The sequence below is a fragment of the Cantharellus anzutake genome, assembly GCF_015039405.1.
Source record: "Cantharellus anzutake strain C23 chromosome Unknown EI90scaffold_72, whole genome shotgun sequence".
NCBI lineage: Eukaryota > Fungi > Basidiomycota > Agaricomycetes > Cantharellales > Hydnaceae > Cantharellus > Cantharellus anzutake.
Genome location: NW_024067022.1, coordinates 288,041 through 344,500, shown reverse-complemented (window position 1 = coordinate 344,500; position 56,460 = coordinate 288,041). Strand labels below are relative to the sequence as shown.

Here is a 56,460-nt window from a genome sequence, read left to right as displayed (position 1 = left end):
CCCACCTCATTTGAACAGCTTAAAGGCCACACTGGGATCCATGGAAATGAGGAAGTGGACAACCTCACCGCAATAGGGGCACAATTAGCCCCAGAACACCTCCCACCTGTAGAACCTCCCCCCCCCCTCCCACATACCAAGCAGAGCCCACCTACATGCCCTAAACCAATCCACAGCAACCAGACTAATCTGCAGATCCAGATTAGCCAAAATACCTGATCAAAGAACAACAACAGCCAATAACATCACCAGAATCCAATCAACTCTGGCAAGCCTAAGTAATGACCCCCCCACACAAGACACAATATGGGAAACTATCGCAAGGAAACCTCACCTGAGATCCAGAACTTCCTCTGGAAGCTGACCCACAGCTGTCTCAAAATCAGTGAATACTGGAAGAAAATCCCAGGCTTTGAACACCAGGGAGAGTGTGACCAATGCCAACAAACAGAATTGATGGCTCACATCTTATTTGAGTGCCCCCTCAACCACAGAGAATGGGCATGGGCTACAGCCAAGGCAATGTGCAACTGAAGAAAAATCACATGGCCCCCAGCCTTAGACACCTCACACATGATGGCTGCCCTGATAACTAAAATAAAGAACACTAACAGTAACCTGAGAAAGGGCAAAACAAGACTGTATTGCATTGTAATGCTGGAATGCATGTGGCAAATCTGGAAGGCCAGATGCTGGAGAGTCATCAACCCTGACCACCCACAAACCACACTAACTGAAATAAAAAACGCCCTCTGTGCCGGCCTCAATGATAAACTCCAACAAGACATTGCCCTAACAAACCGGAAAAAGTATGGCTGAAAGGCCCTGCCAGCCAAACTAGTCCTGCATACCTGGAGCAGAAACCTTCATGAGGAAGGGAGACTGCTGGATAACTGGCTGAATAGCACTTGGGTTTTAGTGGGTATACTGGACCCTCCGTGACCGAGTCCAGGAGCCCCACACAGCACCAAACTTGCCAGTGCATAATGCATTTCCCTGTGGTGGTGTGAGGTCTCAGGGGGTCACTCAGCACACCAGACTGTAAGTGATACAATGGTGTGTATAATTATGGTGTTAAGCAGTAACCGGAAGTTGCCGCTTAGCCATGTGACTCTATGTACACCGTTGTTACATCAGACTCGGGGTTTGAGGCTATTGCCCTGACATTCTCCCCCTTTGCATTGCATGTGCAATGCATACATGGTTTTAGGAAGAAGAAAGAAAAAAAAGATGAATTCAAGGTGAAAAATATTTTTTAAAGAAAGTTTGTTATTGCCACTTTAAAGTGGGTGATGTGTACATTTAGGAAGAGGATGGGAAATAAGGAGGAAGAAGAAAAGAAAAAAAATGAAGGGGTGTGGGGCTGTTACTCTAAAGTAAATGGCAATACATGGATATTGTGGGAAAGGGAGGAAAATAGAAGAAGGGAGTTTTGAAAATAGATTTTGACCCAAAGATTATATATCTTTGGTATTCCTCCTCACTTGTGCTGTGAGGAGTCATGTGTAAATGGTGTTTACACACGAGCGGTGGTGGATGTGGGTTAGATGGAGTAGAAGTTTCCACAATTGTTACTTGCAGTACCTCGCATACAGTATTGTGTGTGGGGCCTTGAGTTGGGGGAAGGTGTTTTCATGGGCACCTCAATAGCATGTTACCATGTCACTTTCCCTTTCTTCGAGGGTAGAGTTATTTCCCTGGAGGAGGGTTTTCCTCTGGGTTGTTCATCTGGACATCCAATTGCTGTGTCAGATGTGATGATGTAGCCTGGGCTATGGTGTCGAGCTGTGGACTCAATGAGGTGGGCGCTTCCTGGGTGGGATCAGGTTGTTGTGTTCCCATGCCACTTGGCTCAGGTGTAGAGTATGGTAAGTTTACCGTTCTTCCCATGGGGAAGGATGGTCACTGGCTCATCTGTCCAGTGTGGAGACTTGTGTCTCTCTCCCAGTGTTTGGAAGCTTTCGCTTCCTTCCCCACAGCTTTTGTGGTGCATTCCTCAGGAGTCCTGAGTGGTTTGAACTGGGACTTTACATAGGCAGCTTTGCCTAGACTTTCCCAGGAGATGTTTCCCCTGTTCTCTGGGGAGTTGTAATCCTCTGTGAGTTTTGTGATACTCAGGAGTTCCAAGAAATATTTCTCAGTTTCCTTTGCTTTTTCACGAAGGACTTTGTGTACCTTGCCGCTTTTAAAGGCGGCTTCAGCCTGTTTGTACCATTAGGGGGCCTCATGGTTGATTAAAGTGGAGCTAAACTGGGTTCTGAAGTGGTTCAAAATTGACCTAAATTCCACCTCAAGTGGGGCCTCAGTTTAGAGCGAGTTTAGGTCGAGTTTAGGTCACTTCAAGGGCGCTCACAGTTGGGGCGGTTCTAAAGTGCATCCAAAGTAGCTCGGGCCTGGATCTCATAAGTCCATTCCATTCTGTGTTGTGCCATCACTATACATCTGAATGCCATCTACTTCCGACTGCCAGCTCCCCATACACGCAGTGTGCTCTGTTGGAGGAACAACCTCAGAGCATATTTACCTGTATTTACGTTGAACACGTTACATAGAATCAATTGCCATCCCGACTGAGTCAAGCCTTTGAACTGGTTCTTTTGATGAAGACTTGGGCAAACGGGAGCATGAAGTCGGGCCAGAGCACAATGTTGTTTATATAGGTGCAATGTACAATCCATTGGGCTAATGACAACAAAGGAAACAGTGAACGTGAAACTAGTGCCTCTGACACTTTGGCTGAAGCTGCCCCTCCCCCTTCATCCTTGTGTTGCATCTGCCAAGACAACATGCAGCCCTCCAGCATACTCTGTGAATACATGCACGTCACCATCAACAATGCCAGTGTCTAAAATTAAGGATTCACTCTTGAGTTCTAGTTCAGACACTGATGACAACAGTGACAATAATATCCATGTTGAGCAGCAGCATGGTGAAGGGAACAGACAGGTGACTTAGGTAGCAAACTGTACAGTTAGTGTTAATGCAGACTTACTCAGTTTTAAAGCCGAGTTTAGATGGGTGACTTTAGGCAAATTGGGGCTCCTGAGCCCCAAGTTGGGAAGGACCTAAAGTGGTGACTTTAGATCTAATTTTGACACACTTTTGTCACTTTAGGTTCACTTGAGAAATCTCACTTGAGATCCAGTTTAGGCAAATTTATTCAACTGTGAGCCCCCCTATTGTATGAATGTGTCATATCCCAGATCTTCTGCCTCCCTCTGCCCTAGTCCTAGACGACTCTTATAACCTCCACCAGCCATCCCAATCTCTCTCTGCTGCCTCTGGTCGATGCCAACAATCCTAGGACTACCTCCTCCTTCAACTCTCTTCCACCCTTCCATCCCATCTATGTCTGCTGTAGGAGAAATAACAGTCACCCTATGAAAACTCATCATGGAAATATGCCAGATAAATCACAAAAACCCCCATATGACAAGTAGAAATGAGAAAATAGAAGAACCTGAATTTTACGAATTTTTACGAACTTTTACGACTACATACGATAAATTGGAAGAAATAAAATTAATAAAAATACTTCAAGCTTAGCATCAACAAGACGGAATGCTCGGGGAAATCTATAGCGAATATTGAACAAGGAACTAGGTCAATTGAGCAATATTTGACTATAAAATCAACCAGAGAACCTCCATGGAAACTACTTTCCCATGCCCACACACATAGCTGAGGTTGGAAGTACCACAGAACAAGGATTCCATAGGAACCAATGCAAAATTCAAAGTTGTGTTTATAATAGGAAATGTAGATGTCTCCCAAATAGACTCAATGAAAGTAATTTTAGGGAAAACTACCCATAGATGACGGAGAAATGACCGAAATTCGAGGGAAATGAGGACAACGTTCAAAAGGAAAGCGCAAAGAACAAGGAGTAACGACCGAGACAAGTTTGATAGCCCATTAGAAAGAAAGGGATCTATTCTTAATCCACGCAAATTTTCATAATAAAAGGTTCATGCATCAATGAGATATTCATTAATGGGATGAGCGACATTAAAGTCATGGCTCAGGGAAAAGTCGACGTTCACGCAAAATTCATATTTAAAACACATAACAAAATTTACATGGAAAATTGGATAAATTGGAAACTACCACTATGCAAAGTTTCAGCCCAAACGGTCCAGCCATTGTGAAGTTACACCAGCGACAGGAATAGAGAATTCCGCACTATGCTTCAAGACACATGAGGGTGGCGATGCAAAGGGAACCGGCTGTCGGAACCAAGATCCACACTTTGGCAGATCGCGAAGACCAATTTCTGTCCAAATAAGGAAGACCCCAGTCAAAACAAAGCACAGAAAGTACAAAAACACCTTAGATCATGAGAGAAAAATCTGAAATAAATCATGGAAGCCTGTATTGAGGATACAAACACCCATGCATACAATAAATTCCGAATAATTAAACAGAAACAGCACCCACATACAAACGAGTATGGGAACAACACACGTGATTACTGATTGTACATGCGAACTTTTGCTAACTCAACAAATACCGAGAGTTAGAGTACAACTTTAGTACTATTGGAAAGATCGGTTTAAATGAAAATTTATGATGCTAAGAACGTGAAAAATCATTCCTAAATGAGTGAGATATAAGGACATGAAGTTAGTATTTGCAGACGACCTATTATAACAACACACAATACATAAGAAGGACTAGGATGCAACAATACAAATGGGAACCAGGAGAAATGGACAAAAAACCACAAAAAACCACAAAACTACAACGGACCATGGTGGGAATTTTAGAGAACAATATACTAATAAGGCAGAGAGCTCTAACACATTTGTTTGATCAATTCTTAACTACTAGCAACTTTTTCTTTTGGTTCTACTCCTATACAACTCCTATGACTTCCACCAGCCCTCCCAATCTCTCTCAGCTACCTCCGGTCGATGCCGACATAACTGTTAGGCGAGATTGCATGAGATATTTACATAGTTAGAATGCAGGTATTATTCATTGCGCTATTATTGCTATCACATCACCCCTTACCCGCTATCGCCCATCCGTCTGCATCATCTATCCTCCTACCTGATGTCCTACTTCTATTGGTTACCATGTATTCCCAGTGTAGCCGCGCTCTCGTGAGTTAGTGGAACTCATGTATATAAGGCTCCTATGCCAGCTAGGCTAGCTCCCTAGCTTTGATATCGACTAGTGTCCCAGGGAGATCCTTACATGCAAACTGATGCGCGGACTCTGACAGACTACTTCCTCCTTGGACTCTCTCCTGCTCTGCCTCCCATCTATGTCTGCATCACCTCCAGACCTTCGCTACCAGACCTCCACTTCCTCGGACCCCTTGTTCAAAGGAGATGGACCTGCTCATTGTTGGTAAACCTCAACTTGCCTATATCATTTGATATTTTCTACAACCCTAATCTTCAGGACTGCAACTTCCGGGCTCCGGACCTTTCTGGACGTCTTTTTCTGTAGTCCCCTGCTTATTCTTAGACAGTTCCAGGCCTTGCCATTCAGTTGGCTTTTAAGACTCCCACTCCACAAACCTCAGACGTAATTCAGGCTTTTTGCCTATTCCTTATTTGTCCTGTGGATTCTTTTCTACTTCCCCTTGGTAACCTTTGTTTACCTTCGGATCCAAATTGTTCTGCTATATGTATGCACATACCCCTGCAGTAAAATAGTTCCCCCAGTTATAATATAAACAGTCTTCAGCCCTCGAATCCAAAAACCTCCTCCAGGACATCTATCGCATCCCACTCATCTGCTACTCTACCCTGAACCAAGAGCTGAGTACAGGCATGTCTAAAGGCGCCTTGGTATATAAAACCCAAACGAATCGCATGACAAACGATTGACCCTTGCTAACACCTCCATCATTAAGTAGTGAGGGGGGCCTCCGGCCTCTTCCTGCTGGCAGCCTCAGTTCCTCCATCGCCAGCTCCCCTGACAAAGTAGGGACAACAAGAACATAATGGGTGCAGCACTCCGTTCCGAGTCGCTGAAGCCAAGTCCCTTCAACACCCCATGACCCTCAGAGCTCTGCCCCACCTCCGGTCTGTCTCTGACCCACTTTCAGACAACCCGGAATACCAAGCTCCACCAGAAGGCGTTGCCTGGGCACTGATCGGTCCTATCCCCAGGGATGTGTTGGTGACACACAACCATCATCCTCCACTCCCTCCAGTCCCTCTGGATTACCTCCGCTCCTTCATTACTAACCTCAGAGCCTCCATATTCTGAAATCACCTCTGACTCCCTTGATGGTCACCACCCCCTCAATCCAATATGGATTCCTGAAGGCCTCCAGACAGCTCCAATGTCCACTAGCGCACTCCCACCTCCACTGGGCAATTCACTTGCTTGCCCTGCAAGCCTACCTTTGGGCCAATCCCTCCTTTCCATTTCTGGGTTATAGCCTGCCACTCTGCTAACCCCATAACCCAACTTGTCAGTAATATTCAGGCAGCTAACATTTAACTCCATTAGCTCCACTCCGCTTGGTCCTGCCATTCATGGGCCTGCCCTCTATGTAACTATATATCAGGGCACACCCACCCCACCCAGCTCCACCTGGCTCCACCCAGTTCCACTCCACCTGCTACCCCCTTCTCCCCCTTCCTATTTCCTCCTCCCTCTACTTCCCCCTCTTTCCATTCTCCCTCTGTATCATTCTTTATTCTTTCTATTTCTATTTACACAGACGACTTTCCTTTGATCGATGTACTATTGACCCGTCCACAATCCATGCACGACACACCCAGCCCCGGATGCTCCGGACGACCCCCAGGTGCACCCAGCACACATGCCTGCAGCAGATCTCTTTGGGATCCCCCAGGGATACCTGGATGGCTGGGGCTGTGCATGAGGACGACATGGCAACCCCCATGTGACCCAAGCGCCATGTAAATAAACATACCTGGGGTGGGAACCAGAGAAGCAGTCTTCTTCTCACCATTCCCACTTCAGGGACATCTGCCTGTGCTGGGCCCATTGCCACATGTGCCTGCTTCATACCCCACTGGGCCCTCAGCGCCAGGCAATATACCCAGACGCTCTCAACCCCAGACCGGTCCCTGACAGTAAATTAGGGCACAGACATGTAACTAGGCACAGCGCTCCTGGTCTAAGTTGCTGAGGCCAAAGCCCTCCACCACAGGGACTTCTCCTTTGTCCTGCATCTGGTCTCTGACAATACCTCAACTCTCACTCCTCTTTCTGGACCTCCTACCTCCGGACCTCCCCTACCATACCTCCACCTCATCAGCAAACCTGGATGTGGAGGCCTGAGAGCTCATAGAGCTCATAGAGCTCTCAGAGCTCTCAGAGCTTCAGTACTTTGAAATTGCAGGTCCCCTTCTCTGAGAGCTCTGAAAAGAGGCCAAAGCTCGAAAAGCTCTGAGGACTCACAGAGGTCTATTTGCCCACAGGGAACTATTACCTATATGAGCTCCCTGAGTTCATCTTGAATTTCAATATTTCTGTCATCTCAATTCTTCACCAGCAGAAATCATAGACAAACAAGATAACATGTATTATGAAATAGTATTTTTTATTTACATGTCATCAGTATCATATCGGACAGGACGAGAGGTTTGAAAGGTTTTATAAGCAGGGGCACTGGTGCAATAACCAATTTAGTGGCACACAGACATAAGAAAACATAACTTTCACTTGTAAATGTTGATATACTGCACATATGTTTTTCCACGATGCCTCAGCATTGTGTTGCTCATTAAGCCAATCAAAGTACTCATTCATGTGGGTGTCATAGACTTCATGGTAAATTGTCGCACTGAAATTGTGGTGCCCCCTGGCATGGAGATTGAGTATATGTTCAATCTGAATGTCATGTAGTAGTCTTCCAGTGATTAGTCATTGCCACTCACCACTGTTGCCACAAACCAAATCAGTTGAGGGAGTAACTGATTATGCTGGTCTTCAGTCAGCCCTTCCCATGATGATTCCCAATCAACATCCCTGTACAAGTGCCCTATCACAGCCTGGAAACATTGTGAAAGATATCGGCCACATCGTCCCTAACAACCGCTAAGCAAGAGCTCTCCATTCAAATCATGCAGCTTACACCGGGATCTTCCCATTCCTGGAAGTAGAAGTTGGTCACATCCAGGAGGCAGGTTGCAAGGTCCACATTGCCCTCACAAGGATCAGGGAGGAACCCATACTCTTTGTCAATGCACTTCCTGGCGAAACTCTTGATCATGTTACGAAAAGCAGATGGCTTGTCCTTGCCGATCTTGAAACTGTTAGTTATATAATGAAGTGCAACAAATTTGGCAACTTACTTGGAGAAGATGAGTCCCTTGTACAAGCTTATGGTCATTCCGAGGGAAATTGAACACCGCATGTCTAGCTGCAAGATTGAGGAGGCGATTCCTTTCTGTTTCGTTGAGGAACAGCCAGTTGGTTGCCAGTAAGAAACAGAAGTGATGCTTGATACAGGAAAGTATCGTGTCAAGGTCCATCTGCTGTGGGGCGGTAAGGTTCTTGTTGAGGGCAAGACTTGCAGACACTGAGGGTGGATCAGAAGTTGATGTTGATGTTGACATGCACTGTGAGGTGGAGACCAGCTGTCTGAATAGTCTGGCACTTGGGCGGAATTCATGTGATGAAATGTTCAAAGACTGCCGTGATGTTGAAGGTGTATGTGATCGGGCCATTGTTGGGACCCCAAAGGTGTGTGACTGGGTATGGCGACCATGACCACTCTGAAAATGTGGAAGTAAAAGAATAGGTTGGATAGACATTACACATTACCTTTGGTCCCTTCGTAACTCCAACAACAGGGGGCTGTTCCCTAATGGGATGTGTGTCAATTCGTGCCGCAACTGGGTTATCATTCTCATCATCGCTTACTCGCTATAGGTCAGTTTATCAGTGGATTGCAAAAGAAAATAGAGAAGGAGCTATTAGAACACATACCACTAGACCATGAGCAGATTTGCTGCGTCCAACAACGATGGATTTTTTCCTTGGGCGTCGCAGCAGTGGGTGTGGATCTATAGTGAAATCAGGGGACCATTTTGAGTTCTATCTATACACTCACCCTCATCTTCATCCTCAGGCCTATCCACACCTTCGTTGGCCTCGCTGCCATCACCATTTGTTTTGTCATGATTATCACCATCACCGTCCTCCTCCCCATCTTCATCTTCGCCATCACCACTGTACTCAATCTCGTCATTGGGCCCATCCTCATCTCCCTCCCTATCGGATATCTCTTCCCTGTCTAACGATGGAGCTCTAAACAGGGCCTTCTTCCTGATTGTTGTTCGTGTCTGGGGGGGCACTTGGCTGGGAACTCCTTTGTAGCGAGCTCCTGACCCACCCCTTTGCTGCACTTTCCCACTACGGAGCTGTGTGACCCCTTTCCGCTGTTGAGTTCTTGTCATTGGAGCCATGTGTGCAGATGAGAAAATGTGCTGCGGAAAAATTTTTTCGATGTCAATAATGCAACACAAGTCACTTAGCGCCACAAGTGGTTATCAAACAAAACATGCCCATGCCTTCATCTGAAATCTCGTTGGATTACTAAGCCATTCTACCTTCCTACTGCATTTTCATGCTCTGTGATGCTCCTCAAGAAATTCGCATGATCTCGGCCTTGATTCATGTCGATTTGGTCTTGGGCTGACTGCACGACCTTTTCCCTGAAGAACAGACAATGCTGACCCGGTTCTCTAGAGTCTGTAGGCACCACGGACATGTTTCCGCTGGTTATAGACATGTGGGGAAGCACTGTAAGCACCCGGGTGGCCATGGTACTGGTGAGTGCTTGCGTTGCACACTAACTCCTTGTTCAATTTACTCACCCTTGACTTTAAGGCGTGGTTGGGAGATTTGGCAAATGAAAAATCCCATTCCTCATTCCACAATCTTAGCACTATCCAGGTTAGTGGTGTGCACTCTTTCCACTTGAAGCGCAACCCATATTGGTCCCCAATTATCAATGTCGACAAGCTATGGTCTCTCGTCCCTGAAGAGGAGAAGGCAGGGCTCACCTCCGAAAGCGAGGTTGTACCTGTCATCGATATTCTCGCCCACAGGTGTGGTAAAGTCTTGGGTAAAAGATTGTGCATATATTTATCCATAGATGTATTGATATTCTTTACTCATGTCATCATTCTTCTAGTCTGCCAGTGATGCCGATAGGAGAAAGATAAGAAGGGCTGGTGGTGGTGTCAAGTTTAAAGCATAATCTCGGCATCGTCACTCTATTCCCTTTCTCATTTATTATCGCTTCATTGCCATTTACTCAACTGACATGCCATATCTAAATCATACCTGGATATGTCCCGAATCTCGCATCTTGATCTTGGTTCGGCGATGTGGACTCTCCCCAATACACCATCACAAGTCTGGGGAACACCACTTCACATAGGTACATTAGTCATAAAATCCTACACAAAATATCAAAATTCCAACACTACCCCTCAAGTCATGCATTCCGCGATTGGGCAAGTAGGAATGGGACAAAGTGAATGAGAAAGTGAGAACTAGGCACATAACCGGAGACGACGGTGAATGGGTAATGGATGTAAAAGGCGTTATTGTGATTTTCGGGCTTGGTGTCGAAGCGTGTTTCAGCCCTTTAAGTGCACAGGTTGCAATAGGAGTGTTGGAAATACGGCTTCAACTCGGGCTCACAGATCGGAATACAATCCGCAGCATGAAGTTTTATAGCCAGACATGAGGTGGATCGAGGGTTGCCAGTGAATGAACCTGGGCTTTTGCTTCATGATAAGGGGTTCTTCCAAAGGTGCATGCCTGTGCAAGGGCTTACTGCAAACAACATAAAATGCGTGCCACAGCGGGGCTTATCGCATACGATACAGTCCAAAAGTGCGTGCCACGGTGAAGCTTACAAACGATATGATCCAGAAAACACGTACCTTTTTGAGGGCTTATCGCAAACAGCATAAGGGGGTCATCATCAGGAAATGGAAGTGGGGATATGTGTGCATGTCCAATGTTAAATCTAAGTGGTCCTCCTGGCTCTTCCATGCAGCATATCCTAAACGAAAGGGAAGTAAGCAGTGGCCAAAGAGGCCTCGAATCCCCTCCTGAGCGCACCCTGTGCCTCAGAGGTGGTTGTGAAGATGCAAAATGAGAGCAAAATGAGAGTGTAAGAACAGATCGTGTGACCCACAACTGAATTCAGATATGCACCCAGTGGTTAATTGTTCTTTGATGTCTGATTTCATGACTATATAATCATGGGACAGCGCTTACCTCAACCGCACAACGATTCTGCCCGCTATCCCACTCATCCTGCTGCCCTCACCTCACTCATGCCAATCTCAAATGTCTTGAACAATTTCACTGTGGCACCATCGGCTTAATGCCGCTTCGCCTTGGTCTCGCCTGTCTCAGCCACATGGGCAATGTCTCCCATCCTCATCCCAGACCAGCAGCCTGCTTGGGTTCAGACCATAAGCTGAACATCCCGGCACAGATGCACGGAGCAGGACAGTCTCAGCTATAGTTCAGTCTCAAACCTAATGCGATAACAGGAACATCAGCATGCTTAAAAGGTTCTCTGACCTACACCTCCTGTTCCCCCTGCCATTGCCAGCTCATTCTTCCTCGGTGAGTAAGAAAACTTCAGCTCTGGGTCTGAAATCGCTGCCATCGCCTCTAACATGCTCCCTCGCTGATAGCTTTTTGATGCACCCACCACCTCGCTCTCCCCCTGCTACAATATGTGCTCAATGTATTTTTTATTTCTCCTTGATGGGTTGCATGTTGCGAGCTCAAATCAATTTATAGGTCGTCCCTTGGCCGTTTCCACTACACTTCACTGTCCATGATTAGATTTGGTGTTCCCTCACACAGTTAATAATAATTTGAGCAAAGAACTTAAGCGAGTGACATGAGTAATTGGTGGTTAAGCCATTAAGGCCGGGTTCATAACCTGTTGTTATGGCTGGCCCGATATGTGGATACTAGCGTTCGGCAGCTGTACTCGCGACATAGCGAGGGTCTGAGGGACTAAAGACAAGACTCAAGAAATACTTCAGATGCAAAGATAGTGGCCATTAGATTGACACTGGTCATTAGCTGTGAATACAGGATATTTGTACTATGACAACGCTATGCTAAGAATGGAGCATGCACGGACATGTGCGTTTTGTGGCTGTGTCCCTTGATCAATCAACTTGCAATCAACTTGATCGACACAATCTCCTTGACTGTGAGATGAGTACAAAGCGCTGTGGTTTCTGCCAAAGAGTAGTTTGTCTTGGAGGTGGTGGGATGATGAACCACATCCGGAAATCACCAGGCTGTCTTGCAAAGTTCCAAGAGCACACTGCTGTGGATGTGCAAGCAACTCCTGATAAAAGTGATGATCCATCAGCTTCTCAAGAGGAAGGGGATTCACTAATACAGGCTGGATCCTCCTCACCTATGGAAGTCGATCCAGAGCCCTCATTTGGTCTTCCTGCTACCAATCTAGCTCAGGCTGTGGATGACCCACCTCCAGACTCTGATGATGAATCAAATATGGAATCAGTCTCCTCAGACCTGCTTCCCGAGGATGAGGAAAGTGACAGGGAGGATGGCATTGGGTCTGAGGATCCTTTCACAGCCCCTTTGGGTGGGATTGATACAGAGGAAAGAGGCTTCAGTCATGAGTACTTTGAAGATTCAGGGACTCCATGCAATACTGAACCACTGAGGACAAAATGGGAAGAAAAATATGAAGCAGAAGGACCAAACCCCCATCTCCCATGGGCAAATCTCAGTGAATGGAGATTGGTTGAGTGGTTGGTGGATCAGCAGCTCTCACAGAGAGCCATTGATGATTTCATAAAAAATTGTTGGGTATGTGACTGAGTCCCTGTGCACCAATATTGTGGTGCTGATGTGCCCAATTCTGATTCAGACCCAAGAACACCCAAAACAACTGAGCTTTGGGTCTGCAAAGGAAATGTACAACAAATTTTCATCAATGGATGGGGCCCCAGCTTGGCATGCAAAGGAGGTCATCCTCTCTGATGCTCCCACTGAGCCCCAGATCCTCTTTTATCGGGATGTGCACAAGTGTTCTGATCACATACAAAATAATCCTAGCTTTTCAAATGCATGGGATTATGAGCCACAGCGCATCACATACTCTGACATGAACATCTGTGTCTTCCATGAACCTTGTACAGGGAAGTTATGGTGGAGGTATCAGGTGTGTGTTTAATTATTGGCACTTTGCATCAACTTATATTGGGGGTAGGAAGAATCCCCTGAAGGGACAATGATCCAGGGTGTCATTCTTGCAAGTGATGAGACTCACCTTACAAACTTCTCTGGATCAAAAGTTTTCCATGCTGTCTATATGACACTTGGAAATATCCATGGTGACATCCGACAGCAGCCTGATAGTGGTGCCTGGCTGCTTCTTGCAATCCTACCAACATCCTCCTTTATCCAGACTGTCCTCACATACACATCTCCTCAATCACATATCAAATTGACCAAGAATGAGGCAGCCACGCTTCCAGGGATTCTTAAGCACCGACTCTTCCATGCATGCATGAAAATAGTCATTGCCCCACTTCACCCCTCTCAGCATTCCCACCCAGTTCTAGGCCCTGACAGAAACATCCGTATGTGCAGGACCTGCCTCCTTGGCTATATTGCTGACATGAAGGAGCAATGTTTGATTGCCTGTGTTGCAACAAGGTCATGCCCTGTCTGCTGTGCACAACCACATGCTGATGGAACAACAATTCGAGGCCATTTGACTGCCAAAAAATGTACTGGAGCATCCACCTTACATGTTCTGAGTAAGGTTAGGGCAGAAAACCCAGATGCCCCAATTTGGAGGTTTCGGTCATTGGTGTATAAAGAAAAATGTGGAGTTTCTGGTTATGTGGAACACCCATTTTGGGAGGATCTGGATGTAGGACCATCTCAGTTCCTGCATCAAGACCTCCTACATGGTGCACACAAATTCTTCTGGGATCATCCATGCAAATGGATCGCAAGGCTGATAGGGGTTGAAACACTTGACAGGTGTATTTCTCTTCTCCCTAAAGAAGGCCGTTGCCAGTTCAAAAATGGCCTCTCAAAGTTAAAGCAAGCATCTGGGCAAGAGCACAGAGATGTTCAGAAATACATTGCACCAGCATTGGCTCAGGCACCAAATGTTTCACCTCCCTTTACTTCCCTCATCATTGCCCTCCTCCATATCATCTCAATCCTCCAGCTCCCCATGATTGATGATCACATCTTGCAAAAGCTTGATAAGCATCTGGAAGCAATGTATTCCAATGCTGATGAGCTTATCAACCTTGGCATCTGAACTAATCTTTGGATACCAAAACTCATGGCTCTTGCACACTTCCAACAGGACATCATTCTAGGTGGGGTTCCAAGCAATTGGAGCTCTGAGACACCTGAAACCCTCCATAAAGTGCTGCCCAAATCACTCTATGACCAAACAAACCAGCGAAACTTTCAACTCCAAATGATATCAATGTTGACCATTCGTGAGAAGGAACAGGTGAGACATCAGTATGTGAGGTGGCACTCATTAATTGCCCAGCCACTACCACATGATGATGCACCACAACTTTCTAGCATCAAGATTGCAGATAGGCCCCACCAGAGTAATATCTCTATTGAGGTCATTGCTGGTTGGAGGCCAGAACTATCAGACCTCCCATCAGCAATTTGCCGATATTATCATGAACGACAATCACAGCGCACAGCTCGACCTCGTTTTGTCTATACAACTGACTCAGAGTGGTTCCCACAACAATACAATGGTTTGGACCTTTGGTGGTCCTATCGGCTCACTGTCCCTGCTTTCAATCAGTTCTACAAGGCAGAAACAAGGGTTATCAAGTGCAGACCAACTGGTGATTATAGAAGTGGGGCATTTGATTCTGTCTTTGCCCTGGTCCATCCTCAGCGCAATGTAATTCATAGTAAGGGCTGATTGCAGATGCCCTAACCCACCCAACACTGACATCACTTTGTAATGGTAGAATATCGTCCAGCTCAGCTTCAACTCATCCTCCGAGCATCAAGTAAGACTGGTGCTAGGGAGGGAGCTGAGTGCAATGGAAACAATCTTTTTGCATATGTGCTGTGGTACACTGACATACCAATCAGGCTATCATCAGGAATGTTTGCTGTCAAAAAAGATCTTGATCATGACAATCAATGGAGAAGTGCCATAATTCCACTGAATTGTATCATGCTCCATTGTCCACTTCACCCATCAATAATTGGTGAGCCTGTCCTTGGTACAACAGCTGATGGTGCTTTGGCATCATCAACCCAATTCTATATCAACCCATTTTCAAGCTCCCAACTGTATCAGCGTTTGCATTTGTAGACCAATATAGTATAGGCTGAATGACAAGTCACATTATGGTGCCAAAATAACTCAGCTTATTCCATGGAGACCATCAATTAGTAAAAGAATCCAAGGCTAATGGCTGATGAGCTCATAGAGCTTTTTGAGTGATGATGAGAGCTCCTTTACATGCATGTCCAAAAATGTATATCCATATGATCTTTGCATTTCTGCATCCTTAGGAGAACAAAATCATATATATATTTAATTTTCTGATCTCTATGTATAGGGGGTGGACAGCAAAAAGACTCAATGTGCTCTCAGAGCTCTCAGAGCTCCGTAGCAAGTTTGCTGATGCAGTGGGCATGGGTGCACTAATTGGACAAGGTGAAAAGTGGCAGACTTGCTGCCCATCCACATTCATGTCCAAAAGGTTCACCAACACACAATGTAGGTACTTCACCTACGAGCTCAAGGCACTGGGCATCCTCAAGGCACTCATGAGATGGCAAGATGATCTCATGGGAGGCCATGAATTCACAGTAATCACAGACCACAAAGCTTTGGAATACTTCAAAGCGAAAAACCACAACTCAGGTAGACACCTGAGATGGCAAGCCTTCTTTGCAAGCTTGAATTGCAAAATAAAATACGTGGAAGGCCACAAGAACAAAGTGGCAGATGCACTTTCACAGTACTATGACTCATCAACTGATGAAGATCTGCATTTCGATGACTACGTTGTAGGCGGGATAATCGCCCACATGCAGAGCCGGCTCGGATATCCATTTACACCATTCAAAAATCATCTTCATTCGTTCCATAATTCGATACAAACTTGGTACCTAAAAATACTCCTAATTCCTACGAATCCGTCGATGTCAAGATCGTCCCAATCGGTGGAGATTTGGTGGAGTTAAGTGTTGCACGGTGCGGGTCACGGGATCTGGTCATGTGCAGGCGTGGGAAGTTCAATTTAGGCAAGTGGGAAGTCAGAAAAGCATGCTTCACACATTCCCAAGGCATCAAATAAATTGGGAAAAATGTTCTTTAGCCACGTAAAGGTTATTCCCAGCCACATTTCCAGTTTCAGGTACTAATTTTGTGAAATCATTGATAAATTCCTGATTTTCCTCATATTTTCACATTTTTACCATCATTTTGATATATTGGATGATATTCTTTTATTCTTTTGATGCCCTTTTCAAATATTTCGCTTACGATGGGGTCCAGGAGCCATATGGCGCCAATATTTCCCATCAATCATTTCTAAAAATGTTTATTCTTTATAATCCTGTACATACCGGGATTGAAAATTAAGTTCTCCCCTCCTCTAAATTTCTCTAAGGCGCTAGGACGCGTCAGAGTTAGTGTGAGTGTGTTAGAAGTTCCAACAGTAGGAGTAAGGGCAGTCGTCTAACCCACAAAGAGTGGGTAGTGGACACTGAGCCCGGACCTTGCAGAATTTCCGGAGAATTTCCCAGAGTTTTAGGATCGAGGCCAGTGGAGAAAAAGGGTTTTAGTGGAGAGTTTCCCCCACGAGCTTGGTTGGCGCTGAGAGCCGCTAGCTCTCTTGCAACGTGTTGGCAGATATCCATCTGGATAAAAATGCAGAAGATATTATCCCTGACAGAACAAGGAATACAAAGAACTGCTGCTAAGCAGTACTCTGAAGAGAAAAAGAGACTCGCAGCAATACATGTGAGAAACACCCTAGAGGAAGCTCTAGGGGGGAGCGATAACCTAGAGGAAACTCTAGGGGGGAGTGCCCAAAACCTGGAAGAAATCATAATTCCAGAAGAGAACCTTCAAAAACAATTCAAAGGAAAAGACCTCATTGAGGCAATAAAATCTGGATACTCGCAAAGCCAGATCCACCAGGAAATCCTAGAGAACCCAGGGAATTTCAAAAACTTCTCCATAAAAGATGGACTGATAACCCGACTTGGAGAAGGAGGAACGACCCAAATAGTAGTCCCAAAAGGAAACTACAAAAGGAAGTCCATTCGAGGAATAATATCCATGAAACACTTGGACACTTAGGATCCAAGAAAACAGTGGAAATCCTCCATCAGTACTTCTGGTGGAAGTCAATGAGGAAGGACACCCACAAGTTCTGCAGGTCTTGCGGAATTTGTCAAACAACAAAGAAAAGCACCAGGAGAAATCCCAGACTGCTTCACCCACTCCCAACCCTGGAAACACCATGGTTGTCAATAGCCATGGACTTCACAGGTCCATTCCCAACAAGCTTGGGATATGATTACCTCTGGGTAATCATCTGCAGGTTGACATCCAATGTCCACCTAATTCCAATAAAAACAACAATGAACACATTAGAACTAGCATTCATATTCCTTCACAAAGTTGTAAAACTTCATGGTCTACCACACTCGATCATATCAGATCGAGACTCAAAATTCATGTCAAAATTTTGGCACAAACTGCACCAAATACTCAGTGTGCAGTTGAAATTCACAACTGCATTCCACCTGCAAAGCGATGGCCAAGTGGAAAGAATGATACAAAAAGTAGTACAAATACTACATGCGATGGTCAGACCAGATCAACATGACTGGGCAGCGAAGCTGTCAATGGCAGAATTTGCAATCAATGCAAGCTCGAACACATCAACAGGATTTGCCCCATTCGAATTAATCTATGGCCATATGCCAAAGAGGTGCCTAACAGCACCACCCTCGGACTACCCAGGAGTAAATGACTTTGCCAAAAAGGCAAAGGAAAACCTCATGGTAGCACATGATGCAATAATACACAATCACACTGCTCAAACAATCCAGGTGAATAAGAAAAGACGCCTGGACCTGCCTTTGAGAAAAGGCAAGCTTGCATACTTATCCATGGATAAGCTGAACCTACCCAAAGGGAGGGCAGGTAAACTAAAGCCCTTATACATAGGGCCTTACGAAATTCTGGAAACATTTCCAGAGATGTCAAACTACGTCCTCAAGTTGCCACCACAACTTGAACAATGCAGAATCCACCCAAGATTCCACATATCCCAGCTTGTACCTCATGAGCCGAATGACCAAGAAATCTTCCCAAATAGGGAAGTAAACATATTCTACATTTCGGGGAAGGCCCTGATCATGAAGCAGTAGTTCATAAAATCTTAAACCATGCATGGGTTCACAATGAACTCTGGTTTAAGGTTAAATGGGAGCTAGGGGACACCACATGGGAACCCCTAGGAAATTGCAATGACCTCATCCACCTGGATGAGTACCTCACATTACAAAATGTGAGGGAACCAGAAAACCTCCCTATCAAAGAAGACAGGGAACTCTCGGCATCACTACACCCCCAAAAATGGAGGTGGAGGAAGTAAAACTGAGGGATGATTGCCCACAGCCAAGAGCATGGGAAAATTCTGGGCGAGCAACTCACCTGGACAGCCACACCATGTGCTAGAGATCACATGGGCCAGGTGAGTAACTCACCTAGACCACATGAACCACAGGCTCATGCACACACAACTGTGGCGAATCCCATGCATGCAAAAACTAAAACCCCTCCCACCACCATGAGAAACATAACGACAAAATGTCGTTCTCTGGGGGAGGTAACCCTCAGTTCAATCCCAAACAAGCCACCGGACATTGAGATACAACAACCCAGGGAGCAAGGCTCCCCGGAACAACAACAACACCAGGTGCAGATAAGCACCATGGATTACACGATGCATGTGGCACAAATGAGTGCCGCAAACCAACAACCATCCACATTGCCAACAGGCACTGCATACCCCCAGCCTCCTCAGAGGGGCTTCCAACCATACATGGTGCAAACTACACCAATGGCACAACAAGCACCATTCCAGGGGCAGCATTTGCTGCTGCAGCCCCAGGTATGCTCCCCAGGGAACTTCCCTGGCCAGATCAACCCCTGGATCTGCCAATTCAGCCCAGGTCCAACAACACCCCAGCCAAATGCAGGCTGGGAATCAGCTATCGCATCAGCAGTAGCTGCTCAGACAGGTCAGCTCCACAAGGAGCTGAAAGAGATGAAGTCCCTTGTAGGAGGGAGACAAGGGAGTGACAGCAGCTCCTTGTCCAGACCATCCAAACAGGCACAGTCTGATAACTCAAGGGCATTAGAAGATGCCTGCAACAATTGTGCCCATTGGAGGTGCGAATACAACAGAGCATGAAGAGATGCCAAGGGCACCTTCAACTCTCTGAAAGACACAGAGTGTCATATCCATACAATCCTGACCTCCGCTCCGGGCTCCCGGAACTCCGAACTCCGACTTCCAGAGTCCTACTTCCCTTCTGTCACCTCCTCCTTGCCGACTCCCAAGAGGTTATCCCACCTCCGGCTCGGACACCACCTTCGGTCCGACTCCGGAACATTCCGGGTCCGACCCCAACCTCGACACCTTCCAGACGAGTACGCAAAACCTATGCTCCCGACTCCGGACCTCCACTCCAGTATCCCGTTCATGTCTCGTCTCCGGAACCTCCAGTCTTAGCTCCGACCTCGGACTTTGACCCCACCTCTGCTTATACCCATTGTATTGGTTAGCTCATTCCATTTAATTATGTTTGCCAATATTCCGGAGTTTAACCTCCGAGTTCGGACTTTCCGGACTTACTCCGGACCTTGCAACTATTGCATTGTCCATTTCAATTCCGCTATTCTCCCTCATTCCTATTTGGGCTGCTGCTTCCTTTCTATTCAGTCAGCTAGCCATTCCCCACTCCCAACCTCCTTCCTTCCTCCTTGGGCCTTGGCCCTTCATTCCTCCTTTGGGAAACACCATTGAGTCAAACACTTGACCCTCGGTGTTGTTCCTCTTTCCATCTCCCTTTGTCTCCTTTCGTCCTACCCTTGTTCCTTTTGATTCCGGACCCCTCCTTATATACAATGTACCTAGTAACTTGTAACCTCAGTCCGAAATCGACTTGAATTCCCCCAAGAGACTTTCCCTCTGCTAGATCTGAAATTAGGGACCCCTAGGACAACCAGCAATGGCACAGTGCTCTGCCTGAGTCGCTGAGGCGAAGGTCCTTCCATGCTAAGTCTCCGATTCCATTCCAGAGTCGTCCGAATCCGCACCATTCTAACACAGAGAGAGAGGTCAATCTCCAAAAGAGGGAGATCGAATTACTAAAACACAAGCCCAGAGAGGCACGTGCACTGGCAGACCTTGCTGCCAAACCCATCATGACAGCGGCCTCCCAGGTCAGGGGGAGGGGATACAGTGCTGGGGCACTGACTATCCCGCCACCCCATGGGCAGGCAACCCTGTCTGGGTTGCATAAGGGCCCACCCTCAGAAGGGCAAACCCATGTCAAGGGGAAGAGGGAGAGTGGTAGGCAACTGATGGCAGACCCTAAAACGGGGACCACTGCCAGAGGCAGTGGGCTGCTGAGTACCCCAGCACCCTATGGGCAAGCTACCCTGCAGGGAAGTGTCCACATGTTATACCAGGCTACAATTGTTATGAGGGTTCCCCTCAAACTGGATGGCCGAGCTTGCAGCGCCTTCAGCGCTGCACTGCAAGCTTGGCCATCCAGTTTGGGAGGAACCCTCTAACAAACTGTACTGCAATTTCAAATATATGCCATCTTCATTTGTATGCAAAGTGTTTAGTTCAGGCAATGATCTATTTGTTGCAGTAAATAAACTCCATACCCAATCCAAGAATCTGAGCCATACCCACAGATTGAAATGTGCATTCAGTGTCAGGGATTGCTTGTCAGTCCAAGTCAAGTATCACCCAAAAACCTAGTCATAGACAAAGCTGAGGTTCCAACCCTCAGCAACACATAGGGCTATATACATGAGAGATATGAATCAATTGGAAGAAAAAGGATCAACAGAACTAAATGATGAGGTAGGCAACAAACAGGGAGATACTCAGATCAAGGGGTGGAGTCAGATCAGGGAAAGGGGTGAGAGAGTTATGGGCTGATGCAGCTACATGCAGTGATATATGTAGTCATATGCTATGTCCCTGACATTCAGATTGGCCCACAAAGATACTGTACTGGCACGATCAACAACCTGTCACATGTCATGTGAAGGTCTAGGATTGAATTGAAAATCAACAAAATTGAATTGATTTATGGCTCCAGTAACTCCTGGAGGCTGTGGGAAGAGGTTGTTGGTCATGCCAGTACAGTATGCCAATATGGGTCTGATCTGCTAGGAGCCCTAGATGTCAGGTAGAGGGAGGGTGCATGGACACTCCTCCACATGTATGTGGGTTAAAGTCTTGGCAGGTGACTGATAAAAATGGAAGCAGGATTGCATATATACATGCTACCCAGGGAAATCAATGTTATTAAGTTGCCATCATAGTGTTACATGCTACCCAGGGAAATCAATGTTATCAGAGACAGCTAGCCATGTGTTCTGCACTTGCTCCCTGTCCTTACTCCACATTGGTCACTGCAGGGGCTGTCCTGCTCTGCTCCATATGGCATTATTAAAGAGATACGTTCCCACCACACCACAGCCCCATACCCAACTTTCCAACCCCCTACCTGACCCAACCACCAACCCATGGGCAATTACTTTCCAGGGATGCATACACACACACACACACACACACACACAGCACACAGCACACACTACACTGCACTCACACACTGTGTTAGATACTGATCCGGGGTTGGGCACCGAAGGTCGCCGATGCGGACCACTAAGGGCCGCGATGGCCACGATGCCTCAGACAAGGCCCGAGGGTAGGGCATTTGGCCTCAGCAACTCTAAAGGGAGTGCTGTGCCCCCTAGTTGTCTCTTGGCCCTCATTTCGAACTTACTGGGGCTGCCTTGTTGGGGTCAGGGCTTGGGGTCGTGGTCAAGTCAATATTAGAGCTCAGGTACTATAATGTAGTATACAGGATATATATATGAAGGTGGAATGAATAGAAGCGGACCCGGGCCGAAGGCCGAAGGGTCCGGAAGCAAATAGGAACAAAGAGCGGGGTTGGCCGGACCGCGGCTGGCAATGACCGAGGGTCAAAACAAACAATAACAGATAAATAAACGAAGGGGTGTAGGGCCGCGATAGCGGCGATGGTATCATAGTGGAGTAGGCGATGTCGCAGAGTCACGCTAGTTCAGTACCAGAGGCGGACTCGGGGCAGGGAGGTCGGTGTGGCTGTGGGGGAGTCGGCCAAGTGTAGGGGAGCCTAGGGGCAAGTGGGGGAGTGAGCAGGGAGCCCTCAGGGAGGATAGGGCTGAGGTCAGGGCTCGTGCTCGTGCTTGCACAGCGGGAATAGGCTCGGGCGGCATCGGGATGGGCAGCTAATGGGCCGGAATGCATGGTCGTGACACACTGCACTCACACACCACACTCACACACCACACTCACACACCACACTCAGCACTCAGCACTCAACACTCACACTCACACCACACACCACACACCACACACCACACATCACACATCACACATCACACATCACACACCACACATCACACACCACACACCACACATCACACACCACACACCACACATCACACACCACACACCACACACACACACTGCACCCACACACCGGGTTGTGGTGTCAGATTTTAATCATGTCTAGGTTGTATGTGAAAACCTGGCACTTAAGTTACTCTGTGTTCTCCACATTGTTCTCCTGGTCTGTTTGTCACATTCTCCATTTCCTCACACTGCAATTGCTCCTTTTGTCAAGTGTCAGGGACGCGTCCGGGGTCGAGAGGGCCCGGGGGTAATGCCCGGCACTGAGGCCGTCGTGGGGTGTGGAGCGGGCGTGCATACTGGCGGGCCCGATCCGGGACAGTGGTCCCTGGCCACTCAGACTGAAGTGGAGAATGTGTTATTATTATTAAAGAGGAAAACTATACTACTTACCTGAAGTGGAGAATGTGAGAAGAAGGTTACTTCTTCGGTTCCCACTTCAGGTACATTTATGTACATGCGGCTTGAGTCACATGACAGGTGCCACGTCATCCTCGGAGGCAGCCGCAGGCATCCGGGTGTCCCCGTGGGGGATCCCGAGAGCGTCCGCTACATGCACGCATGCTGGGCACAGTGGGAAGCCGTCCGGGGTGTGTGGGCCGGACGGGTCAATAGTACATCGATACAAGGGAAGGTGGTCCGTGTAGATAGAAAGAAATAAACAGGAAGAAGAAGGTGAGAAGAATGAAATAAAGAAAGGGGAAAGAAAAGGGAAAAGAAGGGGGAGGAGGATAGACAGCGGGGAGCGGGTGTGGTGTGGCCGGGTGGGCCCAGGTGGGCCCGGGTCAGGCGGGTGTGCCCTGACATCAAGGGCCTGTGTTTTCTTGACAAAGTCACTGTTATGTCTCTAGTCATCTGCTAGACACTCTTTGGCTCCTTGAATCATCAAGTGCTCAAATTCTTGTGAGATCCCAGTCTCATGGGTTGTGCTTAGCTATAACTCAGTACTGTTACCATTCTGCAAGGAATGGTCCAACATCTCATTGCTCTGCCTTGTGAGTTTTCCAGTAATTCAATATTTATCATCTGACAGGAAGTTCATTGTAGGTACCAATGCGGAGCCACCAGAAGTGTGCGAGGGGGAGGAAGGTGGTTCATTGGATACTTAGATATGATAATTAGTTACATTTCCTAGTTAAAGAATTTACAATTTCTTCTTTCTGCAACGTGAATGTTTGATGCATAAACTGAGTGGGTGAGATCCAGTATAATATGTGCTCCAGAGCACTCCAGAGCACTTTGGGAGCAAACCAATGCTCGGGAGCACTCCAGAGGGGGGTACCTTTCTCCCGGGCTCTAATAGCTCTAATCGCTCAGGAGCACTCAAGAGCTGATAGGAGCGTCTGCCGGTTTTCGTGACGAAGTTCAAACATCATATCCTGGATATTTTCTAATTTTGAGCACTGGGGCTTTGCTCTCAAACTTGGTACGTTGTGTGACCCCCTGCACCACATGCACACATGAGCGCTGGGCCTGCAGTTTGCACTAGAGTCCCAGATCCTTTCTTTATCATGTGTACAAAGCGGAAGTATCCCACAACGCATAAGGCTCTAATGTGCCGCGAACCGTGCTTACTTTCAAAATGTTCGCAGCATTTGATCTTGCCCTCAATGCTTACCGTCATATATGTATAGCTTAGCAAATCAAAGAGTTCCGGTCCCGTAACCCCGCTCCGGAGAGGGCACTTGAGCGAGCGAAATCACACGTAGGGTAGGTGATGATCTGAAATTGCACGGTAACTTGTGCGGCTAAACTACAATTAAGGGAAGGAAACCGTCAATACGGCATTCTCTGGTGCTACTCATCCCCTCGAAGCGAGGTCGTTATGATACTAAATAAACGAAGCATTGCATTCAGCGTCAGCATTCACACGAGTGGAACAACGCAACCCCGCAACAAAAGGGGGGCACATACCTCAATAGTCAATCCTGTCGCCCAGGTAGAAGGATGATGTCCGATTTCCGGATCCAAATAAGCCCACCGTTCAGCCGGGATCTTGCCTTCTTCCCTGGAAATACCAGAATGCAACTTGTAAACGTTGACCTCTTCCGTCCACTGGGTATCGACGAGCACTCCTTTTGAATCCACTTCCTTGAAGGGTACCTGAGTCGTTTCAGCGGTGACGATATCGTCCACAGTGACAACGGGCTCTTTGAATCTGTTAGGTCATGAAAACAATGGATCAGCTTTGTTGGAAGGTATGGCTTGGATTCAGACCTTCTCAGTATTCCTCCCTTCCCTGGAGTCCTTTGTACGTTCCTGAGCTCGAAGACGGCTCTAAGCACCTCAGCAGTAACCCTTACAACAAACTTCTGGCCAAGGGTCTTAAACACACCATCGCCCTCGTAGATGACGTAGGAGGCCGGGTTGCGATGGGCATTGATTTGATGGGCATCGTCAAAGGCTTTAGGATCGACAGCCGCCTTGGTGAAATCAAAGTAGAATCTGTCGCCTTTCACACCGGGGACCATTGCCATCATGTGTGGGATATCGGTGGTTGCAACACGGTAGACACCTGGTGTAACAGGGTCGAAGCCTACATTCGGTTTCATTAGGTACGAGTTTAGAAGGAATATATCCGAAGAAAAACCTACGCAGTGCCTCTAGAACATACCCTTCAAGGGTACGCAATGACATCTCATCTCCACCTCTTGCCGCTACAGCAGCGATGTTACTGGCAACCCCTTCACCTCGGGACGTAGTAGTGCGTTCCGTAGCAGAAGGCTTCCATGCATTCACCTCCTGACGTTGAGGCAGGTAGAAGTTTATGACGTGAGTGAAGACTATCATGCAAGACAAACATCGGAACAAGTGATCAGCGAACACGCTCATAGGTAGATGAAAAGTCACTCAATTTGTCCTCCCCCTTACCTTGAGATAACTCAATGGCGCTCGAAATGACGGCAATAATGTCATTCGCAAGTTCTTCCGTTGGTGATCCAAGAGCGAGGAGTCGCTTGAGGATAGGGTTGGCGCTCTGGTTGCCTTCGCCAAAAACTATGCTCGCCAAGCCACCCAAAACTGAGGAAGACAGCTTAACAAAATGGGGTATCAGCATGACTGGACGACCGATTTGGGAAGGCGCGGAGACGTACACCACCCTTCGCCTCCGTCAGGCTAAGTTTCACAAATCGACGCAGGCGATCGACGTTCTCACGAGCTTCCCTTTGGTTAGGAATCTTCAAAGATGGTTCGGGTTCCAAGAAGATGTACCTAGGAAATGGCACAAATTCGTTATTTGGGGGAGGAAGGGCACGATAACAATGCACTGACGAATAGATTTCCTTCAACATCTGATATATTTGCTGTTCATAGTAAATCCCTCTCGTCTCTTGCGCTGTCTTGACGGGGAGTCCGGCCTTAATTCCGAGTCGTCCGTGTATCAGCGCACCAAAACAAAAAAAAATAAGGGCGAACGGTGGAAACGCACAACTTGAGCAGCCCAATGCACAGGGATAATCCTAAGCACTTCCTTCACAACATCCACGCTCTTCGGAGCCTTGGAATATACCGTATACGAATTTTCTTTGATCAACTGACGCGCCTTCTCGTAGAACCACTTTCCATTCTTCCCTAGTTCAGAAGCGGGAACGAAGTGATCTTGCACCAAAGCCGTAACGCGCGCATAGGCTGCGACATCGTCGATAACGGTAAGGAAGCTAGGAGCCAGACCTATGTCTCTCACGTTCTTCACGTACTGAGTCACAAGTCCCTGGATAACCATCGGCGGGCCCCCTAAAGCCGCCTCGACATGTATAGGGTCCACAACGACGCGAAGAATACCTTTCTTGATGGGCTTATCGAACGTAAATTCCTTCGCTTGTCCCAATTTGGCGAGAATGGTATCCATCGAAAACGGTTGTCCCTTGGGCGTGATGAGAGGGAAGTGAGTGTACACCGAAGTGGCATCGTAATGTTGAGGAAGACCACGGGCTAAAAGTCGACCAAGAACACCACCCCAAGCAGCATTGGTGATATTCCGATTAGCCTCGGCAAAACCCCACGTTGTCAAGTTGAAAGGTGTCAAATCAAACGTCAAATAACGATCACCACGAACCAAAGCGACAGCGTCCGCTAGGATCGCTCTGGAGACGGTGTCTGATATCCACAACGACGACGGCGAATGTTTTAGTAACGCAGGCCGTTTTGGGAGAAAGGGAAATATATCGCGCACATGAAGGACATAACCCCGAGCCATCCCTGATAGGCTTGACTTCCTCCGCTACAAGGCCAACATACAACTCCAAATTTTCCGTCGTCCTATAAAGTTTACGAGCAGCCTCGGCTACTTCCTTATCTGGATTCCAATCTTCGAACGTTGAATAGGCCTTCAGGCCTAAGAACCTTCGGAACTCGTTAAGGGAACAAGTTCCCCACGATCGAGCCTGTTGAATGCCCAGAATCTCGATGACTCGCAAGGCACCAGGCACGCCTCTAGCTCCGAATGCATGAGCAGGGACCGAGGTAGCGCTCAACAACGCATTCGCCAGCAAATCATCCTTGTACTTTTTCGTCTTCGGATCTCTTGGATTCCTATCGAAGGCCTTGGATCCTGGGAGCGAAAAACCTTTGAAAGACCACTGGTCGAGAAGGTAGTCCACAGGTTTGCTATCGTCGATGAGAGACTCGACTTGTCGGGGCGTAAGGTGATCGAAATCGGGTAATGGAGCAGGCTTGCCGTCCTTATCTCGTAGGCGGCTGTACGTAGCAGCCACGGCTTTCTTGCCAAGAACGTTCTCGAAATCCGCGGGAGTAATCTGAAAAAGAGAGAAAAAAAATTGAGGGAGTTGAAGCGAATGAGGGTGCGAGCCGAACAAACCTTGTCAAAGTCAACAGGCACACCAGGTTCCTTGGCGAACAAGTACTGGAACACTTGCTCTAAATTAATCAGTCTCATGAGTATCTCTCGAGTATTCTGAGACTCGAATCGAGAAAATAGAACCCACCATTATACTCCGCATCCTCGGCACTTAAACCAGGATGCCAACGATAAAGCGTATTAAATTCCACCGAACAAGAATTCCCTCGTCCTCTTTCCAGGAGTTGATGATCGCTCTCCCTCCTCTCACCGCTGATATTCAACGTCCAGCTGGATCCATCTCGTAGAGTGCCCAGAATAGCAGCGAGGTAATCTCCGAGGATGACAAACGCGAAAGTCGCAGAGTTGATGAGGCGTGCAGTATTGAAAATCTCATAGTCTTGTTTGACAAGCAATTCCTTGTCCAGGCTCTGGATATCCTGGGTCCACGTTCCACGCTCGTTGATACGAAGCAACATATCGGCAATATACTGCGGTATAATCAGAACGAAGATCAAACTCCGGCTGCTGAAGAGCACGTACGTTGTGGTTGCGGCTAAACATGATGATAAGCTGGAGCAAATGGAATGCGAGTGAGTCTCAACGCAGAGATCGAAATTGGCGCAAAAACACGAACCGCGTTCACAGCAGGAGGCAAGTTGATGAGGCGGAATTCAGCATAAACATCAGGAAGGATCCTTCCACGACCGTCTACGTAACGAATCTTATCCTGATGGGCCTGCGTGTTCCCATACAGAATGCCCAGGTCAACGTAAGACGACGTCTCGTTGATATTAAAATCCGTTCGACTCGTCCGGAATACGCTGTGAATGACAAACGTCTGAAAGAAGAGGCGCATGAGGAATAATTTTCCTTTTTGGAAACATTGCTTCGAAAGGGGGGGGGGAGGGAACGCACCGCAAAATTGAAAAATAGCCCACTATACCCAGCAGGATGTGCAGTAAACTTAGGATCCCTTTTGATAATTGCATCAAATACCAAACCAGGATCAGGTAACTCCGAGTCTGGTAACGGCCGCGAGCCAGTGCAACTCCTAGAATACGGCGAGAAGGCTTTACCCATATCTGGGTCGTAGGCACTATTACCTGACCCATCCGCAGAACGGAACTGATACTTTTGGCCCATGTTCGTGGCAGGTGGATGAGAAAGGTCATAGTAGAGAGTTCGAATGGCGAGATGTTCAACTGGCGCTGTGATTCGTGGTTCCGCGCGAGAGAGAAAAGAGAGAATGTATTCGAGCTAAGAAGGGGGACAAGTTTACTGCGAGAGTCTCGCAAAGCAGGGAGTTGAGACCCAGAAGGGACTATAGTACGTACCGCGAACTTGCGATCATCGAGCCCCTCAGTCGCAAATGGGGAACCTGCCTTGGCAACATCCAACACGGTTCCCTACGTGGACACAAAGCACATCAGTCAGTGTACGATCTCGGGAACGAAACTCCGGCGAATTGCGCAGAGAAACGTACGGCGATTTCTATAGGATCGCCTTCGATGGGTAGTCCTCGTTTGATCTGCGCACGAACAGCCTCAATACCGCTGGCTATGGTCGATGTAGGTTCGGCCTCGTTGAAGTCCTCCGTCGTCTTTGGCAAAGGACCCCAGGAACGATTGATAGCCTGGGCTGTAAGAGATGCATCTTCCAAAAGGTTGTCGACAGTCCTTAGGGCAGCATGGAAGGCCGTGGAGGGCTTGGGTTGTCCATGAGGCATTACTGGCACAGGAAGAATTGGCTTGTACGAGCTTGTGGGGGTGGGCTGTTATCCCCCCCTTTGGACAATCACTTATGCCCCAACTTATTACTTATGTATATTCATGGGCGCATAAAATTAATGTAACCAGGTAGGCGTTGCAATTTGTGGCACCCTGATCACAGCCACTTAATATCAATCATGTATATATTCGGCTTACGCGGAGTCGGAACACCGGTTTTCAAGTGCCCCGTTGGATTGATTACATACTGCTGCTTGACTCCAGTGCGGGGCTCGATTTCCAGTCTTACCATTGTTGTTAACACCATGCATTCCCATCGTTTGTGGCTTCAACTACCCTTGTGGCTTCGGCGAATCCGCCGGTCCCTAGCTGACTGGTGGGAATCTCCAATTCCCACCGTGTATATCCCACGCAACCAGGGATTCAAACATTTCTTCAGATGTCATCAACGGAAACTACCACCAGGGGCGCTAAACGACGGTGGATGTGATGATCGGCATGATCGCGGTGCAGTGCGCGCGGGTGCACAGCGTACTAGCGCCGGGCGCTGGTCGGTACCATGACTGGCTCTATTCGATGATGTAGTCCAGATCTTCCCCACTCTATCTCTTCATCATTGATGATGCTTCCTGTTTTTCGGCTACACATTACACTTATGACATCGAGATGACATAGAAAATGCGCGAAACGTGCATATTCTTAGGGCTTGGGGAATGCGTTGTCGTTTGAGCACTTGCACACCCTGACCCGTTGCAAGACATGTCAAGTAATGAGTGGGTGGTGCAGGAGAATGAATGAATCATCCAACCGAAAAAGTTGGCGAGATTACGGAGGATTTGAGTAAATTGCTGGGCGCTAGGACCCTAATTATCTGGATAGACTCCATCTAGGAACAATCGCAGTTCGTTCTCTGACGAGAAGTGTGGGGAATGAATGTCGCGTGCATGGAACGCAACCGATTTCCCTTTTCCAACAGTTGAATGTCCAAATTACTATATATATGGAAAACCATCCAAAAAGCAAATCGCTTTACGCACATCTGACGGGTGGTGTGACTATGGGAGTAAACCAAAGTGGTATGCCTACCCCAATGCCCCAACGCCCCAATGCCCCATGGTCTATCTAATGGAAAATGTTGTTATGAGGGGTGATACCCGAATTCCACCGGACAAAACGTTGTTGTTATTCCGGACTGTACGTATGGTAATGAAAGGATGCCAAAATGTTAAAGATCAATAATGAGCGAGATCATAGATGCCATATGATGTGGTGATAATGGCATGACATGGCAGCCGGCCAGGCGCTATTGCCATCTCCATCCAATATGGATCCAAATACTCGTCTCTGAGATCCTACCTTCTTTCACTGGGGAGGAGTCTGCGGATAAACCAGATTGCAGTTTAGAGATGATACCTCTATCCATGCGCGGGGTGTCGACAGGCGCATCATGCTCGTCCACTGTCTAGCTTGTAGGTAATGTAGGTAAGTTCGGCAGTGACGATATGAAGATACACCCCGAGAAGGTCAAAGTACCCGTTCTGCTGCCTGGTGGTGCCTTTGCAACTCAAGACAGCCCCCGAGGACTCCACCACGAACTTCTATCCAGGGGTCTTGGACACACCATGAGCACCATAAATTACGTAGGGCATGGGGTCGTGCGCAAGCGCATGCAGATTGACCTTGTCAGTACCTTCAAATGCCCAAGGCTCAATGTTTGTACGTCAAGTATCATCGATCAATTACCAGAATCACTTACGAAAACTCCATGTTGTGTTCAACTGCTTCAGCCAAGGTTGGATATTAAATTGCGCGAGAGAACCTCGGCTGGTCCCACTGTCCAACACCCCCGGGGCATGCATGGCCGGGCCCTGGCATGTCTGTTGTGGCCCAATGACACTGCTCTTAGCTATCAGCCCTACCATTTGCTCCATCTATGACTTCGTAATATTATATAGTATCCTCCAATGACCTAGACATCATGCACATCAAGACAATAGCCGCCACCTTAATCGTTGGCGTGTATATATATATGGATTGGACACTCACTTTGGTGTCCCCCTAAAATTTGTAGTATTCATGGCTGCTGAGGCAAGGAGACATCCCACACGCACGCGACGCGTGCGTGTTCTGTATGCACATAAGTCATTCAGTGAACCTCCGTGTGGTTTGGACAGTGGGATCCATTTGTGATCAAGGGTAGAAACAATTATAGAAGGGTGCGAAAAAGAAGTTCCCATGTATTAGAAGCCACCCCATGCAATGAGCGACAGACCTGCGACCGCTCGGTAAATATTACGCAGTCGTAGAGGCTGGAGTCCTGCCTAATCGCTCGGTAACTTCCAAGGCCAACATACTGACACCTACGAGATTGCATATCTGTCCCCAGCTCGCAGCAGTCTAATATGCAATCATCTTTCTTGATGGAAAGGTATATGGCGTGGCATCTTGGCTTATCGGAATGCTCGAGAGTGATAATGGGGGTGCACTTCCGGCTGAATATATCGTATTTGAAATCGGTACAAGGGACTGTCTTTCCGCTGGCCGAGCTGAATATTCGAAGCCTCTTTCGCGCGTCGTGCGCCTTGCTACGACCTGCTATCCCATAACGACTTTTTCCGCCGCCGCCGATATGACTTCCGCCGTTGAATATCTGGTGAATTCTGATGCATCGATTAATGACAAACTCGCTGCGTTACGACTCGACGAGATCGTGACAATGAATATTATTGGAACTACCACGTATGCTCGGACTCGTGGAAGTACGCCCGTTGTCTTGTGAACTGGGATGAACTCCTGACGATACGCCACCATGTCCTCTTAAGATAACTGGTTCAGGCTATTGTTCTTCAATATAGGGGTTTACACCTGGTACTTACGGGTGACATGGGGTTACGTGTTTTGTTCTTGGATAATCGGCGAGCTTCGTGCGTTGCATGTTTAGCTCCGGATGGAATAGTCACTTGAGCTTATCTCTCTATCTTAACAGCTATTTGTGATTGGGCTTTGACAGTCGTCATCTCACTACTCACCTCGATTGTGCTCCTCGTAGCTCTTATCTTCTGCCAACTCGTGAACATCCCTCCGGTAAGGGGAATCTACAGTTGGATTTCCAATCGGTGCTTCAATGGCCTAGGTCTTATCAACGCCTGTAGGTTTGCCTTGTGACGCAGTGTTCAATGATGGTGGTTTCAACGTGGCTTCGAAGTCTATCCAGGTCTCTTCACCGCACTCACCGGCGAGCAAATCGAATATGCAATGCGGGCACTTTCTTCTGCTCCCTTAAGCTCTTTCCCTCCTGTCGCCAGGCGTGAATTTAATCTCGACATTGCAACTCTGCTGCTTCAACTTGCTTCTGTCGTGTATGAACATGAATCGCAACCCATTCACGGTGTCTTGAATGAGCTTAGTGAAGCCAGACCAACGAATGAACAATTACCTGATCTTGGAGCCCTCCCCCCTGGGACTTTGGTCGATTCGCTTTTCGGTCCTGAACAGGCGGCGCCGATCAAGGCCGCATTTGAAGCCGGTCGAACGGCTGGTGAGGATGCAATCAGGAGGCTCAGCGACTTCATTGGGCTCAGGTACGAGCCCGTTAGTGAGTTGAACAACAGTGAGGGCGTGAGTTGTTCTTTCGCCTCGAGTTGGAATTAGAGGGGCCAAACGCTATGCTGATGCCTATCCTCCCTTTCTTTAGGCATACTGCTCGTTTTTTTGGAAGCCTGGAGGCAATTGGGTTGTCGTAACGTTCAAAGGAACGACTCCCTTTGAATTCGCAGACTGGGCGACAGATTTCACCGTCAACCTCGTCCCGACAGGGGAATTTTTGCAGGGCCTCGATGGTCGTATAAATAAAGGTTTCAAAGATAGGCTGTGGGCCTGGGACCCAGCAGGGGAGGCGGGATTGTTTCCCGACGGTGGAAGATCTTGGGACACAATCCGCGTTGCATTGCGGGTACTTGCGCACGACCTAGCAAAAACCGAACCGGAAGGTGGGAAAGTGAATGTTTGGTTCACTGGCCATTCCCGTACGTGTTGTCTATACCCCTGAGAAAGCTCAAATTGATAATATGCGGTAGTTGGATGTGGTCTCGCCTCATTAGCATATGCACGCGCGATCAATTCGCCGGGTGATTTCGAGGGCTCGCCAGTCCTGATTCGTGACGCATATCTCTTCGCTGCGCCCGTTTGTGGCGATCGCGCGACCTCTTTAGCTTTCAATACCCTAACCGCTGAGAGCGAGTATGTGAAGACTCTTTGGAGGGTTACGAACGACAAGGATGCAGTTGCCACATTGTATGTCCCTGTTTGTCTTGAATGTTGGATGTCGGCGTCTCAAACCTTGATAGACTCCCGCAATTCGGTGACTATCCCCACCTCGTGCTTTCTCCTACGAGTCCGCTCGGTTTCGCCCACTTGGGGGCAGAACTCCAAATGAGGTCCCTCCCGAGAGCATCCAACGTCACAGGGTCTTTCTTCTCTTTTGACACAGTCGTCGACGTCGTCAGTGAGTTCACGGAAGCTCAGCTCAGATCTCAGCGCGACGAGCAAGTGAACAACGACGGTGCAAGGACAAGAAGGTTTGTGGAGTTGGTCGCGGAAATAATTCCGTTGCTCGGGAGGATCATCGCGCATGATACTGGTTGGTGATTTTATTCTCATAGGTCCTTGGCCTTTATTGAAGCGTGCACCCACTCCCAGTGCTTTATTGGGACCAGCTCAGTCAAATTTCTCTTGGGACTCTCAACTGGGTCCATTGATTCAGCTTGCGCACGCACGAGAAGAGGTTATGTACGTGTTGTACCGCTAAGCAAGTTTGCATGATCTAGGGACCGCAGCCTTAAGATCGATTTTTTCCAGTGTATTGTCACTTGCTTCTATGGAGAACCGTTTCGTTTTCGCTTCGGCATTTAGTGCTGGAGATTTATGACCTGTTTTTATTTGGCCCTTGGGTGATGCCGTACACCCTTCGTATATAATGACATGTGTGTCAGATATCAACTTGCGAGACTCGTAGCACAATCTGTCCTATCACGGCCTCTTGTAACGTGTATTGGGGACATAATGTCCCTTCATGGACGTGATAACTCAGGTGGTAACTTGGTACAGATAGTTGGGCGGATCTCAAATTGTCGAGACTTCGGACGCTGGTTGATGCCACCCGCAATGAGGTTCGACTGGGTGACCCCACAGTAGAGAAAAGTCGTCGATCTGTATGCAGGGAAATTTAGGCTTGCTCGAGGGCATGAATTAACAACTGCGAAGCCGACTGTTTGAAGGATGGAGAACACACACACAGCTAAAAGCGGAGGCAGTGATGCCACTTCTGCAGGTAAGCATACTGCTAATAACGCCATGGGCTTTTCCTTGAGGTTGTGCCGCTGCCGCTAGCAGTAGGTGGCTATCGGTGAGGGCGATAAGTTATGTCACCGGGTGGTCCGTCAGCAAGCAGTGGCTTCCGGATGGAGCCGGGGAAGGGTCCTCCTGATGGGTGCTAAACTAAATAGTACGCTCGGTGCAAACGTGTATCCTCCACTAGTTTAAGGGCGGCCTTGAAAGCCAATGAAGTATGGGCGGTCGTCGGGCTAGAGTGATGCCTACGTTAGCGAGCCGGATGTATGTTGGGGAGCTTTATCGAATATACATGTGGCTGGAAGAAAGGCGGAGTAAGCTGTTATTTTCCACGCTTACGTTACCTGCCGCGTCAGGCGTCGTGTTCATGTATTCATCCACGCGCCGGAGGGCCACACGATAGATCATAAGCGCGAAGCCACAAAGAGGAAGCGTCATGGCCAGAAGTGGCCCTAAAAGTATATACTAGTCTGCATGAGGGATCCAGCGTGGGACACCAGACGCCGTGCATATGGTTGCAGATTCCTGTTATAACCAGCCTTGGAAGCTCCCTCTACCTTCCTCATGCTCGCAAGGTGCGCCAGTCGAGCCCACATAACCACCGAGCGCAGCATGTGGCCCCAGGAGAAATCCATATCATTAATGGTTTTACTGCTCACATTCCGTTTCGCTACCAGCCCACGGGCTCTATAGTTCTGCCAACCGGCAACGGAAAAAACCGTATGCATCACGGAATTAAGCTTCGAAAAACATGCTTTATCGACCATGCGATGAACCGAATAAAGGGTGTGGGAAGGTTGCAAGAGCGCATCTAGTGAAACTGATCGTCCTGAGAGATGTCCCCTCACCTGAACGCACCAGGAAGAAGTATTCGATCTCGACAGTGAAGCTCTTCTACTTGACCTTTCCGATGCAGCCAACTCGTCACTTCCCACAGGTCAGAGCTAGCTCGTTCATCTACTTTAATAGAGGCTGGGATCCTGCTTAGCTCGTCCATAGCAGGGCTGGGAGCAAAAAACGAGATGGGCTGAATAACCCCAGCAACTTAAGTATAACGACTATGGCCCAAATCAGAAGTGCCCCCTGCTGTTCCGCAGTGAAATAAGTCGGCAGCGGCAAGTAACGACTGAGCCGTGAGGGAAACAACACCCACACTATGGGGTCCGGTTCGTGCAGGACTGGCTGAACTCGCCACATCAGGTCAAGCACTGCGCTTACGAAGGTCGTTGCCCATACAGATCAACGAGAGATGCTCGTCGACTGTGAGAGCAAGGGCGGTCCCGACGTCGGGATTTGCCAGGGGCGGAAAAGCAAGTTTGCATTCAAGTCACAGAACAGCCTCCAAACTCACAGTTTCCTCACGTCTGGTATATGTGATATTTCCGGTTGCCCCTGTTCCCTCCAAGAACATTTCAAGCATCCGGCTCTATTATTAGGGACCCCTATCACTTTACTCTCATGACAGATGCCGCACAGGAATCCCTGGTCGCTCTCCCATCACCAGTTCTAGCTCGGGGAGTTAGCCTCCCGCATCCACTCTCCCCGCCTACATCGTCCGATGCTCGTACCGCCGTAACTAACATGGATTCTCAACCGTCAGGCATCGCTGAAACGCCGCTTCCTGACCCCAAAATTTTCTTCCACGAGGATAATCATACGAGCTACGACATTTGGGTGCATCCGAACCTGCCGAATCGCACATTCGTTGTTGAAAGCATCAAGGTGCGACTTTCAGTATCCCAATTCTGTATGATATCTTGAGCTCGATCCACAGGCACACGGTGGTCAAATAGTGGAGCACGTAGCTGAAGCTTTCTTCGCCATCATCCACACCGATATGACCCCCGGAGACTACCCCGAACTCTGTAACGATGAGCAGGGTACAGTCGGAATTTCCTCCGAATGGGTGTTAAACTCGGTGCGTGCCCAGTGTGTCCAAGATCCCGAGGATTACGTTCTGTGGAAGCCTGAAGAGGAAGAAGAACAGAATGAGCAATCCGATGGAGGCCAGGAAGCCAAGAATTGGGATTGGGAGGATGTGGATGTTGAAGCTCCTGCACTCGAAGACCTCCTCTCATTGCCCTCTCGACCCGAGATCAGCAACCTACCACCATCTCCTGCCACTAAATCGCTTGACGAAAAATTCTTCCTCTGGATTGTTCCTCGTTTTTTTGCGCCCCGGCCTGCCGCTCCTTGGATAGATTTGTATCGATGGTTGGGCGCACACGTAAGTAATTTCATGCCGTCACTCTTAGCTCGCGAGCTCAGGTTTCATTCCAACATTGCATTCCCCAGATTCCCCATCGGTCTGAGAATTACTGGACGAATTTGAACCACAAGGGCAGCGAAGTCCGTCGTCGAGCGAACGCGTTGCTGCCACTTATTCCTCCAAGACCAGGTTCAACCACTCGGGGCGCGAAGAGAAAGTCGAACCCTCCGAAAAGTGGTCATGCCGATGAAAGCTCGAAAGCCACCAGAAGATACGCCGATAGTGAGAATGAGGCGATGATCAGACACATTGCCTCTCATCCGCAATTAGACGGAAAGGCTTTGTGGTCAGCGTTCTCCGGCAAGGTATTTCTTCTTTGTTTCCACTATCATTGCATCCAATCGTATATGTTCGTTTTGAATAGCACTGCGAGCGATCATCCCAGGCATACAATCAACATCATGATCGACATCGCGAATACTTCAACGCAGCGGTTACACGATTCCTGCGGGGAGAGAATCCTCCCTTTCAGCCGCCCGAAGCTTCCAGCTGCCAGGCCTCCGACATAGATCCACCCGAAACTGTGGTTACTCGCCATGGTCGGCGACCAAAATATACACCTGAGGAACATCGTGCTATGAAAGAGTTCTATGCAAAACACAGGCATAAATATAGCAAGGATTTTCACGTCTGGCTTGCATTTGAAAAACTAGTGAGGGACGCTTCTTATATTGCACCTAGTTCTACTGAAACATGATCCATCAGCAAAATCGTTCTGCATTTTCCCTGCACACGTATTTCTTACGGCATCCAGATATAGGCCATGGCGTCGATCGCGCATCCCCGGAGGCTCGGCCGTCCTTCCGCGCCACCACGCACGATCCACCATCGGGAAACCTATCTCGTCCCACCTTACGACCCAATAGGCGTTTCACTGCCGCTGAAGACGACCTTTTGATCCAATTCGCACGACAGCGGGGTTACCCCTTGTATATCCCCATGCAGGAATGGGAAAAGCTAAGCGAAAAGGTTTGCCTCTGCTCTGCGTTTTCCCGGTCAGTCTAACGTCTAGCCCACATGTAGAACCCTTCCAGAAGCCAATGGGGCTGGAAAACACGCTACGTTAATTATATTTATCCTAATCGACATGACGTTGATGAGGAATATTCGTCAACATCGAGTTCTTCGACAAGTTCGCATGATCGCCGAAAGAGTAGTAGTTCTTCCTCGGATGCAAACATTAATGTCACGGCGGCGGAGCGAGCGCTGAAGAGGCTTCGCTCAAACGAGAAACTGGATTTGCCCAAAAAAAAGCATTCGCGCCTTGATGCGCCCACATCTATCTCCGTGGCTCGCAGAGATACCCACACAAAGAAATTAACAGTTGTAGCCCCAACTATGGAAATGTCTTCATCGTCGTTTACGAGAGCGGATTTTGTCGCTGCAATGAATTGGGTCGCTTCTCGTTCTCGTCCCAATGGCATTTACCAGAATTTGGCCAGTTGGGAACAATTCGCCGAACAGGTGTGTTACGTAGCATTTCGTCTAGTTCTCACATCAAAAAACATCATTTTTTTGGTTAGCATCCATCCCACGATGCTGAAGAATGGGTGCAATTTTACTATAGCGAGCGTAGGCTTTTCAAGGCTATCGAAGAACGCCTCGGCGACATCAGCCACTGACTCTTTGCTTATGGACTCCTATCATATTCCATCGCACTGAGAAGGCTCGCGTTATCAAGCTGGTGGTGTCTCAACGTGCTGGTGCAGCGATCTTTGGGTAGATGCATTCGCTTTGGCACGTCAAATACCCCCAATTACTTCTCTAATACCATCACGGTAAATGTGTAAACCGAGGATAGTACTAAAACGAAGAAACTTGGCTGGCGGATGATATGGCTAGGATGTGGCTATAAAGTAGAGCCCAACTGAGATTTGTGGTGAATAATTGTGTATCGGGCTTTACTCTTTTTTTTTGTGTGATTTAATTCGCATTCAGCTTTTGAATATGATTTGGTTGATTTCCTTGCATTATGATGTTCCATCATATTAACTGTTGATACCGTCTTCTGATTGACAGAACGGCCTTTCCTTTTGACTCAATTCCGCTGTGAACTCATGCTGGAATAGGAACCCTCACATATTACCCAGTCCAAGCTGCAGCTGGGTTTTGTTGGAAGGGCAGCGCAAATAACCGTGCCGCAAGGCACGTGCTGTCATCCACATGTGACATGTCTTATCACATGGTCACATTTGCTTTCTATTACCTCGGACATGTCCGTGTCAGACCACACGGATATATCCATTTATAACTGGGGAACGCAACCTGAAGCGGCAGATCCCGCTACTCTTACCTTGCATGCATGTTCACTCTCAACGTTACTATTGGCTGAGATGAAGCCCGAGATTCACTCTCGCGCTGTAAACCCACTGCATACTCTGATAAGTTCAGCACCATGTAATTTACACTGCAGCCATGCAGCAAGCAGAATAGAACTGTTTGGGGCAGAGAATGGACCCTGGGTTTGGGGGTCATACAGGACCTGTTGTAAGACAGCAACGGTTGGTTCGTCGGTCTCTACTGTCTTATCACTATATGTTTATTTAACATTTATCTTCCTTTTTCTGACCTGTTGGTCGCTTCACTTTCCTTTATTTGTAATAATCCTCACTCCTGTTACATTCGAGTAATCGACGCTTAAAAGCTTGATGTTTACTTCGCTGACGCTGTAGGCGGGATAATTGCCCACGCGCAGCACCGGCTCGGATACCCATTTCCATGATTAGAAAACCCTTTTTATTCATGCGACGACTCGGTACGGAATTGGTATCTAAAAATAGTGCTAATTCGTACGATTCCGACGATATCAAGAACGTCTTAATCGGAGGAGATTTGACGGAGTTCTATGTTGGGCAAGTTAGGCACGGGCATGTGCGGGCGTGGGAATCTCAAGCGGCAACCCAGAATTCCAGCCTCACTCATTCCCACGGCGTCTAATAAATTGGTAAAAATGTTTATCGGCTGTGTGAGAGTTATTTCCGGCTACATTTCCAATTTCGGCTCATAATTCCCTAAATCCGTTGAGATATCGCTTATTTTCTTTTATTTTCATTTTCATATTTCACCATCATTTCAGTTATTGATTGATATTCTTTTATTGCTGCTGTTACCCTTTTTATTATTTCGCCTAATAAGGTACCCAGGTGCCATATGGTACCAATCTATTCTTTCTAAAAATAATTATTTCTTATAATCCTGTACATACCGGATTTTTGAAAAGAAGTTCTCCCCTCCCCCAATTTTCTCTAAGGTGCTAGGACGCGCTAGAGAGGGTGTGAGTGAGTGGAATTCCAACAGTAGGAATAAGGGCAGTGATCTAGCTCACAACGAGTGAGTAGTGGACACTGAGCCCGGACCTTGCGGAAATCCCGGAGAACTCACCATGCGGAGTTAAGGATTGAGAGTTGAGCAAAGTCTAGAGAGAAAGTGAAGTTTTAGGAGAGTTTGGCCCCACGAGCTTAGTTGGCATAGAGAGCCACGAGCCCTCTTGCAATGCCCTCAGTTCTCATTGCGTTCACATCCGCGAGACTGAGGTCGGTATACCTTTTATCATGTTCACTCATTTACTTGTTCTAAATCTTCACCTAGTATTATTCTATTCTAGGTAGATATCCAATTATAGTTCTCATTGCGTTCACATCCGCGAGACTGAGTATTATTCTATTCTAGTCCGCGTTAGGACCCTGTGCATAGGACAGGAGAAAAAAACGTAGGACCTGCTATGGAGCAGTGGGAATTTTAATTATATTTCTTTTCCTCAGTTCGGGCCTACCTTGATGTGTGAACTCAGCTTCGGCAGCTGAATTAAAAGTCTATTATATTCACCCTATCATCCAAACCTAGGTCAAAGCATTCACCCTCCTCATTGTCCATGTCCTTGTCAGGGCCCGGCCTCGGACTTGGAGGCTCCCTGACCTCAACCCCCATCTAACCTGTCCTCACACTATGCAGGGCATGAGATGTATAGTAAAAGAGAGTGAAATATATACACTTGGCTATGCGGGCATGAGATGAGAAGAAGGGTAAAGGTCTCATCTCCCTGCATGGTTGCTATATAAAGGAATGGGTCACATGCCCACAACTATACAGCTCCTAGAGTTGTGTAGTGTGACCTGGAGGGAATGTAAGGGATTAACCTTACTTCACTATAATTCTGATTATAGTGATATTTATATTATGTTGCATCGCTATAATTCCCATTATAGTGATGCTGTTCTTTCTTTATTTATTTGTGCCGAGATATGTAAATTACATATATATACCTCGGAGTAGTTGTAAAGGCCTGGTAGCCTTTACCTCTACTCCATTGAATATACAGCACATTAAAGCTTATGTTTAGACAGACCTACTGAGGCCTGAGGCGGATGGGGGAACTGTCAGGGCACACCCGCCTGACCTGGCTCCACCCAGCCCAACCTGACCCGGTACCCCGCCGGTCCACCCTCCCTTACCTCCTCCCCCTTTCCCTTCTTCCCCCTCATCCTCCCCTCCTCAGTTTCTCCTTATCTTACTTCTTCTTTATTCTCCCTTTATTCTACATGGACGACTTTCTCTGTATCAATGTACAATTGACCCATCTGCAGCGCGCCCACCATGTACCCGGCCCGGGCACCTCGGGCGACCTCCCGCTGTGCCCAGCACGCGCGCCTGCACCGGATACCCTTGGGATCTCCCACGGAGACACCCGGGTGGTTACAGCTGTGTGCGAGGGTGACGTGGCACCCGTCATGTGATCCAAGCCGCATGTATATAAACGAACCTGAAGTGGGAACCGAAGAAGTAGCCTTCTTCTCAACTTTCCACTTCAGGTAAGCAGTACAATATCTCTCCTTTAATGATAATAACAACTTTCCACTTCAGTCTAAGTGGCCAGGGACCACTGTCCCACATCGGGCCTGTCAGTATGCACGCCCGATCTGCCCCCCGCCAGGCTCTCGGTCCCGGACGTTATACCCGGACCCCCTCGACCCCGGACGAGTCCCTGACAGGAACAGAATGTTACCATCCCCAAAATAGTAAGATCCCTTTCAGGGAACATCCAGGTAGCAGTGCTCAGTAAGCGTGGGAACGTTCTGGGCGAGTTGCTTGCCCAGAACTGTGGCTGTGACCTGTGGGAACATTCTGGGCAAGCTGCTCGCTCAGAAAGTTCCCACACTATCCTGTGCACGCGGATACACAGCACAGAAAGGCAACAACAAGGCAACAATGAAGGAATGGAAGGAAGGGATTGGTTGGGGAGTCTGGGGCACCCTAGGGCAGGGTGCTGAACCCTGACAGTCCTCCACCAGATCCGATAATCTGATCGCTGAGATTATCACTGTTTTTTGAGCATGCTTAGGCTTTTTTGGCCAATCCTTCTTAGGGACCTTTGCCTCCTTTAGTTTTGCTATCTCGGCCTCCCATGCCTTTACTTCCTCCTGATGCACATCCTTGGCCTGTTGCCAGGCCCTCTCTTCCACTTCCCTGTGAATTGTTTCTAGCCAGCATGCTTGTTTTTGAGCTTTTTTCTCCATTTGGGCCACTTTGCGGTTTGCCTCATTGTGAGGTCTCAGGGTAGCTCAGCACACAGAGCCGTAAGTGATACAATGGTGTGTATATTACGGTAGTGTGTAAGCAGTTACCCAGAGGTTCCCGCTTACCCACGTGACTTAATTACATATGGCTTGGGGTTCGGGGCTATTGCCCTGACATTCTCCCCCCTTGCATTGCATTTGTGACACTGCAAGTGGGCTAGAGATCTAACCCCCTAAATGCGAGCAAATTCGTGGGGAGGGAGTCTGGGATATCCTGAGCTTGTGCTAGGTTTGGTCTGGGTGCTAACAAAACAAAAACAATCACAAAACTCGCTAAGAATTACGTACCCCTGGTCCATCTTGGACAATCATCAGGGACTTCCTTATAATACTCAAAGAGTCAAGCTTAGAATTTCTTGGATCTCTCAGTGCTACAGTCTCTTGTAGTCAAAAAGGGAGGTCGCTTTTCCATTCCTATGTGGATGTTATAGGAATGGAGTCTCTCGTGACCATGTTGACTGAACGTCAACCACAGCGGGTCCTCCTCCACATCCTCCCATCTCTTTCTTACATTCTCCCCGCTTCCCCCCTTCTTACACACTCACTCCGCGCTAAGCTTTCCCTTATTGGGTTTTGGTGCTGGCCGGATTATTTATTCTATTTCGCGAGATTTCTCACGATCATTTCTTATTCAATAGTTAGCATCACGTTCATGTACAGCAACAGCTGAGAAAGACGGAACTTAACGAATAACACCCTCACCTTCTGTGCAACAACTGTAAACCTCCTTGTGCCAACACTGTAACGTCTGTGTAAGATTGTATATGTCTCGGTCACCATCTATATGGGTCATCCCTACCGAGGTTGACGACTCTAGCCACGGATCGTTGAGTTCGCGTGCGACTCAACTCAGGTATGCATGAACACCTTCTGTTATGACTCACGTCACTCGCCCAGGTACTGGGCTCACGTCTGTCTCACCTTACGGTGAGCATCTGGTTAACTCTATGGATGGATTGGTATTCGATACAAGCCCGTTCCCCTTGTCGTCAGTATGCTCTCGCAAGTGCCAAGTAGCCATCGACCCCACCACATGTCGTTCGACCTACCATTGACTAACCCCTCCATCACCGGTATGCTCATATGAGCACCAAGTACCCGTTGACACGAATATAGACCGTTTGCCAAACGAACGGTCTCATACCCTGTTGCTGGCACGCCCATCTGGGTGCCAAGTATCCGTCAACCCAGCCTCAAGTAGCTCCCTCAAGGAGCTGGAATCTCACTCGTTGCTGGTACGCCCTTCTGGGTGCCAAGTACCTGTCGACCAAATCTCAGGAAGCTCCCTCAAGGAGCTGTTATATCACTTGCTACCAGTACGCTCCCTTGAGTGCCAAGTACCTGCTAGCCCTTTGTCCTCAACTGGTCCAGTTCTGGATATCCCCTTTGCCTGTGATCCTATACACCCGCTGTGTCAGGAACGTGCCAGAAGCGTATCCGGGTGACCCGCGAGGCGTGCGAGGTCGTCCAGGCTCGTAAGGTCGGAGGGGCAGGACTTTAGCTTCAGCGACTCGGGTGGAGCGCTGCGCTTCGTTCTTACGTTGGTGTCCCAATTTCAGACAGAAGCCTTATGATGAGGATAAGAGTTAGAGGGGGAATCCAAGTCGATATACGAACTGAGGTACATCCGGTGTAACCTACACGCGTTATAAAGACAAGTAACTAAATGAGAGCGGCCCGGAAGGAGTGGCGGATCAAGCGCGATATTAATGAATGAAGAAAGGAACAAATAATCAATATCGGCAAACTTGGTCAACAAAAGGAAAGCAAGGAACAATAGGAGGAACAATAGTCCGCAAGCGGACAAAAGAGAAAAGGCCATCCGGCCGTCTAGCAAGCCGTCCGGCTGGGGGCGGACAACAATGAAGCGGGCAACCTAGGTTGGGAGGTACGCGCGCGAGGGAGGAAGTGCGGATGAGGGTGACGGGTGGACGGATGGGTGGACGGATGATGATGATAGCGGGAGGGACGGGCCAAGTGACACTAGGACGCGTAGAGGGAAGTGTCGGATATGTCGGGTCGTGACACGCTGTAGGAGAAATAACAGTCACACTATGGAAACCCATTATGGAAATATGCCAGATAAATCACAAAACCCCATACAACAAGTAGATATGAGAAAATAGAAGGACCTGAATTTTAACGAATTTTGACGAGATTTTATGAATTATTACGACTACATACACAATAAATTGAAAGAAAGAAAATTAGCAAAAATACTTCAAGCTTAGCATCAACAAGAAGGAATTCTCGGGGGAATTTATAGCAAATATTAAACAAAGAATTAGGACAATCGACCAAGACTTGACTCTAAAAACAATCAGAGAACCTCCACGGAAACTGCTTTCCCACATCCGCACACATAGCCAAGGATGGAAGTACCACGGAACAAGGATTCCTCAGGAACTAATGCAAAATTCAAAGTCGTGTTTATAATAGGAAATGTAGATGTCCCCCAAACGGACCCAATGAAAGTAATTACAGGGAAAACTACCCATAAACGACGGAGATATGACTAAAACTCCCGCAAAATGAGGACAACGCTTAAAAAGCAAGCATGAAGAATAACCAGTAATGACCGAGACGAGCCTAATAGCCCTTTAGAAAGGAAGGGATCTAATCTTAATCCACCCAAATTTTCATTATAAAAGGATTGCGCATTAATGAGATATCCAATAACGGGAATAGCGACATCAAAAGTCCGAGCTCAGGGAAAAGACGATGTTTACGTAGGATCCATAATTAAAACATACAACGAAATTTACACGGAAATTATGAAAAATAGGAAACTATAGTTATGCAAATTTTCAGCCCAAACGGTCCAGCCGTTGTAAAGTTATACCAATGACGGGAATATAGAAATCCGCATCATGCTTAATGACACATGAGGGTGGCAATGCGAAGGGAACCGGCTGTTGGAACCGAGATCCGCACTTTGGCAGATCGCGAAGACCAATTTCCATCCAAATAAGGAAGAGCCCGGTCAAAACAAAGCACGGAAAGTGCAAAACAACCTTAGATCATGAGGGAAAAATCTGAAATAAATCACAGAAACCCATATGAAGGATATAAACACCCACGCATATCATAAATCCCGAACAATTAAACAGAAACAGCGCCCGCATACGAACGACTACGGGAACGATGCATGTGATTACTGAATGTGTGTGTGAACTTTTGCTAACTCAACGAATACCAGGAAATAGAACACAACTTTAGTACCATTGGAAAGGTGGGAATAAATGAAAATTTATGATACCAAGAACATGATAAACCATCCAGAAATGAATGAGATACAAGGACATGAAGTTAGAAACCTGAAAATGCGCAGGAAGACAGCTTCAAGAGGTCCAGAGCCCTAAATAAAATACATAAAAATATGATATTTTCGAGGACGACCTACTATAACAACGAACAATACATATGGAGGATTAGGGTGTGATAATACAAAGGGGAATCAGGGAAGATGAACAAAATCCACGAAAACCACTAAACTATGACGGATCATGGCAGGAATTTTAGGGAATGATATTCTAATGAAGTGGAGAGCTATAATACATTCGTTTGAGTAATTCTTGACTACTAGCAACTTTTTCTTTCAGTTTTAAACCTGAATAATTCACTCATTTACCATTTCAAGTCTCATTTTAACTAAATGTCGCTGAATAAAAATAGAATAAATCAGCTGAAGGTCTCAGCGCAGCTGTTAGAACCGGGTGGAAACAGACGACTCCGGAGTGGAATCGGAGACTTAGCATGGAGGGACCTTGGCCTCAGCGACTCAAGCGGAGCGCTGTGCCATTGCTGTTTGTCCATTTGGTCCTTAATTTCACAGTAGGTGAGCAGGAAGTCTCTAGGGGGCATTTCAGGTCGATTTCGGACTAAACCAAAACGAGTATGTACAAGCGCCGATATATATAATGGAAGGGGCAAAAGCACAAGGAGAACAAAGGGTAACCGAATCGGAACGAAGACGTCCGAACGGGAACAAAGGGTAGAAGGAGCGGAGCGGTACCGAAGGTCATAAGGCAGGACCTGTGATACGTCCGAAAGGAGGTAGGGAGGGTGAGGCCCAGAGGGGCAGGAGGATGAGGGGAAGTGGGGATGATGACTAACTGGCTAGAATAGGAAGAAGCAGTAGTCCAAATAGGGATGAGGGGAAAATGCGAGAAATACATTACAAGCGGCTGCTGAAGGCGATCTGTGAAGCTCGGGGTTGCGGAGCTTACGGAGGTTATGGAGGCGGGGTTGAAAGTCTGAGGGATATTGGCAATGGTGTTTACGTAGTATGAGGTCACCAATGCAATGGACTGAGACTGAGGTGGAGTCAAAGTCCGAGGTAGGGACTATGACGGAGGCTCGGAGCAAGGTACGAGCGGTGTCCGAGTGCGAAGTATGGGACAGCGGTGGAAGGTCGTAACTTGGCGGAAGGGTGGCGGAGGAGTAACAGAGGGAGGAGAGAGGGGAAAGGTAAGGGAGAAGGAGTGGCGGAAAGGAGAGTAGTCAGGTCCGAAGGTGAGTATCGAAGCGGACGGGGGAAGCGTAGGAGGATGGCGAGAGGGTGGAGGTGTTGTGAAGGGGGAGCGGAGTAGTAGGAGGGTGGCGAGAGGGGCGGTGTTCGGTCCGAGATGAGTATCGGAGCGGACGGAGATAGGGTCGGAGAGGTAAGGAGGAGGTGTGTTGCCAGGACCGAAGGTGAGTATCGGAACGGCAGCGGTAGGTTATGACTCCGGAGGTGAAGAGGGTGGAGGTCCGGAAGTCGGGTTGGGGTCGGGTATGCACGGATATGACAGCAGCTGTATGCATAGTAATGCGAAGTTTGAATCCAGAATCACCAAGTCATAACAAATTTAATGGTAAATATGAGGAATTTGAAATAGGAAACTGTGACAAATGCAGTGCAGTCAAGTTTTAATTAACCATTAAAATAGCTTAGGCGAGGAAGGACAATAAGGATTCTAGGTGCAGTCTGACCGCAGTAGAGCCACAGTTCAGCGCAGCAAAGCACAGTAGAACTATAGCGTGAAAATTTCATTCTTTATTCAGTTTGAGAAAAATACACTGTAAATAAATCCTGTAAATACGAGGTAGAGCGTGAAAAAGGAAGGCGACCCAAGGAGTATAAAAGGGAGACCCTTTCTGCAACTTTTTGCCCCCCCCCTTAGAGAAGTAAGAAAATAGAGTATTATTTTTCTCAAGCATTTCTGGTTGTCACTCCAGCATGAAAAAGTGATATACAGTTAAGATTGCCACTGTGGTAAAAGAGGGAGAGAAATATTAAGTAAATATTTCAACAGGAGAGCTGGTTAACACTCCAGATTTCAAAGTGTAAACACAAAACAGTTATTTTGCTACTGTTAAAACAAGCAATAAAATAAGACAAAAATAAAACAAACTCAAGGGACACTCCAGACACAATCTAAATCCATTAACTGAGTAGAATCTTTGAAACTTCACCAAGTAGAAGATTTAATTCAAGTTAAATTCCAAATTAAACAACGCTACACAGAATTACACCTAGACAAATTAAGACATTTCAATAAAGGAACAGCTCCGCAGGGCTCAGTTTATCTGTAAGTCAATTCCCAGAAACTTTAGACTAACCCATAAAAATAGAATTAGCCAAAACACTTGGATTGGTACTATATTTACAACAAATAATACTAGTACACTTCCCCATCCTAACTAAAGAACCAGGGAACAGCTTGGTGGTGGTCTCATTTGAACCTCCCAACTGACCTTCCTTCATTCTCTCCTTCACTGTGCACGGTACGCTCATGTAATAGGGTGGTTCACGGTTGAGTAAATTCGTCTAAAGTGAACCTAAAGTGAAATTTCTGAAGTGAACAAAAGTTCAGGCAAACTGGATCTAAAGTGTGACTTTAGATCTTTTTCAACTTGGGGCTCTGTCACGACCCGACATATCCGTCACTTCCCTCTATGCGTTGAAGGAGCGGAGCTGGATCACCTTATGTAACCAGTTTCCTACGTCCAATAACGATATTAGAGTTTGTGCTGATTTGCGTACTGACCGTGTTTTGGTTGCCAAATATATAATTGTTCACTGTCTAAACAACAATAAACACCCCCCAACGATCTCACCTGACGTATAGATCGTCTACAGATAAAATTCTATATTGACTTTACTATGATTTCTAGTCAATATTACACCTAGATATACCACTTTTCAGTAGGACGTGATTTTCCTGATAATTTACTGAAGGAAAACTACTAATAAAATAATTCTGCAATAAATGTTACTCAATACAGGAGTGACCAAACTGCTCTTTCTATCGCTTAGAGTGCGTGCTAGTTATCTAGCAGGTTCAGGATCGCTCACTTTTCTCCTGTGGTGTGATAACCAAGTATTGCTGAGAGATTATTCAATTAAGAAGTCCCTCCACCAAATTCTCACTAATTCTCACTATGACACTTTTGTTCAGCTGTGTCTAACTGACCCTAACTCACGCTTAGAGTGACGTGTTAGTTTTATATTAGCTAACAACTAATATTTGCTTTTATCTTTTGGAGCAAACGAACCAACCACTGGTGAGGAGAATTAAACTTTTATTTCTACCTGAGGTTTGAGAGGGGGCAGAAGCGGCGGCCTTTTATGCTTTTCAGAGGCCTCTCTACTCCCACGCCTCGCACTAGTTACATGTGCTACATTTGTATTATAGATAGTTCTAGAATGATATAGGGGCTTGGGCTGTGTAAGCTTAATAATGGACTTAGGACATGACTCAGCAATAAGTAATTCATTTCTTTGTCCTTTGGGCCGATCTTAGCGGGATCTTGTAGCGCTGAAGCTATGCTCTACACCGCCTTAATTACGAACGGTTATCTTTAGAAATGACTCGGCTATAAAGGAACTTTCTAGACTGTTCTCTAATTGACCCCTTTTTGTGAAGCCGCATCATTACTAATGTTCTAGAGCCTTCCCAATTAATTAACTGATCCGCGGACTTCTGAATCACTTCATGCTTATGATCCGAGATCCAGATCATCAATCATTCCTTTGTCCCGATTTATTTGAGCTTAAAATCAAAAAGTTTTGATGAATCATGGGAAAATATACAAGATCCAGTTTTTTAGCATTTTCTCCTCTTCTGATGCGATCAAAAACTGTCCGCCCGCGCCGGGGAATACTCTATCATATGGTATTCAGTCCGCCAGACTTCCGGGCGCCAATATATTTCCCTTGAGTCACATTACCTTTTGTAAGAATTAGCAAATAAATATATATGAATTATAAGGTGTTTCGCCGTTTGAGCAATATCTCCGTCAGTTTTGAAGCTTTTAGAATGAAACAAAACCGTGGATAAAGTTTAGAAACAGTCCTTTTAGATGGTAAAAAGATTACAGTCAAAAGCTTACTGGTTCCCGAGATATTCACATTTCTTTCCCAATGTTCCTTCTTATTCTGCTGTCTATGTGCTATTTTCTTGTTGTAGGGATATATTCTTTGAATATTACACCTATGCCAGGTTCTAGGCATGATTGTAGTAGATTAAATCTCATGCTACATGAGTGTAGATAATTTATAATGATCTTCTAATGTCTGTCCAGTCTCATAAAGATCATGAGATCTGTTAAACGTCTGAACTTGTCACCTGTTCGTTGACTATTCTGATAGATCATTGTTTTATTCTTTGAATATTATTTCTCCTACAGCGTCCTAGTGCCACTTGGCCCATCCCTCCCGCTATCATCATCATCTGTCCACCCATCCGTCCACCCGTCACCGTCACCCGCACTTCCTCCCTTGTGCACGTACCTTCCAACCTAGGTTGCCCGCTTCATTGTTGTCCGCTTGCCAGCCAGACGGCTTGCTAGACCGCCGGATGGTTCTTTCTCTTTTGTCTGCTTGCGGACTATTGTTCTTCCTTTTGTTTCTTGCTTTCCTTTTGTTGACCAAGTTTGCCGATATTAACTATTTGTTTCTTTCTTCATTCATTAATATCACGCTTGATCCGCCACTCCTTCCGGGCCGGTCTCATTTAGTTACTTGTGTTTATAATGCGTGTAGGTTACACTGGATGTACCTCAGTTCGTATATCGACTTGGATTCCCCCTTTAAACTCTTATCCTCATTGTAAGGCTTCTGTCTGAAATTGGGACACCAACATAAGAACGAAGCGCAGCGCTGAAGGAGAGAACGAAGGAAGGTCAGTTGGGAGGTTCAAACGAGACCACCACCAAGCTGTTCCCTGGTTCTTTAGTTAGGATGGGGAAGTGTACTAGTGTTATTTATTGTAAATAAAGTACCAATCCGAGTGTTTTGGCTAATTCTATTTTTATGGGTTAGTTTTAAAGTTCCTGGGAATTGACTTACAGATAAACCGAGCCCTGCGGAGCTGTTTCTTTATTGAAATTTATTAATTTGTCTAGGTGTAATTCTGTGTAGTGTTGTTTAATTTGGATTTAAACTTGAATTTAATCTTCTACTTGGTGAAGTTTCAAAGATTCTATTCAGTTAATGAATTTGGATGGTGTCTGGAGTGTCCCTTGAGTTCGTTTTTTTATTTTTGTCTTTATTTTATCGCTTGTTTTAACAGTAGCAAAATAACTGTTTTGTGTTTACACTTTGAAATCTGGAGTGTTAACCAGCTCTCCTGTTGAAATATCTACTTAATATTTCTCTCCTTAATTGCTGCCTTTTACTACAGTGGCAATCTTAACTGTATATCACTTTTTCGCACTGGAGTGACAACCAGAAATGCTTGAGAAAAATAATACTCTATTTTCTTACTTCTCTGAGGGGGGCGAAAAGTCGCAGAAAGGGTCTCCCTTTTATACTCCTTGGGTCGCCTTCCTTTTTCACGCTCTACCTTCTATTTACAGGATTTATTTACAGTGTATTTTTCTCAAACTGAATAAAAATGAAATTTTCATGCTATAGTTCTACTGTGCTTTTGCTGCGCTGAACTGCGGTTCTACTGCGGTCAGACTGCGCCTAGAATTCTTATTGTCCTCCCTCGCCTAAGCTATTTTAATGGTTAATTAGAACTTGGCTGCGCTGCATTTGCCGCAGTTACCTATTTCAAATTCTATATATATACCATTAAATTTGCTATGACTCGATGACTCTGAATTCAAACTTCGCATTACTATGCGTACGGCTGTGCTGAGACCTTCAGCTGATTTATTCCATTTTTATTTAGTGACATTTAGTTAAAATGAGACTGAAATGGTAAATGAGTGAATTATTCAGGTTTGAAACTGAAAGAAAAAGTTGCTAGTAGTCAAGAATTACTCAAACGAATGTGTTATAGCTCTCCACCTCATTAGAATATCGTTCCCTAAAATTCCCGCCATGGTCCGTCTTAGTTTAGTGGTTTTCGTGAATTTTGTTCATATTCTCTGATTTCCTTTTGTATTATCACATCCTAATCCTCCATATGTATCGTTGGTTGTTATAGTAGGTTGTCCTTGAAGATATCATATTTTTATGTATTTTATTTAGGACTCTGGACCTCTTGAAGCTGTTTTCCCGCGCATTTTCAGGTTTCTAACTTCATGTCCTTGTATCTCATTCATTTCTGGATGTTTTCTCACGTTCTTAGTATCATAAATTTTCATTTATTCCCACCTTTCCAATGGTACTAATATTGTGTCCTATTTCCTGGTATTCGTTGAGTTAGCAAAGATTCGCGCGCACATTTGGTAATCACGTGCGTCGTTCGTATGCGGGAGCCGTTTTCGTTTATTTGTTCGGGATTTATGATATGCGCGGGTGTTTATTTCTTTCATATGGGCTTCTGTGATTTATTTCAGATTTTTCCCTCATGATCTAAGGTTGTTTTGCACTTTCCGTGCTTTGTTTTGACCGGGCTCTTCCTTATTTGGACGGAAATTGGTCTTCGCGATCTGCTGAAGTGCGGATCTCGGTTCCGACGGCCGGTTCCCTGCGCATCGCCACCCTCACGTGTCATTACACATGATGCGGATTCCTATATTCCCATCATGGGTATAACTTCACAACGGCTGGACCGTTTGGGCTGAGAATTTGCATAACTATAGTTTCCTATTTTTCATAATTTCCGTGTAAATTTCGTTGTATGTTTTAATTATGGATCCTACGCAATCATTGTCTTGTCCCTGAGCTCGGACTTTTGATGTCGCTATTCCCGTTATTGGATTTCTCATTAACGCATGATCCTTTTATTATGAAAATTTGGGAGGATTAAGAGTAGATCCTTTCCTTTCTAATGGGCTATCAAGCTTGTCTCGGTCGTTACTAGTTAATCTTCGCGCTTGCTTTTTAGACATTGTCCTCGTTTTGCAGGAGTTTTAGTCATATCTCCGTCGTTTATGGGTAGTTTCCCCTGTAATTACTCTCATTGGTTCCGTTTGGGTGACATCTACGTTTCCTATTATAAACACGACTTTGACTTTTGCATTAGTTCCTGAGGAATCTTTGTTCCGTGGTACTTCCATCCTTGCTACGTGTGCGGACGTGGGAAAGTAGTGTCCGTGGAGGTTCTCTGATTATTTTTATAGTCAAATCTTGGTCGATTGTCCTAATTCTTGGTTTAATATTTGCTATAAATTCCCCCGAGAATTCCGTCTCGTTGATGGTAAGCTTGAAGTATTTTTGTTATTTTTCTTTCTTTCGATTTATCGTGTATAGTCATAATAATTCGTAAAAATTCGTAAAATTCGTTAAAATTCAGGTCCTTCTATGTTCTCATATCTACTTGTCGTATGAGGTTTTGTGATTTATCTGGCATATTTCCATAATGGGTTTCCATAGTGTGGCCGTTATTTCTCCTACAGCGCTCCACCCAAGTTGCTGAAGCTAAAGTCTCGCCCCTCCGACCTTACGAGCCCGGACGACCTCGCGTGCCTTGCAGGTCACCCGGATACGCTTCTGGCACGTTCCTGACAGGCTCAAGAGCCCCAATTCATGTAAAGTCACTCACCTCAACTGCCTCTAGACTCGGCTTTACTCCCCAGTAAGTCCGTGAACCATGAGAAGTCAAGTACTGTACAGTTTCTCAGCTCAGGTCACCTGCCCTCACTGTCTGCATTCCCATCACATACTACTGCATCGGACTGTTGATGCCACCAAAACAAAAGAACCTTGCAGAGGGTGTTACTCCATCTCAGCCACGGCCTGGCTGCCATCCACACATGCCCAGGGATGGTGAGGCTGATGCCACACTGACCATTGTCAAGGCTGAGGCTAAGTCAGAATCAAGGCCTCCGAAAATCCAATGGGATTCCAATGAACGCTGGACTTACCGCTTGATTGATTACCTCTCAAATAACTTGGATGTTCGACTGAAGATGTTCAGTGACTCAGTAAAGGACGCAAAGAAGCAGTCTCGTAAAAAAGTGAGTATTCCGACATTTCACGGACAGCTTATTGTTCACCGTTACCTAGGTTGTTGGTAGCAAACCTAAGGTTGAGTATTATTGTGAAATAGCCAAGGCAGTTTTTGATGTCGAGGGTGAGGGTGAGTGTGCAGTGTACCGAATGGAGCCTGAACGTTATGCAACATCTGTTATCGGTCGGATTACCTAGTAAGTCATCTCACGGTGCCTGCTTTGGGCCATCTGATGGTTCCTCAAATATAGTTTACAAAAGACATATACTGCATGTCGCAAGATGCTGAGGAGTACTGGTGAAGGCTTGAAAGACGAAAACCTTGGTGATGCGGGGGATTCTGAGTCTTACCATAACCAGTTAGGTGAAGTGTTTTCCGATTATTTCCATACTACTACTGATGTTTTGGATTCAAGAATCAATTCGATCATTTTTCCCTTGGTGGGACACACTGAATGGTTGGTGGTCCGAGCATCCCAAGTACGCATTTCAGACGGTGTCAAACTCAGTAAGCAGTGTTGAAAAGATGGTTGGCAACTTGGAGCAAGCTGTCTCCAGTCCTGCTGAGCTTGACAAGCAGGTTCTGGATGAGGAAGATGAGAATGGTCTTGATTCAGTGAGTTTGTGTGCTTTAATCCCCCTTTTTTTCAACTAATGGCAAGTTTAATTAGGTCCGGGGAACTACTTCCCATCCACCCTCACTTTCCAGGTCATCTCCACCTCTTGAATCTCTGATCTTGTTCCAACCTGGCCCACTTCCTCACATTGATCCAGCACTTCTTGACATGGAACCACCACTTTTCCACATGGATCTACCACTTCCCCATGCGGACCCACAGCTCCCTGATATCAAGCCAGGGCTGGATTTGGAAGATCCTAGCACGCCATCCCAATCCTCTTCTTGTACATTGGCACGGACCCCCGCATCTATTGTGGCAAAATCAAAGGGTGACCCAGCCCGGCAAACATCGCGCACTCCAGGCCCAAAGGCCTGAAAGGATTTTATGACTGACTTCCATGAAGCCACACGGATTGACCAGGCTCAAGCTCAGCAAGAGGCACAATACCACCATGTGCAGCAAATGGCACGACTTGAACTCAAGAAAGAGAAGATGCACCGAAAATATGAAATTGAGTCCCTCAAACTTCAAGTCCAATTAGTGCAGGTTCAAGTGCAGCAACACCAAGCGTGATTGCAGCATTTTTATTGAGGCACTAAGTCCACCACGTTTATATACTTTTTGCCAATGAAATTTCGAGTTCTAGTACAGAGCATCAAATAGCACTTCTTGTACATGACGGTGCTTCTGTTGCGCTTCTGTCTCCCCTGGCAGAGGTGGTCCTACCCCACCCCATACAAAACCTTCAACAGGTCCATCCTCCTCCCTCTCATCTTCATCAATCCTACCCTCATCAACCCATTCCCAAAAATCACTCTCATACTCATGATCCTCCACGTGTGCCGCAAATGAGTAGATAATCAAGCAGGTGCGGACCCATGCAAGTGCAAGTACGTAGTCATGCTCTGAATTAATTTGTTGACGGAGTCCATGCAGTGACTGAAACCGACCTTTAAGGTACCCTACAGCATGCTCAGACCTGATGCGTACCTGGTTTGCACGAGCATTAGGTAATTTATAAATCCATATTAGATATGTAACACACCGTTGACAGGTGGTAGTTGAATTGGCGGTTATATGGTATGAGTGACTGTGGGCGCTTATAAGGTACCATGCACCATGGCAACAGTGCATATGCTGAATCAGCCCACAACCACTCACCTTCATGGAAGAGCTGGCTGGAATCCTTGAAAGCGCGAGATTCCTTGAATGCTGTTGAGTCGTGCATGCTGCCAGGAGGGCCAAGCACATAGTCAATGATCCGAAGGTTTGGCAGTGTCACAAGCTAGAAAATCCATCAGCACCAGTAATTCACACTAAGAATTGCACGCACCGAAAGACTAAGAGAATAGTTGGACTTACGATCAAAGAATTGCTCCCCAAAGTGCCCAGGTTTCGATGCAAGAGGAATCAGTGTGCCATCAACCATGCAAAAACCTGGCCTCCAGGCTCGGCACGACACACTCTCTACCCAATCTGATGCTTCTCGCTTTTCGTCTACATTTGGCCATCGAATGGCCTGGTTGTGAAGCGGTAAAAAGGCGATAATGACACGACATGTGGCCTTCACAACAGTCCCAGCACTACAACCTGCCCACTGTGCAATCGCATCAACAGATGCAGCACTGCCGAAATGACCAAACCGAAATAGGGCAATGGCAAGCTGCTGTGCAATAGGCCATTGGTTATTTTGAGAGTCGTTATAAAAGCAGGGGTGATCTCGAATAAGAGTGAGGAGAATGTTGAATGTACGAGGTGAGACGTGGAGGTTTCGACGAACTCTTTATAACACCTAAGAACAAGCCCTAGCTGGCTGCATTTTGAGACATCATGTGGGAATAGGACACGGATGGAAAGGAGAGTGGAAAGGAAGTGTCAAACACGGAACAAAGACTGGAAATATGAGTGGCGGAGAGTTTGCAGCGCTTGGTCACATTCCGCATTAGAAGATGCGACAGATAGGCAACAGGAGCTGTTGTTGCTGCTGTTGTTGCTGCTGCTGTCGCTGCTGCTGCTGTCACTG

General features: G+C 46.9%; 11 protein-coding genes across 11 annotated transcripts; 9 read left to right on the top strand and 2 right to left on the bottom strand.

The window, feature by feature from the left end:
* Positions 1-9,667: 9,667 nt before the first annotated feature.
* EI90DRAFT_2830572 (uncharacterized protein) lies at positions 9,668-10,068 on the top strand (the record flags this gene model as incomplete). Its single annotated transcript, XM_039053614.1, has 2 exons — positions 9,668-9,764; positions 9,842-10,068. Coding segments are annotated over 2 exons (324 nt in total), but the record flags the coding sequence as incomplete, so codon positions are not given.
* Positions 10,069-13,126: 3,058 nt separating this feature from the next.
* On the top strand, positions 13,127-13,720 carry EI90DRAFT_2937209 (uncharacterized protein; the record flags this gene model as incomplete). The annotated part of the gene is made up of 2 exons (XM_039055177.1): positions 13,127-13,183; positions 13,232-13,720. Coding segments are annotated over 2 exons (546 nt in total), but the record flags the coding sequence as incomplete, so codon positions are not given.
* Positions 13,721-14,326: 606 nt separating this feature from the next.
* Positions 14,327-15,343, top strand: EI90DRAFT_3131095 (uncharacterized protein; the record flags this gene model as incomplete). Its single annotated transcript, XM_039064363.1, has 3 exons — positions 14,327-14,503; positions 14,546-14,930; positions 14,991-15,343. 3 exons carry the CDS (start codon positions 14,327-14,329, stop codon positions 15,341-15,343), a joined length of 915 nt encoding a protein of 304 aa, XP_038910862.1.
* Positions 15,344-24,561: 9,218 nt separating this feature from the next.
* Positions 24,562-29,440, bottom strand: EI90DRAFT_3078065 (heme peroxidase). The gene is made up of 16 exons (XM_039061758.1): positions 29,051-29,440; positions 28,902-28,973; positions 28,483-28,824; positions 28,202-28,405; positions 28,108-28,137; positions 27,713-28,055; positions 27,586-27,644; positions 26,941-27,523; positions 26,197-26,864; positions 26,040-26,125; positions 25,862-25,979; positions 25,638-25,800; positions 25,361-25,549; positions 24,984-25,302; positions 24,681-24,924; positions 24,562-24,597 (listed from the first exon to the last, which is right to left on the bottom strand). Exons 1-16 carry the CDS (start codon positions 29,291-29,293, stop codon positions 24,568-24,570), a joined length of 3,693 nt encoding a protein of 1,230 aa, XP_038910861.1. The 5' UTR covers positions 29,294-29,440; the 3' UTR covers positions 24,562-24,567.
* Positions 29,441-29,529: 89 nt separating this feature from the next.
* EI90DRAFT_2483051 (uncharacterized protein) lies at positions 29,530-30,042 on the top strand. Its single transcript, XM_039053103.1, has one exon. The coding sequence runs from the start codon at positions 29,600-29,602 to the stop codon at positions 29,855-29,857; it is 258 nt and encodes an 85-aa protein (XP_038910860.1). The 5' UTR covers positions 29,530-29,599; the 3' UTR covers positions 29,858-30,042.
* A 115-nt stretch (positions 30,043-30,157) lies between these two features.
* On the bottom strand, positions 30,158-31,216 carry EI90DRAFT_3020106 (uncharacterized protein; the record flags this gene model as incomplete). Its single annotated transcript, XM_039057473.1, has 7 exons — positions 30,158-30,258; positions 30,332-30,416; positions 30,449-30,486; positions 30,651-30,756; positions 30,828-30,892; positions 30,916-30,984; positions 31,051-31,216. The coding sequence occupies 7 exons, from the start codon at positions 31,214-31,216 to the stop codon at positions 30,158-30,160; spliced, it is 630 nt and encodes a 209-aa protein (XP_038910859.1).
* A 426-nt stretch (positions 31,217-31,642) lies between these two features.
* On the top strand, positions 31,643-32,547 carry EI90DRAFT_2482980 (uncharacterized protein). The gene is made up of 3 exons (XM_039053102.1): positions 31,643-32,053; positions 32,117-32,218; positions 32,281-32,547. Exons 1-3 carry the CDS (start codon positions 31,753-31,755, stop codon positions 32,457-32,459), a joined length of 582 nt encoding a protein of 193 aa, XP_038910858.1. The 5' UTR covers positions 31,643-31,752; the 3' UTR covers positions 32,460-32,547.
* EI90DRAFT_2482699 (Alpha/Beta hydrolase protein) lies at positions 32,288-34,242 on the top strand. Its single transcript, XM_039053100.1, has 6 exons — positions 32,288-32,912; positions 32,989-33,319; positions 33,371-33,587; positions 33,641-33,933; positions 33,993-34,082; positions 34,152-34,242. Exons 1-5 carry the CDS (start codon positions 32,550-32,552, stop codon positions 34,049-34,051), a joined length of 1,263 nt encoding a protein of 420 aa, XP_038910857.1. The 5' UTR covers positions 32,288-32,549; the 3' UTR covers positions 34,052-34,082; positions 34,152-34,242.
* A 1,696-nt stretch (positions 34,243-35,938) lies between these two features.
* EI90DRAFT_2482789 (uncharacterized protein) lies at positions 35,939-37,930 on the top strand. The gene is made up of 4 exons (XM_039053101.1): positions 35,939-36,365; positions 36,418-36,870; positions 36,939-37,217; positions 37,277-37,930. The coding sequence occupies exons 1-4, from the start codon at positions 36,102-36,104 to the stop codon at positions 37,607-37,609; spliced, it is 1,329 nt and encodes a 442-aa protein (XP_038910856.1). The 5' UTR covers positions 35,939-36,101; the 3' UTR covers positions 37,610-37,930.
* EI90DRAFT_3078052 (uncharacterized protein) lies at positions 37,532-38,882 on the top strand. Its single transcript, XM_039061757.1, has 4 exons — positions 37,532-37,564; positions 37,618-37,881; positions 37,936-38,376; positions 38,436-38,882. The coding sequence occupies exons 2-4, from the start codon at positions 37,852-37,854 to the stop codon at positions 38,532-38,534; spliced, it is 570 nt and encodes a 189-aa protein (XP_038910855.1). The 5' UTR covers positions 37,532-37,564; positions 37,618-37,851; the 3' UTR covers positions 38,535-38,882.
* A 14,739-nt stretch (positions 38,883-53,621) lies between these two features.
* On the top strand, positions 53,622-53,885 carry EI90DRAFT_2937245 (uncharacterized protein; the record flags this gene model as incomplete). Its single annotated transcript, XM_039055178.1, has 1 exon — positions 53,622-53,885. One exon carries the CDS (start codon positions 53,622-53,624, stop codon positions 53,883-53,885), a length of 264 nt encoding a protein of 87 aa, XP_038910854.1.
* Between the last annotated feature and the right edge of the window lie 2,575 nt (positions 53,886-56,460).

What these genes read in the sequence shown, in the direction of transcription:
- EI90DRAFT_2483051 (XM_039053103.1), top strand. Translation starts at nt 29,600, where the DNA reads ATGCATTCCCATCGTTTGTGGCTTCAACTACCCTTGTGGCTTCGGCGA.
- EI90DRAFT_2482699 (XM_039053100.1), top strand. Translation starts at nt 32,550, where the DNA reads ATGCGGGCACTTTCTTCTGCTCCCTTAAGCTCTTTCCCTCCTGTCGCC. An exon ending in TTGGTTCACTGGCCATTCCC is followed by an intron (nt 33,320 to 33,370) that starts GTACGTGTTGTC and finishes AATATGCGGTAG; the next exon opens with TTGGATGTGGTCTCGCCTCA. An exon ending in AAGGATGCAGTTGCCACATT is followed by an intron (nt 33,588 to 33,640) that starts GTATGTCCCTGT and finishes AAACCTTGATAG; the next exon opens with ACTCCCGCAATTCGGTGACT.
- EI90DRAFT_2482980 (XM_039053102.1), top strand. Translation starts at nt 31,753, where the DNA reads ATGCTCGAGAGTGATAATGGGGGTGCACTTCCGGCTGAATATATCGTA. An exon ending in GTATGCTCGGACTCGTGGAA is followed by an intron (nt 32,054 to 32,116) that starts GTACGCCCGTTG and finishes TGTCCTCTTAAG; the next exon opens with ATAACTGGTTCAGGCTATTG. An exon ending in TTGGATAATCGGCGAGCTTC is followed by an intron (nt 32,219 to 32,280) that starts GTGCGTTGCATG and finishes CTATCTTAACAG; the next exon opens with CTATTTGTGATTGGGCTTTG.
- EI90DRAFT_2482789 (XM_039053101.1), top strand. Translation starts at nt 36,102, where the DNA reads ATGACAGATGCCGCACAGGAATCCCTGGTCGCTCTCCCATCACCAGTT. An exon ending in TCGTTGTTGAAAGCATCAAG is followed by an intron (nt 36,366 to 36,417) that starts GTGCGACTTTCA and finishes CTCGATCCACAG; the next exon opens with GCACACGGTGGTCAAATAGT. An exon ending in ATCGATGGTTGGGCGCACAC is followed by an intron (nt 36,871 to 36,938) that starts GTAAGTAATTTC and finishes TGCATTCCCCAG; the next exon opens with ATTCCCCATCGGTCTGAGAA.
- EI90DRAFT_3078052 (XM_039061757.1), top strand. Translation starts at nt 37,852, where the DNA reads ATGCAGGAATGGGAAAAGCTAAGCGAAAAG. An exon ending in GGGAAAAGCTAAGCGAAAAG is followed by an intron (nt 37,882 to 37,935) that starts GTTTGCCTCTGC and finishes GCCCACATGTAG; the next exon opens with AACCCTTCCAGAAGCCAATG. An exon ending in GGGAACAATTCGCCGAACAG is followed by an intron (nt 38,377 to 38,435) that starts GTGTGTTACGTA and finishes TTTTTTGGTTAG; the next exon opens with CATCCATCCCACGATGCTGA.
- EI90DRAFT_3078065 (XM_039061758.1), bottom strand. Translation starts at nt 29,293, where the DNA reads ATGCCTCATGGACAACCCAAGCCCTCCACGGCCTTCCATGCTGCCCTA. An exon ending in TCGATGATCGCAAGTTCGCG is followed by an intron (nt 28,825 to 28,901) that starts GTACGTACTATA and finishes CCCCCTTCTTAG; the next exon opens with CTCGAATACATTCTCTCTTT. An exon ending in TGACGGAGGCGAAGGGTGGT is followed by an intron (nt 25,801 to 25,861) that starts GTACGTCTCCGC and finishes CATTTTGTTAAG; the next exon opens with CTGTCTTCCTCAGTTTTGGG.